Consider the following 72,089-nt stretch of genomic DNA (forward strand, 5'->3'; position numbering starts at 1 on the left):
GACCACGCGGTCCCGAAGTAAAGAATTCCGAGTTGAATTCTATTCAATATGCAAATAGTTGCCTGCAATGCATGCTTTACTCCGTTTACGATTTTCGAACAGACACACACTGCATTGTTTCTCTACTTTATTGGTCTGTACGTAACACAAGCCAGTAATCAGACGATTATATGCAATCGATCATCAAACATACCTTTGAAAATCGAATGCGTGCAATAATCACTAAGGTAAAGGTAGTAAAAACATAGTATTTATCAAGAAACAATTCCAGAGAGGAAATTTCTATAAAAAATTTCACATATCTCCTTATCAAAAATTTAATTATTTCATATATATAGATACTACTATGGCCGTATACACTCGATATTTATATATTAAAGCTGGCTCATAAATTAAAAATGGAGATTGAACGACGAAAATAACGACTTTTATTCTCGTATAAGAGTACCAAAAATTACACGCAAGAGCGCGCTCACTAACGAATTTCCGGCCACCGCGAAAAAAAATTAATAATAATGGAAACTGCCACGAAGAACGACAAAAATCAACTAAAAACGGCGATAAAAAGCTGCATCTTCGACAGATTTAATTCTGGAAGAGGGTGTGGGTGAAGTCGATGTAATCGTAGGCACCCGAAAGGGTCCTTCCCGTCTTGGGGTCCACGTAGGGCTTCATTCGCGAGACGCAGTAATCCGCCATCTCCTTCGTCAGGTTCTACAAAGGGAAATGAGAATTGTGAGATTTCCGTGGGCCAGGGGAAAGGAGGAGGAAAAGGGTTCTTACCGCGTATAGCTCCTCCGCCGTGACATAGGGTCTGTCTCCTGAGGTAATGGCCCTGAAGGCGTTCTCGATCTCCTCGCTCGAGCGGACGTTCTCAGTCTCGCGCGAGATCATGAAGGCCATGTACTCTTGGAGGGAGACGTAGCCGTCCCTGTTGGGGTCCACTGTGTCCAGGATGGCTTCAAACTCCGGATCAGGCTGTCCCTCCTCCACCATGGGCAGGTCGTATCCCAGGGCTCTCAGACAGCTCTTGAATTCTTGGTGATTGAGCCTTCCCGACTTGTCCTTGTCGAAGTGCCTGCAATGTGCCCAATTGCAAATTAATTAATTTTACCTAGTAAGATCAGTTTTTAGTTTGAATTTTAAACTGAAAGTAAGGGGCCTTGTTACAGTGTTAATTTACAACACTAAGGCATCCCTGTACACTATAAAAAAAACTTTTTAATGAATAGGGATGCCATAGTGTTGAGAACTACAGTAAAATGAAAACCAGGAATTATCTTCTCCAATATGCCATTTAACATTTGTCAAAATATTCTGGCATTCTATCTCTTACAATAGAGAAATATAAATTTTACACTACTTTGAAATTATATACTTGAATTAAAAAAATCTTAAATATGGATAGTGGTAATTCTAAAGAAGCAAGAACCACCAAAAAAATAAATGTGTAAAGTCCTTTCGTTTTTGGGACACCACTCTGAGTCTGCCTTGCTTTGTCGAGTGGTTGGACGCAAAAGTCACAAGGTGACAAGTCTGGACTATATGAAGGTCGCTTTGCAATTTTCCATCTGAGCTTTTCAAGTTTTCTGGATGACATCTGGGAAAAATTTACAGACCTTAGAAATCTTGCAAACGGACCTCTGTGAGTAATACCAAATGTAGACTTTCTTGCTATTTTCCATGAAGTGGGTGAGAATTAGACAATAATGATCAAAGAAAAATATTTCTTTGATCATCCTGGACGTGGTAGTTTCGCATTTGTTTTCGCAGTGAGGTGGTCATTTCCAAGAAATGCTTAGTGCTGTTACTCAGTCCTAGAGGATACCAGACTTTATGTCATCCACAATCACAATATGGTTCAGAAAGTCGTTTTATTCACACCACCACTGCTGCAAATGCTCCAGACTTTTTGATAGTTGTTCAAGTTTGTCCTCTGATTAAAAATTTGGGCACCACTTTTGACAATACCTTTCTTGTCTGTATTGCAACTTGTTGTGGAAGCCTGTGATTAACATTCAGTTCTTTGGTAAATTTGTCCACTGTCACAAAAAGATTATCCCCAATTAGGGCATCCTCAGTCAATATTCTTGTCTATGTTAACTACTCAGAAATGGTCAACATGTCTGGAAGAAAATATTTTGTCCTCCGAGTACACTTGCAACTGTCTGTCAGTGAATATCCACTGGTTTGATATTTTCAGCAGTCAGGAAGTGTATTACAGAACCCCTGGATTCTTTGGACTGATAGTCCATTGTAGCAATTGCAGCATCGGATACAAAATGGGCAAACAGAAGTGCCGACCAAAACATTCATAACTGGTCATAGTATGTACTGTACTGTTGACTATCCTAGTACTATCCCTGTATTTCTGGCCTGTATTTTCCGGTTTTCATTTCACTGCACAGATATTTTAATAAGTGTATTCTCCTCAAGAGATTATAGTTTAGAATTCAGTTTTTGCCTAGGAAGATAAGTGATTTTATTGCATATTATTTCTACAATAAATGTTAAACCAAAATGTTTTAAGTCCTGTACTAGAGGTGGTGCATTAGCAAAGCCTTTTCTATGTGGCTTACAGAATTGTTTGTTTTCAAAAATTTGACTGATCAATTTAGATTGAACTTTGCCATTTTATATTAATTGTGATGAGTCCATGATTCTGTTACTGAAATACAGTGGGGAGAAAAGCTATGTGCATGCCTAATGGAAAACGGGCACCAGAAATGAACAGAGCAGTTGATGCCGAGTGAATGTAAGGATTGCCTGTCTGTGCGAGACCCTGGGCCAAGAAAAGCTTGGAGGGCCCCCTTAAGAAATTCGTAATGGAGGGTTAATGTTCATAAATTTCTTCAATTAGCTTTCTCTGCTAAACATAATTGTTTGTTTAATAAAATTTATTAAACAAACAAATCTTTTGATTGTTTACTGTTTATAATAATTTTATTACTTGGTGCTCTATTCAATTTTGCATATTTTCGAGGTCTCGAATGTTAGGAGAAAAACCTGGACACAGGCCCACACCTAAAGACGGCATCTTACACATTGGCACTCTAATTAGATGAGTGAAAGATAATTTATATGTATTCATACAGTCATACTAATTAAAAATTTTTAAGTTACAAAAGTGCAACACTGCTTCAATTCTGTCACGTGGTGTCCCTAGTAATACTATGTTTTTCTGTCTAATATTGCAAATAGGATTATTTCTACAATGTTAAATGTGGAAGGGAATACTTTTTTCTTGTTTCAATAAATATTACTATGAAAAAATAGCTAATTAAACACAACTTACTTGAACATCATGCTAAATTCTTTAAGGGCATCTTCCGACACACCACTTTGGTTTCTAAAATAAAGAAGATGAAAATTATATTAAATTTTTACAGAGAATGAAAATACACAAAGTTCATTTTCTAGTAATTCTATTGTCTCAAGTTATGCAAATAGCAATAGAAGTGTGGTGGTGAAGGTGATGTAGTTTTGCCAAATGAGTTTATACTGTACTGTATGCTACTTGCATAACCAAAGACTAGATATCCTGGTGGGAATATGTATTGTTTGCAATATCCATTAAGGGGATTGCTCAGGAGAGAGAAGGAACAAATTTATCTCGAGCGAGAGCATTCTGCACTCATGGGAACCTTGCCCACCACTCACCGTGCCTGAATCTGTTGTTCGAGGTTGTGTTGCATACGCATGCCGAGCTGATCCAGTTGATCCCACTGTTGGGCCAGTCCTACGGTACTATGCTCAGTGTACCGATTGTCCAAAATCAAGTGTTCTTCTAGGAGTGCGCCCAGATCTTCAATCTTCTTCAGATCGCTACGTTTTGCTCTAACTTCTCCGGCTTTTCGCTATTAAATAATAAATAAAATAAATATGAGCGCCTAGAAGGAGTATTAAATTTACTTTAAAAACTTTCTTTTCAGAAGTATTCAGAAATGAAAGAGCTAAATTCTTTTTCAAACACTCATTATGAGCAAAGCTCCTCTGAAGGGACGTGATTTCGAGTGATCAGTTTCTGACATTTGTTCTGAGCTTCCTTTATGTGTGATATTTTGTGACAACAAAATAACACTAACCTTAGTGGCTTCCAGCTGAGCTTCCAATGTTCCTGTTCCTTCCATCATAGAAGATCTAGTTATATTAAAAAATGTAGTTGTAATTATTATTTAATTCATCTGAAAATTTAAATGATTTAGCTTCACTTTTCAATAAGTATATTATTAACTAATGTCTGAATTATTACAAAATGCACAAATTCTGACATTGCATTGAATAGCCAAAAACAAAATTTGACTATTCAAAAATAAATTTTCCCTATTATATAATTAAGCATAGCCATTGAGAACAAACTTTTCCTGTCCTCAATTCGAAATGTCGCCGGTAGTTTATAAGAATTTTGAGACTGGTTTCAAACTAAGAATGTGGAAATTTGTTGTCAGCCAAAATATAAAGTATACAGAAGTGTTCAATATACCAAATGTGCATCTAACACAAAGCATTGCATGACATGTACAACAAAGCTGTTATGCTAGAGAACAAGCACCAGTGGAAATAACTTCAAGAGTTTCCAATTTATTTGCCAATACATAAATTATTAGATACTTTATTTTTACTTGTTTTTCTTTTTTACCATTACTGTTTGCAGCCTAGTACTGTAGTTTTAACAAAGGCAAGGAACTTAAGAGCTTCTCCTAATTATAGCATACAAATACTTCAGTCATTGCTTATCATATTCAATATTTTGTTTGGTAAATCAGGGAGAGAGATTATTTGAATATATTGAGTGTTCAAGTGCTCATGAACTGGAGTCTTAAGTCCAATTGTACTTTTTTCAAATCAATAATCAAAGACTAAAAATCTCTCTAAAGACAACTATCAATCAGATATATTTACATTGCTGCATAATTTATAACAGCTCTCAAACAAATTTCATAATCTTTTTTCATGTTTAAGAAGCTTTTAAATCAAACAAACAAGGTTAATCTAACTTAGATTTTAAATGTATTTTTTAATATCATAATTTAGCATTAATTTGCTTTTAATTAATACCTTTATGCCAAAGTGGGATGCTAAAATACACTGATTGCTTAGGAAATCTTAATCAGTGCTTAAAAATTGGCAAAGTAGGATTCAGCACGAATCCAATATTTGATACAAAAAAAATGTCCGAATTTTGCATTATGTTATCACTTATACTAAACATGCAACAATTCAATTATGTAAAAACTTATATCTAGTAAAGTATAAAGAAATATTAACCCATCGAGGAGCCACATTCTGGAGAAAGAAAGTGCAGACACGATCACGGGGACATCGGGAACACGCAACGACACGGGAAAAGAAAAAATAATATACATATTAGCAACAGTCACAAGTTTGGATAAATAGTTTGTATTTTACATCTAGTACAAAACTTTACAAGCAGCTAAAAATAAAATGTTTGATAATTGTATGTACAATTTGTTTCTAATTAATTAAGAATTACTTAACATATTTTAGTGTTGAGAAATAATATAAGAAATATGCAAAGGTGATTCAAACTCAACTCTGAATGTTGCAATAAGTTAGAATGTTGCAATTTGTAATGGTACAACCACAGTTCACACGGTAGCCAATAGTATGCAAGAAGTTAAAATTGTGCTAAAAACCAACACGTCAAATTATCATAATTATTCAGACGGACAAAGATAGTTGCATGCACATATTGCCAAATACATGCTTACAAAAAAAATACCTAATAGTAAATCTGTGTATGGCCATCAATCATTGGACAATCCAGTCAAGCATTAAATCAAAGATTCTTGTTTTAATTGAACTATTTTCTACATTGATTATCATATAGAAAGTGTGTAATAATCAATGGAAATGGTAAACTTAATACAAATATTTTGTTTGTCAAGAAATTACACATTGTAATTTTTCTTGTGTTTATCTTTAAACTATTTCAATCCATATAACAAAGATAAACACAAGAAAAATTACAATGTGTAATTATGTTCTCTTTAAACTATTTCAATCCATATAACAAAGAGAACATAATTATTTTGCATCAAACAATACTGTTAAGCACAGAGGTGTGAAGAAATTCTACTTCAATTTTTATAGCATACATAAATCATTATGAGGTAACACATCAAACTTATCCATACACATTCTGAAGTTGTATTAGATTTGACAATAAACAGTGACTATGAAATAATGTCTTCACATTTCTGTAACATTCAAGTGCAGCAGAATTTTAATTATCTCAACTTTTAGCTAATAAATTATATTATTTGGCATACAATCTAATCTCCATATTTTGAATGAACACTTTCCCTCAACCTACAAAAAAGTTACGTGTGGACATGTTCCAATGTTCCTGTTCCTTCCATCATAGAAGATCCAGTTATATTAAAAAATGAATTAAATTTTCAGATGTAGTTGTAATTATTATTTAAATGCTTCATTTTTCAATAAGTATATTATTAACTAATGTCTGAATTATTACAAAATGCACAAATTCTAATATTGCATTGAATAGCCAAACCTAATGAAAATCATATGGAATTTACTGAATTTGAATCATCTTTGCATACTCTAGAAATCCTACACTAGCACAATTTAATATTAAAGATATTTTTATAATGATTATTTTTCTAAATAAACTTTTATTTACATTAATAATCTTAAAAGAGAATCTATTCAAAACACATTGAATAGATAGAGTTTACTTAGAAAATCAGAAAGATGAGGTCTAATTACTGTAAAATTGTCTTTGAAATTTCAAAATCTTAATGATACTATAAATTTAAATTGGTAACCTTGTCTCTGTCAACCAGTGATGGAATGCATTTGCATGCTTGGCAAACTCTCTTCGGAGACGGTCGTTTTCTTCCTGACGCTGGGCTTCCTTGGTCAATTCAATATCTCTCTCCTGTTAATTGGAGAAATTTTTCATTATTTTATCTGTCATAATATTTCAATACTTATATTTGACAGATATCTTCAAAAATATTTTCAGAAGAGATGAAAGCATAGATATGTTATTGCATAACAAATTTCACTAAATATTGTTTTCATAAAATCCAATAAATATAGCCTCACTTTACTTAATGTTCCCACTGATCTTTTGATGTGGTGGTGTTGACACATCAGTTTTATTGCATGAACTATGCAATATGCTTGCCTGGATTTGATTCCAGATCCCAAAAGCAGTAAGCTGATGCCTCAGCTAACCAGCCAATCTAATGAAGCACTGTGTAAAAATTAACTTGAAAATGCTTTAAGACAGGGGTGTCCAACCTTTTTGTTTCTCTGGGCCGCATTGGAAGAAGTCAAGGAGTTTTGGGCCACAAGTATAAAATAGTTCTACATTAAACAATTATTTTTATTTTTATTGTATGTGAAGTATGTAATACTTACGTGAATGATTTTCTGAAGGTTTCTCCAGGTGTCTTCGAGAGCTTCCATTGTGAACCAAGTGTAAGGATTCGAACCCACATTGAAACTCTTGATCTGACGATCTAGTGCAGCCAGGGCCTCGAAATCTGCCTGAGCAGAGCTCAGGGAGGCCTGGAATTGTGCATGAGCTTCTCTCAGTGCCTGTTGGAAGAAAATTTTACTTTAGATAAATGCGCAATGCCAATGTTAATGAACATTCTCTTTTATTTTGTTCAGTTACAAATAAATATTTAGACCAATAATACTCATTACATACCACCAAATATTCATTAAATCCATGCAAATTGACAAAATACTTTAGTATTTCTTCTATTGTGATTACCTTTTTCTATATTTAACTTGCATTTATAAAATTATGAGTATAATGTAAACTTAATTGGTTGCTTGGATTTGTGGGGGTGGCAAGTTGGGCATATTGGTTGGGTATCTCTTATTATTAGTTATGTGTTAGTTGTGTGTCCAGTTCTCAGTCAGGCAAGTACTATTTCTTCTTTCCAGTTTCTCTGTTGGCTGGTTGACAATTTTATTAACTCTGGTTTTATGGTGTGTAGTTTAGTGTTGAGTTGTTTGACCCAGTCCTCTTGCCATTTGTTGTATATACTTGTTGAAAAATTAATCTGTAGATTTGAACTTTGAATTGAAGCAATACACTTTCATTAAACTAATCTGCTATTTTACCGGCTGTGAATTGTGATTCTGTATTAATAATTGTTGTAACATTTTTCAAGAATATTTTGGTATATCAGGAAGTTACATCATATTAACAATATTACTGTGATATGATTTTTTCCAAATTAATTTGATAATTGCTTATAAACGTAAAAAGCAATGTAAAAATTAAATTAACATAATACATATATATTTTTTTTATCTTTTAGGATTATCATGTGTGCCTCCGAAATGTTTTGACTCTATTACTTTAATTATAAGTACTGTGTTAGATGAAATGTTAGCATTATGGATCTAAATAGTATAGGAGATTATTAAAAAAATAAATTTATTTATTACCTTTATTTCTTCAATAGAATTACATCTGACAGGGTCTGTCAGATCTTCTTCAGCATTTTCAAACCAACTGTTGAAAGCAGAGGCCTTCTTTGCAAAGGTCAAAAACAGATCTTCAATCTAAAACGACAAAAAAAAATTAATTAGATAATTGATTTATAGTTAAAATAAGCTATTAGATCTGATACTAACCTGCTTAAACTGCTCTTGCATTTGCAACAATCTCTGTTTTCGTGCTTCAGAAGCAGCTCTCAAATTATGCCATCTGAAAATTTATTGTTATTAACAATTCTAAACACAGATATTTAAAGCATATAAATTAAAACAAATGAAAAATTCTCAAGTTTAAATTTCTGCTTTAATATTTCCAGTATATTGTATACATGACCAAATTTTATTTACCTCTCCATTACGTCGTCATGTTTTTTAATAATAGCAGGAGTCTGATCATGATGTGCAGTCACCAATTGATCTTTCAACTGAGTTATGCTCTGAATTCCTTCCTGTTCGAATGCAGCCAATCCCGCATCAAATGTTTCCTATTAAATAAATAAATTAGAATTGTTAAAAACTTTTTAAATTAAAATAGTAAATAATGTTAAAATATCAAAGAAATTATGCCAAATTCTAAAACACATTTATTCTATTTAATTTAAAATATTTTGCCATCCTTTAACATTTTCTATTGTTGATAATTATAATTTATCATGTTCAGTTTTATTGGATACTTCTAATATGCACTATACCAGTATGGGATAAAACTCAAACCAAATTGAATAATTTTCTATAATTTGGAATTTCATTACTTATATTGATCATCTAGATTTAATATTTCTTGTCATAGATATAGTTAATAACATGTATAACTAATTAACAATTTTTAAATATTTAGCACAAAGACATTAACTACTGACAAAATAAAAACCAATTTATTTAAGTTTGGTATATACAACAACATATATAATAAAAAAAGTGTTTTGTTCACTTTTTAAAATAATTTTAAATTACTTTCAATGATGCTATCACATAAATTAAATGTGTAAATTACTACTGTTTTCTATTATTATTATTTCCTACAGCTTGTGTATAAGAAAATCTTGTTTTATTTGATTTCATAAAAAAATTAAACAAAATTACTTACTTGTTTTGTAAGAAGAGTCTGCACAGACGACAGATCCCGTCCGTAATCTTCCGATCTCACATGTACCTCCTTGTCGGCTTTAAATAAAAAACATTGGTCGATTTGTTTTCTAAAATTATACAATTCCCTTTGGTAACTACTGAAAATTCAAAATAATTACCGATCCAACTCTCAACAACATCAGCCTTCCACATAAACTGAAGATAGGCAGAATTGTCCATCAGTTTTCCCTTTCTGCACACGGCACTGCTTTCCAAGGATTCTAGACGAGACTGCAACTGAACCAGACGTTGGTTGATGCTCTCGGAATGGTGGTTTCCCTCATTCATCAACTGCTGGCCATCGGATGTGATGTCGGTGCAGCGTTCGCGATGGACAGCAAAATCAGCCTCAAATGCCTCGTGTTTCTTTAGTAGACCCTGTAATGTTTATATTTTTGAAAACTAAACATTCATTCATTTTCAAAATCTTATTTTTAATGCTTTTTACAAAAATAAAATAGATGCAATTTTACATTTATTTATTTAAGAAATTTAGCATTTGATTAGTTATATTAGTTGATGACAACCATTACAGTTCTAAGCAAAAGGAATTTGAATTTATTTGCTGCTGAAAGGCAATATTAATTAAGACAGCCACCAAACTAATGCAGATATATACTATATACAATATACATGCCCAAAAGCTTCAATTTTTAAGTGGTATGATACGGGTAATCTTTGTGCATTTGTTAAAGATGAATGCTAAATTATCAATTTAAAAGGCAATTTTGCCTTTTTTATCCTATAACCAAAACTATTATATGTTAATTGTCTTTATTATAATTAGGGATAGAAATTTCATGTGCAGCACTGAGTTTTAAATTTATCAGTGCTTGGGTATAAACCAAATTTGCACTTACTGTGACCATTCGGGGCATTTAGCAAGGGGATTATTTTTCTCTATGACAACTGTCACCTAAGTACAAGCAGCAATGCACTCTATGACACGAATCATTAAATTTCGCTGGCCATGTAGAAGAATAACTCAAAGTGGCAAGTGATAAGCTGATAGATATTGCAAAAATAAAAAATAAAAAAATAAACATTGAAAAGATCAGATGGCTACAGGTGGATCAATTGAGAGGTGTGGGATTTGTAACATCATAGTTAGCATAGATGAAAACATTAGAAAATACACCGAGACATAAAAATTGACACACATGAAAAACAAAAGTGAAAAACAGAGAATTCATTAATGAAAATAATTACATTCAAGCAATCATTCATCAATCAATTTTATGTCAATATTACTCTGATTTATTCAAGCTGATATACGATTCTTCAAGCTACATCATCCTACTCTAAAAAGTACACATCGAAAGATCTACATCAAACCTTTGTATAGCTAAACAAACAAAATTAAAAAATTATAGGGAATTTTCTTATATGTATTGTGCTAAACAAAACAACAGGTGAACTAAACAGAAACATTCTTAACATTCTAGTTGCACCATACAAGAAAACTAGCTTGACACTATAATGAAGACCTGTGTGACTTAAGTCTGTGGCCAATTGGTGCTTTTGACAAGATATAACTTTTTGTAACAGACGAGACAAGTTACGTGCTTCTTTCATTTTTACAGTGTAAAATCTTGTATTTGAAACATCGCTTGTGTAGATCATGCAATTCACCAAATCTGTAAGAGAATTGGAGATGAATTTTGCCTTGCAAGTGAATATCTAGTAAATTTCAAGAAGATCCCAGTGAAATAAATTCTTGTTATATCTGTATCAATGCAATATATCAATCTTCCATTGCTTCCAACATCAATAGTGATATTTCCTTCAGTTTTCAGTGGTAACTGATCAAACTTCAACATTCCTGAACTTAAAGCATTAAGTAAGGATTGTAAAGAAACTACTAACATGACCTTCAGAGTGAAATGTTCTAAGTCCATATCTACAAGTTCCTGGTGGAAACTGTGACCAAACTTAAAGAGCAAGGTCTAGAAAAATAAAAACAATGAAACACTGTCAATAAAAGCTTGGAAGGATTTGCAAAACAGTTGGAAGTATGAATAAATGTCCTGATGTTGAGGAAGTTGCCACAAAAATGAGCTCCTGTACACACTCCTCACTAAATTTCTCTCATATCAGCAGGTACAAAAAGTTCACAAAAATTTACACTTTTATAACTTCAGCAATGAATTTAATAAAAGTAGAAAATAATAGTCCATTTAAATTAATTTTAGTCCTGACAATTTTTCATACCTGTACTGCGGCCATGGTATCGCCGTAATCCTCCACCGAAAGCAGCTGCTGCTTCTCAGATATCCAGGCTTCTTCTTCTTCGACTCTGGCGAGAAATTTCTGGTAAACCAAGGATTCTTCCAGTTTATGACCACGATCGGATGCCATCTTTAAATAAAATATACTTTGAATTAGTTATTTATATTATTTATAATAAAATAAAAAGTTTTCACATGTTTAAAAATGCACATTTTTAAAATTATTATTAAAAGCATCAATAAATGTATTTAGCATATCTGTACATGCTCATACAATTGAAGACTGAGCAAAATTCGGAATCAGAAGTCAATTTATCTTGTAAGTAAAATTAGTGCTAATTGTTTGACTTCTGACACTAAATCTCAATCCTGGTATCATAAACATTCTTTAGTACATGAGATGTTCATAAAATAATAAACTTTCTTCCTATTTTTGATATGGTTTCAGCAAATACAATGATACTTTTCGGGGACTATACATTCATCCAGGAACAGGTCAATGATTAATTTAGGTTGAATTAACTTCGACCCCTTGCCTGCAACAGGCCCCCTTCCTATCTGACCGGCAGGATGGTGGCATTTGAATAGGAAAATTGTTTAATACTAAGTTACCAGGCAAGCACAAAATATGTTTTTGAGGGTGCAGAGTTAAAATATTTTGCCTTTTTCATAAAATTTGATCGATTGGTCGACTTACTGTTTCATGTTTGGCTACAAATGGTTTATTAGATTTAATTAGAGATATCCAAATTTCTCCTAATGTTATTTTCTTGTGCAAGTGAAAGTCTGATTATTTTCTGATGAAAAATGTCGATTTCCATCTATCCAACCAATGAAACTGCAAAGTTCATTTTTCTTCAAAGTAGATTTTTGTTATGTTTTATTTCATTTTGTTATATTTTCTTTCTTGTATTATAATTTACTTAATGCTTCATAATAAACATGACCATAATAGACTAAAATAACCAAACTCTTAATATGATGTTTGTTTTTCTTACTTTTTATTTGGGCAACACCAGGCTAGTTATATCAAAATCCTGATTAGATAAAATTACTAATATATTTTATAACATCAGTCATCCATCTATGCATATTCAAAATGACTAACTTTTAAATTATCAAATAAATAATTATTTTATCATTTTATGTATAAGTATCTATGTGAAAACATATCTCTGCATATAAAGAATGAATATATAGATAAAAAATATTTTTATAACATTTTAAGATCAACATAATCAAGTTTATTTATATAATAAAGAAGCAAATTTAATAATAATCTGCACCTGATTCAATTCTTGCCAGGCTTGTTCCAGTGCTTGCAATCTTTGTTCGATTTCTGGAACCCCAAGATTGGATTCCGCCATGAGTTTTTGGCCAGCTTCCTGAACCGCCTGAATGGCCGGTTCGTGAGATAACAATTCAGCCTCCAGACGTTTGTGTTTCTTGCGTAGGTTCTTCACGCCGGTAAGATCACGTCCATAGTCATCGGAACTGACCAACAATTTCTTTTCCCTGTCAACGATTCATCAAAAATAATACAATAAATACATTTAATTATTACAGAAATAAATTATAGTTTCTAATCTTTCTCTGCATTTACGCAGGATAATACAGGATGGTCCAAAACTTAATTAAATAAGATACATTTTAAGACTGTTTTAACACTTGTTGAGATTCAGTCACTTATGGACCACCTGTATATTAAAATCTAAATTCTATATTAATGTACATTAATTAAGATTTAAAAAAAAAATCAATTTAATTACAGTGGAGTGTCGTTTATCTGAATCAATTGGGGACTGGAGTGGTTTGGATAACTTATTTTTCGGATAACGAATCATGTACGAAAAAATATATTAATTTATCCCATGTTGAAATTTTTCTCCATTGCGTGTTGCTTCGCATTGAATTTTCGTCGATGTTAAGCCTAACGAAGACTATTGTATCGTTAAAAATTATTTTTTTATTTTGTACAAACAAAATAAATATATTGAAAAATATAAAAACAATAAAAAATTATACTTTAGATGTTAATTTAGTATCAAAAACGTAAAATATTTGAGTAGCCCAAGAAATAGCCAAAGATTGCAGCACTACAGCACTAGCGAAAATTTAAATTTGCCGACTGGAATGCTTTCAGATAACAGATGTTTCGGATAACAGCTTTCGGATAAACGACGCTCTACTGTATATGTAACTTTACAAATCATTTGATTTTATTAATTTTTATCATTTAGGATAAGTTAATTAGTTGTAGTTATAATACAAGAATACCATCAGTAAATAGATCACCTCAAGAAAAACATTTACCTAAGGCAAATGAAAAAGTTAGAAATTATTGTATCAAAACAGATGCAATTATAATTAAAAAGTTTATTGATTTACTTCAAATCTATAATTTGCATTTTTAACTTCAGGATATAATAAAACTAGTTTTAGATGTCTCTCAGCAATTGTAATAATCTTTGTTAACGAACAATTAATCATGCAGTAAAATCAAATTATTACTTATCAAACTACTAAGGGACCATTTGATACTTAAGTTATTGGAAATTTTAATTTTTTAAATAATTTATTCTCTCTTTTTTTCTGAAGAATCTAACATGTTTACCAGAACTAAAATTAAATATGTAAAAAAAATCATTTAAAAACTGAATTTTGATGCTTATCAAAACAATATTTGATGGAAATTCATTAATTTTTTCTTCAGCCATTTATTATTAATTTTGTGAAATGTGTGAAAAACGTAATATTAACTGAATTTATCACTTATTTTTCATGTAAATACCAAGGATGTGGCCATATGGGAGCAACATCTCTGTCACTCTCTGCCGCCCCCACTTAAAAGTTTAAAAGTAAACGTAGCATTAAAAAAAAAACTTCCACATGCAATTGACCAATGGATGAAGTAGAAAAACAAGTGAATCATACCCAAACTAAGATACATAAACTGTTATAAGGAAAAGCAGAATAAAATTTAATATTTGTTTACATTCAGTTTTTTGTTGAGCATTGTCATGTCATGTGTTGTGCTTATTGCTTGCATACAACATGCACATCCACATCAATATAGCAGCTCCATGAACACTATTAATTAACACAATAATGTGTTAAGTGTTCATGAGCTATCACATTTTTACAGCAGTCTCTACCTCTACTATCTACGCAAGCCATCAGCTGGGTGGGCAACATTAAAAATAACAAAGACCTTTGGTGAATCTTTGTTTTTGCTATTTTTAAGTACATAATATTACAAGAGAATCCATGAAATTATTTTTTTATAATCTGTGAATGAGTATCTTTTTCTTTTTAATATGACTATTAGAAAATATAACGTGTTAAAAGATAAATTATGATCACTGAAAAATTTTACATCAGTAATTTATAAAAATGTGCATATTCATTTTACACACCAATAAAATACTTGTACCATCCTCTCTTATAAAAAGAAGATTTAGACAATTAAAATTGTTTACTTCTACCTTTTATAAGAGAGAGAGAGTTATAGAAATATATTGGGAGAATGACAATGACTGAAATTAAGTTATTTTTTTTGTATTGCTTATACTTTTGTAGAATAAATAGAAAGAGAAATGAAGTCTAAATAGCAAATGGATTAAATATTGAAATTTTTCTCACTTGATCCATGACTCTTCATCGGCTATATCTCTGAAAAATTGATGGAGTGTGTTTGCTTCGCTGAGTCTGGCACGTCTGTATGTGGCCAACGTTTTCACGCGCTCGTAGCGTTCGTTAATTGAATTACGTTTCTCTTGAATGGTGGCGGTATCGAACTGGCCTGAGTCGACCAGACTGTCAGCCAGACCATTCATGTCTTTGATTCGGTCCTCATGGGCGGTAACGTCCGCTTCTACCAGTTGATGTTTCTTAATGAGATTCTGAACTGAAGCCAAATCTTTTCCGGAATCTTCAGATTTCAACAGCGACTCGACCTAATGTTAGTACCAGGCAGAAAATGTCGAAACATGCATATTAATTATATTATTGAAACATGCACATTACTAATTAACTAGGAAGTTATATTTAGTAAGGTGTTTTATTTATATTAATGGTGGTTAAATTTTGAATACTTCATAAATATTATATATTAGGTTCAATGAAAAAGTATCCATAATAATATATTTTTTATAGATCTTTAAACTGAATGAAATATTTTGAAAGCCATGTAACTGTTAAAATAATACATATATTGAGTGGCTAAGCACAGTGACAGCAGTAAAATGGTAGACATGCTAAGACAGCACATAGCCTGTCCTTCTGTCAGTGTTTTCAAAACCTTCCAATAATTCATAGCATCTTTTGAACCATCTAACAATTATCTTTCCAGACTCAGAGAACAGCTGTCTTACAAAGAGTACACTTTTTGCTAATAGCATTGCATAATCAAAATTTTTGCTAGTTTAGTCCAATGGTTCTCAAATTTCCTGAGGCTGCAGAACATTATTCATAAACTTTCTATTTTGTGGAGCATTAGCATCAGTATGTTAAAAAAAATCAATAAGTAATTCCAAGTATACTATTCTATTCAACAATAAAGCATACTAAATAAACATTGTACTGAATAAAATAGTAATCATGGAATTGTCTAAAAATAAAGTAATATATTTTAGTACGTTAAAATAAATTTGTAAAAAAATTAAAAAATTATTTTTGTGGAACACTCAAGGCAGGTTTGTGGAAAATGGGTTGCAAACCATATGTTTAGTCTGCTTATAAACTTCATTCAAAATTCGATTCTAGGCTTAACAATAGTTCATTCATTGAACCATAGAAAAACTTTTTAATTTTAAGAGGGGAAAGACAATATTATGGATACTTTTTCATTAATTCTTATAAATTATGGTGACAAAAATAAACTTACAAATAAGTCATAATATGTACATATAAGTGTATAAATTATTTAAACAATTTGAACACCCAATTGTAATTAGAGAAACCCTATGTATAAATCTGTTATTACATTAGTTGAAAATGTCATATACATTGTTGAACAATTTTTAATACATTGTTCTAACCTTGTATAGCTTTGCAGATAATTTTAGAAACGTAGCACTAATGTGTTCAATTAGTGTTAGTGTTAGATTTCTAAAATTAACTGCAAAACTATACAAGGATACTGTGACGTATTAGTATTGTCGCTTTGTTCGACGGATGATTTGACAATTTTTATTTATTTAATTCTACTAAATCTCTCTTCATTTTTACATTTATGATAAGAATCATATGAATTAAAATAATTTCATAGGCAAACTGATTTATTAAGATGTTCTGAGATTATCAGCTTTTAGAAAATAAATGACAAAACTTCTTATTTATAATTTGAAAAATGTAAAAAAACAAAATACAGTGGAACCTCGGTATATGACCTTAATCCGTTCCTGGTGTTTGGACTTATACCGAATAGGACGTATACCAAACCAACCTTTTCCATAAGAAGTAATGTAAAAATGATTAATCCGTTCTCATGTAAAAAAAATGGCTGGCTTTAAACCCCTCGCTTTCCTGGCTAGTTCCTGCTTGATTTTTCANTACGCTGTCGCAGGCACACTGTTTTTCAGTTATCCAAAGCAAAAGCAATTTCTCGACAAGATCTAATGTCTTCGATCTCTGTTTAGAAATTGATTTAACCCCTTTCGCAACGTTAGCAAATTTAATAATGTCTTTATTTTTCACGATTGTCGATATCGTCGTTCTCGGAATACGGAATGCAACAGTTAAATCTCGTTAAATCTCGAACACGCGTGCCACCTTCATATTTCTCAACAATCTCTTTTTTTCAGTTCCGTTGTGATTCTAGTCATTTTTTTATTTTTCTGTTGCCCTTTTGCAATTCATAATTAATAAAAATAATAAAATGTTACTTACAAATTAAAATCAGAAGAAATTTAAGAAAGTTATAAACCGTAGCACCGCAAACGTCTAGTCTAGTGTAGTACACCGGCAGTGCTACTTGTTCATAGATGGCGCGTATAATTGAATTAAGTCGTATACCGAGCAAAATTTGTTTCGTCCAAACAGGACGTATTCCGAATTGGACGTATTCTAAAGCAGACGTATACCGAGGTTCCACTGTACATTTGTAAAAATAAAAATTTATAGACTACATGGAAGAAATTTAAGAATATTTTTCTTTTAATCAGCATTTGAATAAATTAAACTTAATACATTTGCTGCAAGTTGACATGATTCTGCACCATGTGATCTTTACATGCACAGAATTATATCAACTAACAGTAAATGTGTTAATAATTAAAAATTTATTCATTAGGATTGCATGACTTATTTGAGAAGAAAAGTTTGAGAGAATTTTGACATTTTCAAAATAAAATTTCCATAAATAATTGACAAAAATAATGCTTCATGTAAAAGTTTCTTGGTGAAATAAAAGATTTCTATAATGATAATATCACAAATGATTTATATATATATATATATAACATAAGAATATAACAGTTGTGATGGTGATATGCAAATAAAAAAACAATAAGAGAAAGAATCTGACAAAAAACTTTAATACTCACTTCTCCTAACCAGAAGTCAATATCCTTCACAGCAGCATTGAAAGTCCTTTGCTTATTTGCTTCCTTCAGTTTCATGCTTTTTTCATTTGTTTTCTTTGTCAGATATTCCCATTGGTCAGCTATGGATGCCAAACGAGTCTGCACGGCATCTTCGGACCCGGCGCACTGGTGTTTGTCAATTAAGTTTTCTCCCATTGCAATTACTGACTGGATTCTTTCTGCATTTGCTGCCAATTCTGCTTCGAAGGCTTGATGTTTCTGATGTTTACTCTAAAATAAAAATTCAAATACATGTTTAAATTTTTTGTAATTTGTGTGTGTGTGTAATTTTGACCCAATTTAAAAAATGTATGTGATAAATTGTTAGATTATTTTAACTCTAATTTCAAAAGTTTCAAATAGATCTGCAGAAAGATGTTTTAGTTTCTAATGTGACTTGAAATCTAGCATAATTACATTCTTATATATATTTTTCTATTAATTATGAATATAATTAAGTACTGTACATTAATTTTAGTTTATATTTGTTACATTTATTATTTGTATTGGTGTGCAGAAATAATAAAGAATTATTAATCCTAAAATCCAGACAATTCAAAATAATATGAGAAAATAGCTATCAGCGAATCTATTCAAAACACATGAATTATTTTATCCACGAAATGACGATACATTAAAATATTTACCACATACTTGTTAAATATGCTAATGTTATATTTAATTACATAATTAAAAGGTAGAATTGAAATTTACTTAATTATGTAGATAACAGATAAGTTATATTATTTAACTGAAATATGCAATTAAAAGATTAATACTTGTATATTAGCTGGATCTTTATAAGATTCATCTGTTGCCATTTGCAATTTTTCTGCAATCCAATTTTCAATTTCATCAGCATCCCTACTAAACTGTTGCAGCGTTTGACTTTCCCCTAACTTGGAACGCTTTTCAATCAAAGCCTCTTTTAGGTGACGCCATCTTTATAAATAAAAGACAATTTTGGTCAGATTTTAATTAATTATTTTTATATTCTTATTAATTTTTTAAATTACTTACAAGACTGATGTTCAGAATAATAATAAAACTTTAAAATATCTACTTACCTATCTAACACTTGCTCTTTTTTGTCTTTAATTGCATCATAAGCATAATGATCAGAAGCAATTAACTGATCAGCTAAAGCAGTAAGAGAAGCAATTTTTTCTTCCTGAAAATCAAAATGTTTATCAATCATAAATAATTAAAAATTTTATTATTAATACATTTATATAAATTTATACTTGTGCATTGATTGCTTTATCAAAATCTTCATGCTTTTTAATCAGAGCTTCGACATTATCGCCACCCATGTCGTCGGAACTCAAGAAAGCTTCTCGGCTGGCCATCCAATTTTCGGCCTGTTCACAGTCTCGATAGAACAGTTGCAGTTCCAAACACTGGTCTAATTTCATTCTTCTAGCGACCCAGGCACTATATTGTGATGATTTTATAAGTATCATGTATACAAGATAAAGCATAATTACACAAATTTATAGAATTTTTTGTGAAATTCAAAAATATTTAGCAAATAATGAAGACATACAGAAATTATATGATCTCAAGTCAAAATACTGCAAATTACTTTCTAATAATACTATTAGCATGAAATATGAGTATATTATAGTCTGTATAATCTATTTTTTTCCCATTACAGACCTCACTATAATGTTAATATCATCTAATACAGAATCTTCTGAGTCAAACACTTCAGGCTATTTTAAAATTCAGAGGGTCATTGCTGAGGTAACCTTATGCAAAGAGAAGAAATATTAAGCTTAAAGAAATAGTAAAAATGTTCACTTTCGAATTAAGCTTCAGACAGCCCATACTAAGCCAAATATCACAAAAGGTGAAGAAACTGGTGAAGGGATGTAACCATATTAGCCAAAATAAAGTTGCTAAGCATTGTGGAATTTCTCAAGCTATCATACATAGACTTGGACCTTTACCCTTTAGTTCTTCGCCCGAGTTAACTCAGGTATGTTACTAGCCTTACATAAAACTCAGTCCTTTCGGCCCCCAAAAAAATTTTTGTTTTCTTTTAATTTTTGGAATGTTTTTTAAGTCTCCACTCCAAATTTTTTCAAAAATTTTTACCTGCGCAAAAATATTTTATCGCGATTTTAATGAGCCTTTGATAAGGCTCGATTAAGGCTTAATTGTTTTTTAATGGAAGTTTTTTATCAAATTTATTTCATGGTTCCTAAGTTATAGCGCATGGATTTTCCTTCGGTAAAGTTATTTAAAAGCTTCTTTCTGATGTCAAAAACCACCTCCGATAGTTTTTTAATTTTTTTAATTAATAGATTTTATTATATACACGTTTAATTAAGTTGGGGGGTCGGAAATCGCAATTAAAATTTGAATTTTTTAAAAATATACAGCCAGCTAGAACTCACCCTACTTTAAACCCTTGTCCTCCTGAGACTTCTATGAGAATGTCCCGGGAAATCCGACTCCAGCTGTGTTCAAGGTCATCCAGCTGTGTAAACAATGACTCATCGTGTCAAATTTCTCAGAAAGGGGAGACAAAGGAAAATAAAGTTTGAAGCTTTTTCTTCAAAATTAACACATTTCTTTCATTTTTTTTTCAGTTTTAAGTATTTTTTATGTTTAATTACATTAATATCAAAAATTGCTGGGAACTTAAGGTGTTAAACAAGAAAGAATGCAAACTTGTAAGAAAGATTTGCTGTTAAATGTGGGCAACAGGTTTGAGAAGATTGGCTGATTTACTGCAATGAAAGTTAACCTGACTGTTTATGGTTGTAAGAAAAATGACCAGATGTGGAATCCTTCTCGTAAAGTGTCCAAGATGTGGAATCCTTCTCGTAAAGTAACCAAAGTTAATGCAAACTGCTACATTAACTATATTTTAAAACCATATGTAGAAACTGAAATACCAAAATTGTAGCATAGGAAATTAACTAAAGTCACTTTTCACCATGATCAAGCATTCAGTCACATTTTGACTACACAGTATTTAAAGGAACCAAAAAAAAAAAAATCTGGAATCAATTACATACCCAAATTGCTGTTAAATCATGTGACAACAGTCTGATGATGGATTTCTATGGCTTGGATTTTTAAAACAATTTTGAACATTGCAAGTCAACAACTACTGTTGGATTTTGGAAAGTGTTGGAGAAGGAATGTAACCCCAGAAGGGTGCCAGAAAGTTTTTGAAGATGCCACAAAATTTGTAGGATTAATGGACGAAATATCAAACAAAGCAATTGTAATCACAATTGTATATTAAAGGATAAAAATTAAAACCAAGAATGAGTCAAAAGATTCTGATAAGCCTCTATCAGAATCAGTTCAGACAAGTGGTGACAAATTGGATCTAACAGGTTCAGATTTGGCACCAAAATTTTTAGTTTGGACTAAACATTTATATAGTATATTTTGGTATATTTAAAATATTCAATTCTTTACAATAAATAAACATTCAATTTAGACTAAATTTAGATTTTGAAGATTACAAAACTTCAACTTTAACATGCAGTTGGAATTTAATAGATAAACTTTCATTCAACATGATACAATATAAATTTTCTAAATAATGCACTTAGTTTTAAATAATATTTGAAAAAAATTTTTGAATAGTGAATATATCAGTTTTAATTAATTTTTTCAAATTTTTAAATTTTTTTTTGAAGTTATCAGATTTATATCAACAAGTGTTTTGAATTTATACTCTCATATAAGAGTTTTCCAAATTTATAAAGTTCAGTGATTAGTTATATTATCCTTGCAATAAAATGTCATTTAATTCTAAATTAAATATGTAATAATTCACAAAATTATGCATTATTTAGTCAATCAATGAGAGCTTCTATTTTGAGCAAGCATCATCATCATAAGATAGCTGAAAAATTAACATATTTTTCAGCTATTTGCTCATTGTAAAAGTATAAATTCTTATACTGTATTATAAACAAAATATATATTTAAAAAGTGTTTATAAATTTACATGCTCTTATTTAAATAACATTACACTATCTTAAATATATATAAATATTATAAATTTCTTTTACTTTTCAAGTTCTTCCCGGGCTTCTTTCATTTTTTCTAATTTCTCCTGAACTTCAACAATTGCATAATGTCCACTTCTCAATAACTGTTGGCCAAATAAATCAAACGACTGAAACGTGGCAGACCTAGCATCTATTTCTGTGCGATGTTCCTAATAAATTCACATAAATAATGAACTAAATAAAACATCTGCATTAAAAATATCAAGCATTATATTGAAATAATTATGAAAAATAAATACTTGATGTCTTTCTAATAAAGCTTCTGCACCAGTAACATCAGTTGCAAGTTCATCAGAAGAAACTAGACTCATCATAGTATTAATCCATGACATCAAATCTCTAAAAAAATTTGTAGTAATTTTAATTTTAACTTAAAAAATTTTGTATAATAACTTTAATCATAAATATGTTTAAGTCTATATATTTATAATAATAACTTTTTCAATTAAAAATTTAATGTTTTTCTTCTATAATAAAGTCCAAGTTACCTATAATCTGCCAAAAATCTCTGTAAATCGTAAGAGTCTAGTAATTTCTCCTTGCGTGCATTAGCTTTAGCAGTCAGTTGAGTCCATTCTTCATTGATTTCACTTTGTTTTGTGTATATTGTTTCGGCAGCTTCTGGGTGAGTTTGCATCAGTCGACTAGCAGTATCATCTAATTGACGAATCTGAAAACAAATTGAACATTAAATTTTCTTACACCATTTAATACTACTACAGGTAACCCCCGTATAACATGGCACTTCTACAGCACGGATTCGCTCTAACACGGTTCGAGAATTGGTACCATCCCCCGTATAACACGGTACTTTTATAGCATGGATTCACTCTGACACGGTTCGAGAAATGGGTAAAACCCTCGTACAACATGAAATGTAATAAATTTTTACATACTTAAGTACTAATAGTTCATGAAAATTATTATTTTCGTGAACTATTAGTACTTCAGTGTGTAAATTTTTTCGTCTTCATACACATGGTCCTTCGCGAAAATTGTTTCAATTTTGCAAGATCTCGACGCTTCTGCTTCTGGTGTTGCTAGATGTTTTCTCTTATTCCATAAGTGCTTAGCACCATATAAGGAAATTTATAAAGATCTTTTAACTAGAAGCAAGCAATCTAAAATTATATACACTTTTTGCAAAAGGTAAAGCATGAATCTGAAAATAATGCAGAAAAATGCTCAGAGGATAACGATAACTTGCCAAAAATAAAACGCTCTCGGTTAATAGTGCTTTTAGTGATGACAAAGAAAACATTGTTTATATTAATATGTATCACTTAAGAAAATTTTAATAAAGATATTTATCTTAATTATGAAAATATAGTAGCATGTTTTTTAATTTTTGGAACCTAACCCTCCTTTTCGTACTAGTTCTTTGTTTCGCATAACACGGCAATTTTTTGGAACGTAACTACCGTGTTATACGGTAGTTACGTTCCAAAAAATATAGTAAAATATAGTATATAGTAAAATTAAAATATGGAACTAAACTCTCAAATTATTTTTGTGGAAGGATTAAAAAAAAGTATTGTAAAAATTCAAAATTTAAGTCAATTGTTTAATAAGCAATCCACAGTTCATAAGGACCTAATATGCAGCCCTCGGGCTTCAGTAACAATTTCATTTTCCTGTTTTCTGCCTAGTGCCATTATGCAACCCTAAGTAAAATAATATTTATGATAAAAATCATTCAAACTAAATTTGACCAATAAAAATATGAGGTAAAACTATATTTTACTAATTTGCATATCATTAGCATATACAATATTATTGTAATACAATGTTACTAATAGTATAGATCATGTAAAAAAATTTGCATGCATCTTGTCATAAGCCTATAAAATTCTGATATAGGGCATAACTTTACAGAAATGAAGAGCAAAATTAATTCAGATTTTAATGAACATTACAAATAATATTAAAATCAAAAACTATGGTCACTCATTTTGAAAAAGAAGCTATTAAAACTTTCTCTAAACAGTATCATTACAGAGTCTTCCAAGCTTAATACTGTCAGTGTATCTAAAAATAGACCCTTCATAAAGAGACTAACTTCAGGAGATTACCAGCCTAACAATTTAAAGAAAAAGAAGAGGTGAATATAGAAGTAAAGTGGAGAACTATGACAATGATCATTGGGAAAATTGTCAGCAGCTTTAGAAGACACAAAGAGAAAACTCTTATTGACATGAAAATAGAAATTGAATAAATACATACAGCATTGAAGAAGAACTCTCTTCAAGAAATGGCAGATGTCAAGAAATTCATAACCCCACAAGTTTAGACTTTATAAAAAGCCAAGAAAACAGTAAGGTGACAAAAGAGGTTTACAAAGATTATAATGAAGAATTGGAAGCAAGAAAAGAAAAAAGGAAGAAATTAGTAGGTTAGAAAAGATATGGTACAGCATCAAAATAATGAAGTCCTGACAGATGAAAATGTAAAACATATTTTAAAACTTCTCTTCAGTAAGAAGTTCTTACATATGCATTGATAAAAAAAAATATTCTAGAAAACTATGACTTTGTTCAACCAGTAAACAATGAGGAAATGAAAAGGATAATTATTAAAAAGATGTAGTGATAAATATCCAGGGCTGATGATATTCCATTGAAACATTCAGGAGGTTGGAAGGAAAATAAGTTTGATGATTCTTAGAATCCTTCAACAGCATTATGGAGATGAGCACAATTCAAGAGAAATGGATGAAGAGCTACATAATGTTAACAAGCCGAGCTCACTTCATGAATTCATTCTGAGCTTCATAGTATGCTATAAAGCTTAAAGTAAACTGATGAGGCAAGATTATAAGATAATACATATGTAACTAAAACATAACTTACTCTGTCTCCCAAAGCAGCTAAATCACGTTCCAGACCTTCATGTTTTCGTTGAAGTGTCTGTACACTTCTCAAATCTTGACCATAATCTTCGGTATTTAATGCTTCATCCTTTTCTTGAATCCAATCCTTTGTTTCATCAACGTCACGATGGAATCGCTGCACTTCGTGTGCGGAACCTAGCTGAGTTGCTCTTTCGGTAGTTACTTGTTCAAGTTGTTTCCATCTGCTATTTAAATCCTGAAAAAGTAAAATACTATATTAAAATTTTATATAAAACTTTCATGTTAATTTTCTGAAACTAACAATGGATAAATCTATTTCATTATCATCAAATTCTTAGAATTATCTCAAAATTATAGAATTTTTCTTTGTATAACTATCCTTTATATAAAAACTATTATAAATAAGTCAGACTATAAAAATAATTTAATTCTTAAGTTATCATTTTGAATCATTTTATGATTACTTATATTACATAATTTTTATGAAACTTCAAGCCTAATTGTCACGCCATTTGAAAAATATACTGTAGAAACTCCAGAATAAGTAATGTAATTGGATAAATCAAATTTTAATTCATACACCTAATTACTTGATTTATTCAGTTACATTTAGGCTAATATTAAATTGATTTAACTAAATATGATGTCTTAAAAATGATGATTAGGCTACCATTTTTTCTTACATTAAATAATTTAAAATTTCTGGAATCCTTAATTATTAATATTAATACAAGAAGGTTGTAATACAAGCCAGATTGTAATATTAATTCAAATACCTAATTGATAGATTTATTTGGACTATGCCAAGGCTATTAGATCAATTTAACTGAGTAATTTGGCCCAAAGGTAGGCAGTTAGCCCAACTGCCTACCTTTGGGCCAAATTACTCAAATTGATCTAATAGCCTTGGCATAGTCCAAATAAATCTATCAATTAGGTATTTGAATTAATATTACAATCTGGCTTGTTGACTGTATAAATCAGAACTTTGTTGTTTGTCTTTCAAAAATTAATTTAACATTAATGAGTATTAAAATCTTAAATTTTATGATGATTATTCTGTTTTTGTTCTAATTAAATTTTTACTGTTTTATTTTTTGGAATTAAAGTTATTGACTAAAATAAGTACAGTAGACCCCCTCTATAACACTGTAGATAATTACGTATTATATGAATTCCATGTTGTACGAGTCACTTAGATTTTACAAATACATGAGCCATTCACAGCCTGGCGCACATATTTGTAAAATCTAAGTAGCTCATACAACATGGAATTCACATAACACGGAATTATCTACAGTGTTATGGGGAGTCTACTGTAAATTATTAAGTTATATTGAGAAAAAGAACAACTACGAATATTAAATTCAAAAACATAATAATAATAAAAAAAAAAAGCCATGTAGAGTAAAGAACTTTAAACAGTCCATAAGTCATTATTTTAAAATACAAAAGAAAATTTTAATTAATGATGAGAATTGATAATATATTCTTATTTGTTGCTTAAACACTATGTAGTGCAGTGGTTTCCAATTAGTTTTTCCTGCGTACTTCTTCAAGAACAAGCTCAAACTTGCGTACCCCTTATAGCAGAAATTCATATTAATCCATACTATTATAAATTTGAAGGTAATTCTGTTTGTCTGTTACCTTTTCACGTCTAAACTGCTGAACAGGTTTTAATAAAATTTGGCACAGAGATAGCTTACATGTTGGAGATGGACATAGGCTACATTTTACTGCGAGAAAATATCTTACTCCCATGAGAAAATTCTATATAATGTGGGCGAAGCTGTGGGTAGACAGCAAGTGATAAATAGAATAAGTTTTTTTTATATTTATTACATTTAAAATAGAATTCTAATAATAATGAAAATAACATATGGTTATTTAATTTTAATGTGACAAATGTGCACGATTTTCTTTGCACAACTTTGTAAAATCTGGTTGCTTTTTGGTCAACTTCAGTCTCGAGTCATCTTCGAGTTGAAGTCGGTGACGATGTTTAGTTTTCATGTTTTTCATGGCCGAAAATCAGCTCTTGCAGAGGTATGTGCAAAATGGTAGTAAATATTTTATTGCCGCTTCACTGACATGATAATAATGTTAATTGTACAATTTTTGTTTCTTGCGCAAGAATTTCATTTAGTATTGTCACAAATGCATTTTTTTGATGAAATTTCAAGAATATTTTTAGTTATAAATAAACGAATTCCACATCATTCCACATCATGTTGCAAATTGCCGAAGTTTTGATGGTCCACCCATTATTTTTTTGATTGCTTCATCTCATGCATTTAAATTTTAAATTGACCGATTTTAGATTGCCGCGCATATCCCTTCACGCAATTTTGCGTACCACTAATTGGGAACCATCGATGTAGTGTAATTAATCGACCACTTGGCATTCCTTCATCTTTTTACTTCCAAATCAGTTGATCAGTTTCAACTGATTTGGAAGTAAAAAGATGAAGGAATGCCAAGTGATCGATTAATTACACTACATAGTGTTTAAGCAACAAATAAGAATTATGACACATTTAAGATTGGCAAAGATAATATATTCATTAATTTTATATAATAGAAAATTAGTAAAAAATAAAGGAATCATTACTTCAATTTGAGTCTGAATTTTAATAGCAGCTTCAGTTTGTCCAAGACTCATAACTTGAGTAGCAATTTCATTCATTTCAGCAAGTCTCACTTCATTTGTTTTCAAATCAGCCATAAAATCATCAAACTTTTTCTGCATAACTTCAACTTGTTCCAAGTCTTCTCCAACTTCTTGAACTTCAGCTATTTGTTCCTATAAAAAAAATTTATTATTCTACTCTGAAATATCAGTAATTTTATTATTGGTTTCTTTATTATTATTATTTGTTTAAATTACTTTTAGCAGTTCATATCCAAAATTTATGAGTTTTATATCACAAGAAAAAATTTCATCATTACAGCCATGGGAATCCACTGGGGGCAAACAGATCATTTTCTCTCACTGGATCTGGCCTTCTAATTGAGGGCAAGGAGGTTTGAAAGCTGAAACCTTATAATTAATTTCCTTAAGTAGTGTTGGAAAATTCTATTCCCTGCCTTACTCAGTAATAATGCAAATTATTTGTTATATGCTCAGTTAACCTGATTTAAGTAATAATTATAATACGAGGGTTAATGTGAAAATTTTGCAATACAAGAAAACCATCCACAATGAATTAAAGTGCATTTTTGTGCTATATGACACATTATGCATAAAGAAATTTTATCAATCTCCCTTACTCTGAGAGAGACAGGCCCTGTTTCTATAGTAACAATTGAACTTTCTAGAGAAGCACTTTGTGTAATCACTTATTATGATTTTTATGTTGGTATGAATGACAGACTGTTATGAACAATTGAAATTGGCTTTTGGAATAATGACCCATCTTTTACTACTGTGCTCAGATGGTACAAAGAATTTCAAAGGGGTCATACTTCCTTTTACAATGAACCATGTGAAGGGTGACCACAAACAGCAGTGACTCCTAAAAATGTAACTGTTGTCCAGTCCAATGTATAATTGCAGAAGACCAAAGATGTACTGTACAGTACCTATGAAATGATACAGGAGAGACTATAGATTGGAGCCTCTGCAGTTACAGACATTCTATGTAAGAAGTTAGTTAAAAAAAAATAATGTCTCAGTGGATACCTCATCAATTACAGTTTTCCAAAAGTCAGAGTGTGTCAGGATCTCTAAGTAAACTTTGAAAATGTTGAACCAAGATGAACATCAGATTATTTTCAACATTGCCACTGATGATGAGACATATACATTTTATGACTGTCCCACACATCAAAAGAACTGTGTATGGATCCAATTCAAACTGTGAAAAGGCAGAGAGCAATAAAAAAGGATGTTTGTTGTTTTTTCCATAGCACTGGACTGCTGAAAGCAATTAAGCTTGAAGAACAGAATACAGTAACAGGTAATTGGTACACTATAGTTTGTCTTCCTAGAATTCTAGAGTCATAGTAGTATATCCCTTTGCCCTACTTGAGAACATTTTAGCAAATGCCCATGGTTACAGCATATAAAAGATACACAAACTTGTAAATAATATAAATTTTTCAATACTTCATTGTAAAAAAATTTAAATTATTTACAAGCTTTAAAGTTATATAAAATAAATATATTAATTATTTGGTCATAAATTCAAGTTAAGTTTTTAAACTGCCTTGATATTTGAGAATAATTTCTTAAGTAAATAAGCACAACAATATAAATTTTATTAACCTTATCTTTAACCCATTGTGTTAATTCAGCAGCTTCGCGAACGAGTTGATAAGCTTTACAAGATTCTTCCAATTTGTTACGTCTTTCGCCTCCAAGTGCAAGAAGATTTTCATACTGTGCTTCAATCTGAGCTTGTCGAGCAGATATACTGTTTGTATCAGCAAGATGTTGTTGACTGGCAGAAAGACCAGCTTCAATTTTCTTTACATAAGCAGCCGGAACAAATCCCTGGCGGTCATTTACTTCTACTTTCCACCAATCCTAAAATATTGTAAATTTAAATTAACAAAACAAATTTGAAATATCACTTTGTATATAATATAATTTTATGTAATTTTGATGAGACTGTGTTGTTATATATCTTGTTAATTTAATAATATTTTGTCTAGTAAAATTTTTTAAATACAAATTCTGATGTACTTTTGAAATTTGATGAAGTTCACGCTTAATTAGTATGTTGATAAAGCAATAAAACTAACAACAAATTAATAGTCAGTGCAAGTAATGTTGAAATTAGATTTCTCAGTAAAACATCTTATCTAAAACTAAATTTCAATTGCATGAAGACAATGAAAATTGGTTCAGTTTTTAATTCTATGAAGAAATAATACTCTTTCTATATATGTTAATTATTAAAAATAATTGTGTAAAACATATTTATATGTCTAAGATTGGCATTTAAATCACTGTTTTAAGCCAATATACTTAAATGTTCTTGAATCACAAATTGAATTCTTAATAACATTGTGTCTACTATGAATATTTGCACATACAAAAAGCAGAGATATTTAATTACATAAAATATATTTTTTTTAATTTTAAAACAGTTGTATATAAAAACATATTCTATTTTATTTTAATAGTTATTTCCACTTACTTTGTTATTGCTATTAAGGAGACTCAAAACGTCACCTTTCTTCATGGATACTTCTCGTGGACTGGTTTCGGTGTAATCATACAGAGCCATAACAAATTCTTTACCTGCATGATCAATTACTGGAGCTTCTTGTTGCTGTAAATATTAATGTAACACTTAGAAATATAATTCAAGATTTTTATTTAACAAATTATAAATGCCATGTTATCACGCTAACCTACCCTGCATGACTGAGCTTGATCACGTAAACTACGAATAGTATTACCAAAGGCTTCAAGATCGGCCATTAACGCTTCATGTTTCTTTAATAAAGCCTAATAGAAAATGAAAATTTTATATAATAAACTATAATTTTACATATTTATAGCCTGAGAAACACATTTGCCTTTACAAATTAAAAAAAAATCTAATATTGTTTACACAAAAATGAAAACAAAATTTATTAACTATAATTAGTTGCCTAATTGATAAATGTTTTGCTTTTCAATTTTAAATTTTCTATGCATCATTTCATATCACAATAATATAAATTTTAAATGTTTCTTGATAAATTTCTCTCTATATTAATTAGAACATATCAATAACTTTTAAATTTCTTTATTAGAGTAATACATTACTCTATTTTCTACATGAATTTTTTTTAATCAATTAATCATCATAATATATGACAAAATATTTAATGTTTGCAAATTTAACATAGAATTCTTTGGAAAAATTATTCACTTAACTGATAATATTTAATCTATATACATAAAATTGAATTCATGTTTATATGTTCAAATGTCTCATGAGAATCAATTCCTAAAAAACTTTGTACATATATTCAGGATAGTCTTTGATAACTGGTTTTATCACAGATTGATTCATCGATGTGATTTTGAGCAAAAAATCCAAAACTGAATTCTCATATTTCTCTGCTATAGTCATGTCATGACAAATAAAGGTTGCTGATATGTCAAAAAAATTTGTTCAAATGAGCCAAACTATGTGTATTGTGATTTTCGGTTACATTAATTTTACTTAATATATCATTTTCCTGAAAGAAGCTAGCTACCACAACTAGTAGTTATATAAAATAAAATGTTAATGACTAAAAAAATAAACCAATTCTGAACAGTTAAGTTCTGACTGTTGAACAAGTCATTATTTTTGCTTTCTAACTTCAAAGCAATTTAACTGGTAATAATTTTTTTTAAATTTAACATTATAAAATTCTTACTTCAGCAGAATCTTCATCTTTACCATAATCTTGACTACCAACAATAGGTTCCTTTTCTTTCATCCATGATTCAGCCTCATTGGCATCAGCAAAATACTGATGTGCTTGAAGAGAATCTTCTAAATCTTGTTTTCTTTGTAAAGCTTTATCCTAATATTAAACAGAACAAACAAAAAAACTTAATATAACTTCATTAACAGAATGAACATCTTAAATTTAATTTTAAAATGTGTCAGTTTCATATTTTCATGTAATTTTATCAATTTGTTCTATTCATGGGAAGATATTTCAATTTTAAATTAAACGATTTTCAGTTTAAAATGATATTATTAAATTAAAATTGTAAATTATGTAATATATATTGTAATAATTCCTTAATTTTTTGATTAATTATATAAATAACTAAATTTTTTTTTTTTTATAAAAGTGGTATGACAAATTAAAACCTGCAACTTAAAGAAAATGCTAAGGATTACTGTTAAAAGGTGTTTTCATACTGCTGACTCCATCAATCAAATCTTTCAACAATTGTATTTGACACAGAGCATCATCTGTATAGTTTGGACCATAGCCTTTTGAACTATCATCTATTTGGGCCACTCAAACATGCCTTAAGAACATGACTTGCCATGGACCATGAAATAGAGAAAGTTGTCTTTTACTCTAGGTTAGTGCAGTGATGATTTTCAACACCCCCACGTTTTAAAAGTTGCACTATTCATAGATTTCACAATAAATATTTGTTTTCTCTTCAGTAGCTTCATGATTTTATGTATAGAGCATGATCAGAAATTACTATGGTGTTGCAAACTCCAGTAAGTTCTCTTACTGGAGTTTGCAACACCATAGTAATTTCTGATAGACAACAATTCTCATTGTTGTGTCCAAACACCCCACAGTAAAATTTTTAAATTTTATAAATATTTATTTAGCTTTTTTTATTTTTAAAATAATGTGACCACATTTATTATTTATAATATAGATAAATTAATAAATGTGAATAAAAATAATTTAAGTTTATTTTAATTAGTTTTATTCCCTTACAAATTCAAAATGGCTGACTTTGATAAACACACTGAGAAAATACTAAACATAGCAAGCTGCTTGTCATTTGCATTGAGTGCCAAAGTACAATGTCAGCTAATGAATCAGAGCGAAAAAATGCTTGAAAAAAAACAATTTAGATTTTTACTATTGGTTTTATAATAAGATTTAATGTAATGAGTTTTGATAAATGTTGTTTTTTATTTTCATGAATTTATGTACTAATGTAATATGTAATCATACTTGAATATAATCATATGTATAATGAGACAGGCCTTTACCAAATTAATGAATAAAACTTCATGCATTTTTACTTACATGCTTCATTGACAAAAATAAAAGTTGGGGTGGACAAACACCCCACTGCATTAATGCCAAAAAAAATTCACTGCACTAACACAGGGTTTATTATAGAAGATGGTCCAAACATCAGTTAACTAAGATATTTTAAGAATGTTTAGAACCAGTCTAACAACTGCGTGTTAATTTGATTATCAATAATTATAAACAATAACATGCTACTGTGTTTTAAAATAATCTAAAAATATCTCTTCGTTAACTAACTTTTGGGTCATATATATATATATAATTACAATGGCCAGATCTATGTTTACGAACTGTTTATATTATGGAAAATTGCACAGTTGTGCATAATTGTACAAACTATTTCATGAATTTTTATTAAGTAAATATAATTCATGCAAAATTTCAGAACAGTGTGTTAATATTTTCTAATTATGAAATAGTTTTATTCCAATTAAGTTTATCACATTTAACCTAACAATATAATTAATCTAGGATTTAAAAAGTAATGATACTAAATGAAAATCTAGTGAATTTTGAGGCAAATTTTAGATGTCAGCTAGTTTATAAAAACAATTCATTATTTATATCTATATAAAACTAGCTATAACCATAAAAATTATAAGTGGAATTAATATTCATCAACAACATTTAATTTAATTCCATGTTACCTTAAATATTCAAACAAAATAATCCAAATTAATTACTGTCATTGTGATTTACCTTTAATTGTTGCCACTTATCATTTAAGCCCTGAACTCTCTTATGAATTTCATCTGCAGCAAAATGACCTTTAAAAAAATTCCATAAAATATTTTAATTAACATAAAATTATTTTATTATTAATAAATCTACAAAATATAATTTAACNTTCATTATTTTTAGTAAGTATAATTTGTGCTGGATATTTCTGGTATAGCTACGTGCACTGAACAAAACTATAAGTTAGCATAATACAACATTTATATGAATTAATAAATAATTTACAATACAGTAACTTATTTGCATTTACTACTCTATTCTACTATTTATACACAATGAAAATGCAATATATTCTTATATTTTATAAAATTATAAATTTATGGTGGCAATTTTAATATCATTTTGTCATTACAGTCATTGAGATGTTCGGAATCCCTCAACTTTAGAAATCAGCATTGCACCACTAAAGACAAACTCATGAAATTTATATTGTTTAACCCTTTTGCAATAATGTCCTGTTAAATAATAATATATTTGACATATAATAAATATAAACTATAGTAAAATACTTTATTAGACATTATACAATAACAGCATTTTATATTTAACCCTTTCTTACTTTCAAAAATGAACAATGAAACAGAAAAATAATAATATAAATTTTTAAATGACATTAGTTTAATTAAATGTAATATTCTCATTATCATTTTCAAGTAACTTATAAATAAAAATTAATACAGTTAAACCTTGGGCTTTGAATGGCTCACTTTTTGAACAAATTGGTTCATGAACAGAATTTCAAACTCATAATTGTACCGGTTGCCATATGACAACTCCATTGTCAAAAAAAGCTAAATGGCAAATGCCAGCTACAGATTAGACACACAGTCAACTCCCTATACTTCCTATGTTAAAGAAAGTCAACAACCTGACCATCAACCACAGAACTACTGATTCAAAAGTTAATGGGGACAAGATTTCCTTGTGTCATTAGACATCACAACATAAATCATTAATGATGATGCTATTTAAATTAGATTTTGATGTGCATGATGTGCAAAAAATACTACTTCCATTTTTAGGTACATACTGCAGTTGAATTTAAATCAAATTACTGTATTTATTTACATATAAGACAAGGTTTTTATTCATTTTTCACTGCTTCAATAACCTAGGTTGTCCTATACATGAGCAAAGAATTCATTTCATTTTTGCAATAATTTTTGTAAACTGTGTATTCGCATTTTTTACTGGATTCTCACCTTCTGGTGTTTAAAAACGAAAGTACTTTATCTGGGTCGTTTAAATCGTTCTTGTGCATTATCAGGAGTAAAGATGCATAGCAATAGGAAAAGCAAAGCTTTTGAATTGAATTCCAAAATTACACGGAAGCCCAATATAAGTTTTAATTCATTCCTACATAAAAACAGATGATTATTTGGAAATCATAATTCAGAGAAACTCGTAAGTGTAATCGACAAAGAGTGAATTCGACTGTTAAGAACTGGCAAAAAAGGTTCCCAATAATTGTCCAGCTTTACACGAACAAATTATGTTGTCGATTTTACAAGATTTTTACTAGAAGTTCAAATTGCCAGTAATTTTTGCAGGACAATGTGTGCATTTACATGCATTTGATATTTTATTTGTGATTAAACGAAATAAAATTAGAATTGTATTACTAAATCTAATTTTCTTTATTTTGATCTTTAAAGTTGCACCTCGTCCTATATGCGAGATTGTCTTATATCTGAGTAAATACGGTAATTACTAAAAACTGCTTTAATTGACATTCACATAATATAAATAGCATCCAAGAATTCATGTTTAAAGGTTAGGATGAATGAAACTGTCTTTCTTATTTATAACTTTATTCAGTTTGTATGTTATAATATTACATTGCATTTGTAGACATTTTTAAGCCTGAAATACAGCTAAAAAAGTAAATAATAAAAAAAAAGGCTTTATTTTAGAGGTCAGGAATGGATTAATCCATTTTATATCGTTTATGGGAAAATTTGTTTAGGTTTTAGAACAACTTTGAATTATGTTCAAAAACTGTAAATGCATTAATAATCTGCTAAGCTATTTAAGCTTATAAAAATAAGGTTTCTAATTAATTATCTGTACCTCTATTTGTAGATGCAGCTATTGGTTCCTTTTCTCTAATCCAGGCTTCTTCATCTTCTATATCTCTGTATAACTGTTGTACACGAAGAGAATCATTAAGTTTCTGATGGCGTGTAGTCATTGGTTGTTGAAGACCATTGTATCGTTCAACAAGAGCATGTTGTTTTACTGAAATTGATTCTGCATCAAAATGCCCATGTTCGACAAATTTGTTGGCTTGAATAACGGCTCCATCAATACGATCCTAAAAATATTTTTAATATTCCTTAAATAATTTTCAATAATTCACATGATCAAATTTGATATTTTATCATCAATTTATTTATTTTAAATTCAAGGAAATATCACACCAATCTATAAGAAATATAATAGGGATATTCAGAGTGAAAAGCTTTTATATATACATGAGTTAGCAAGAGTAGCCTTCTCATAAAAATACCATCATTATAGTACAAAATTTTTCTCTGACTTAATTGGCTAAATTAACTGTATTAAAATTTTCTGCTTGTTATATGGCAATATTTTCTTTAGGCAGCACAATAATCTTTGCATTTCAGAGACATAAAATGATTTAAAGTGGGATTTAAATCTAAAAATTTAGGTTTAACAATTCTTGCTATACAGTTTTGTTTTTTTATAAATTTCAATATTAAATTATCTGCTTCAATATTATTAGCTGAAAAAGTTAGCCTATGAATCAAGTTTCACAGAAAGGTGTTTGCTCCTATCTGTATTTTCCTTTAACCTCACAATGCAGACCTAAGATAACTCAGACTGATAACACTGGCAGAAATGCATGGGCTCCAAGATAACTAGAGCAGCACCAGATTCAATGTTACATAATGCACATGCTCAAATAAACTAATAAATAAATGAAAAATAATCTCACAAAAATCATAATTGTATAAAAGAACAGTTATTTTTCATATTTGTAATAATTCTACTTTCGTAAGCAGACTTACTGTTAAAAGGTTTACAAGTTACAAGCTAGTTACAAAATTTATTACAAAAATTCAATGTACGTTATGTAAAATTGAATATGGCAAGCAGACTTATTGCGTATATTGACATGCACTATATTAATATATATAAGTAATATACATGAATTCAACAATCAGCTTTAATCATTGTGTACTGATGCAAAAAAAGATAAAATTGTTTTTGATTAACTCCTTTCTTGTTTGGCCTCATCCATGTAAAATCTCTCTGCAATTAATGTTCCATTAACAATTTCACAGATAAAATATTTAACTGCTGTTTTTGTATGGTATCCATCAAGCAAAATGTGCATTATGGCATGTTCTGCTTCTAGCAAAACACTGCAATATTGTATGTTTCTTTCAAGAAAAGCCTACATTAAGGGATTAAGCTGAATGTGTTGGAAATTCATACATTAAAAATAATATGAAATGAGGCTCATCACTCAATGGCAATTTTATACACAAAAATTCAGTTGCTGACAAACCTGCAAGTTAAAAGTCAATCTATAAGTTATCTGGAGTTAAAATCAATATAAACTGTAAATTTCTTTCTTTTAAAATCTAAAATACAGTAATACTCCGAACTTACGCGATATGTGGGACCGAGTGATAACCGCGTAAGTCAAGGGTATAATTTCACAATTTGTATAAAATCCAAGTCGGATGTATGTAAGCTAATAAATGTTCTCGTTAATCTTATCTCGTCTTTTGATTCGTTCACGGTTACAAGAAATCACCACATAGTGTCTCTCGAACCTCTGTAGATATAACAAACACAGAAATAATTAACACAAAATAAATTGTAGCCATGTGTCAATTCTGCGTGACACGTCCGAGCATGTAAGCTGAACAACAGTGTGGGGAGGAGTGAGTAATCAAGAGCTGTGTGGCGCTCAAACAAAAGACGAATCAACGAGATTTGAAAATCGCATAACTCCGGGTTTGCGTAAGTCAGGGTAGCGTAAGTCAGGGTAGCGTAAGTCGAGGTATTACTGTATTAAAGTCACTTGTTGTGATTGTGATATCAAACAGGTTTGCTCACAATTCAAGAAACAAGTTCAAGGTTAATTATTAAGTTTATGGTCATTCTATTCTATGGATTATCATTTTGCCCAATGCATCAAGAACAGCAACAGCATTATAAACTATGTCAATGGTACACAGAGTATGCATGATTTAACCTTTTCTAGTGCAGAAAGTAGGTATGATACTACTCCAATAAAGCCTCATTTTGCCAAAAGTCCTATTCAAGAATTATTAGACTGGGTGTATAGTGTATCAACTATCTGCACAGGTTTGTTTTTGTAATTCATGATATCAGAAGAGCACACTAGAATATGTATAGGGACACACATCATTCCTATAAATACTGGTGATATAGCTGTCTATGTACAAGTATGTTGTAGTAACTATAATTTATTTATGTAATTAGATTCAGAAAATGAGAAAACTGTAGATTAAAATAATAGTATAATCAATTCCATATTTTTATGATTAAAATTTTTATTTCAATTCCATGCTCTATATAATCAAAACGCAACCTGCTTGTGAATTGAAATAAATAATATACAAGTAGAAATGCATAATAATTATTCTACATTAATAGCATACCTGATGTGATGCAACATCTGCTTCTAGAAGAGTCTGCTTCTTTATTAGATTCTGGACACTTGTAAGATCCTTTAGAAAATACATTAAAAGTTAAATATAAATATTATGAATTTGTAATATCAAAATAGATTTAATACAAAAACATTGTAACATACTTTTCCATAGTCTTCTGACAACAGTTGTCCTTCAATTTCAGAAAGCCAAATTTCAATATCTTCCACTCCACGGTTAAATTGTTGTTGTGCCGAAGCTTCTGATAACTTTGATCCTTTTCTTTCTGTTGCTTCTACTAATGATTGCCACAGTTCAACTATTTCAACCATACGATGACTGTAAATATTGATTAAATATTAAGCACAGATTTATTTTAATTAATATAATTTTTAATGAAATGAGGAGAATGAATCGCTATAATGCAGATTTAATCTAGACAGTAATGCATAAATTCATTTTTACTAATAATCTCATAAAAAAATTGGTTTGCTACTCAACTGACATCATTTTATAGTTAATGTAAAAATACAATATTTTCAAACTCTTAAAATGAAAAATTAAAAGATTGATTAATTCAATAATTACAAAAATATAATAAACTATACTTAGCAATAATCATTAATTTATAGAAAAAGGATTCTGACAAGCAGTAAGTTTAGCTTTTGAGTGTTCACTATTTTTTTTAATTAAATGAATTTGTTTGGAATAATTATGTGACTTATAATTTTTAATACAGAAACTCTTATCTTTTTAGTTCAAACTTTGTACTAATACAATCTATTTAGTTTTAAAAAGTCATGCAATAAATATGAAAAGTGAGTGAGATGATGAGTTTCTGATTGAACTAGTCAAAAATGATAACACATTTTCTCAATTCCAAGACACTTTCTTATCCATTTTTGCTTGTTCAAAATAAAAATGTATCTTAGAATCAATTGTATATTACATTCATGGGTCAAAATAACAAGAACAAGTTGACCAAGTGATGTATTTGTGCATCAATAACAAATGTTTTTGGCTATATTGTTCAATGAACATTGAACAGTAATCAGTATTAAATTGAAATTCCTTTGTAGCATTTAAGATGCTTTCTAGATAATATTATGATACAACATTAAAATAGGAAGTTATTGTGTACGCAGATAAATATGGAAAGAGAGCTGACAAATATTTACTTATTGACATTTGTATTGTTTTTTATCTTATACTTAAAACACAATAAAATTATTTCAAAATTTTAAAAATCAATTTCAAATTCAAAATATATATATGTCTTTGAATCAAAGAAATAAGACATCTAAAACATAAGTTTCATCTTTAATTGATAACCAAAATAAATAAACTTTTCAAAAATAATATATTGTATTATTTTACTCCATATATACAATATATTCCTGATTATCAAAGCCCCATTAACCAAGGTTCTGAATTAGCTAAAATAAATCTATATGTGAATAGTCTACTTTTCTTATACTGTAATTTATAAAATAAAGTTTAAAACAATAACACATTAAATAATTTGTTTCTATTACCCTTTAGCATTTAGCTTCAATGTGGAACAGACTACAATAATACAGATTTTTATTCTTAAAAGTATTTTATGTATAGAAAGTATAATAAATGATGTAAAAAATGTTCTTATAAGTGACTGAACTAACTAAGGTATAAAAAGGGGTTTAAAAGTACAGTGGAACCTCGGTATGCGACCTTAATCCGTTTCTGATGTTTGGACTTATACCGAATTGGATGTATACCAAACCAACCTTTCCCATAAAAGTAATGTAAAAATGATTAGTCCATTCTCATGTAAAAAAAAAAAAATGGTTGGCTTTAAACACCTCATTTTCCTGGCTAGTTCCTGCTTGATTTTTCATGAGATCAGCATGTATCTTTTTAGCTTTCTTGCAAATAATTGCTTCTGATACGCTGTCACCAGCACACTGTTTTACAGTTATCTGAAACAAAAGCAATTTCTCAACATGATCTAATGTCTTCAATCTCTATTTAGAAATTGATTTAACCCCTTTTGCAATGTTAGCAGATTTAATAATGTCTTTATTTTTCGCAATTGTCGATATTGTCATTCTAGGAATATGGTATGCAACAGTTAAATCTCGAACACACATGCTACCTTAATATTTCTCAACAATCTCTTTTGTCAGTTCCATTGTGATTATAGTCGTTTCTTTTATTTTTCTGTTGCTTTTCATTTGCCTTTTTACAATTCATGATTAATAAAAATAATAAAATGTTACTTACAAATTAAAATCAGAAGAAATTTAACAAAGTTATAAACCGTTGCACTGCAAATGTCTAGTCTGGTCTAGTACACTGATAGTGCTACTTGTTCATAGATGGCGCGTATAATTGAATTAAGTCGTATACCGAACAAAAGTCATATACCGAGCAAAATTTGTTTCCGTAATAACATATAAATCTTTTATGTTGTTAATTTTTAATTTGAAATATCATTGGTCATCTGTCTTACCTAGGTTTTCAGTTACCCAAAGTAGCATCAGTGCACATTACCTTGAATAAATTGGGGTTCTACTGTACTTGTACTAATTATTGCAGTTACTAAGGCATTAATGGTAACAAAGTATTGTCTAATTATATATTAATTAATAAATCAAACTGTTGAGTAACTGATTATAAAAAGTATAATATGGTACTAAGGATATAATAAATAAATGCCATGTATGCTGTTCAAATTCTTTAAATCTATAATGAATAAGTTATTTATATTATTTTTAACAGTCTACTATACACACACACTAGTAGTGTGAGTTGAGTGCATAAGTATGTGTGAACTGTTAAACATAATTATAATTTTTGATTATAAAAAAAAAGTCAATTAAGATATTTAACTTACTTTATTCTTTCTGAAGCATAATGATTAGCATCTATTAGTTCTTGCCCTGTGCTAGTAATTTCATCAATACGACTTTTGTTTGCATTCAGTTCTTGTTCAAAATTTTGATGTTTTTGGACTTTCCCATTAAGATTAGTGGGATCCTGAAGTATATTTTTATCAAAATTTATGTAATAAAATTGTAAGCTTTATTAGTAAGATTATCAAAATAAAAAAAATACTTATCATCATGTACACACACAGTATATAAACATACATAAAAACATGTTTATTGTGACTCATAAGGAGAAATATGGAGATATAAAATGCTGAATTTTTTCATATATTTTTATTTAATTTATATTTAAATAATAACTCTGGACTAAAAGATATCCAAATTTTTAAAATTAATTATTAAAGAGATTTCCAAAAAATAATACAGTAGAGCCTAGAAAACTCGGCACTCGATAACCCGGCACTCCGGATAACTCGGCCACACCCTGGCAGGGCAAAAAAATCCTTAGTTAATTAATTTTCATGATAAAGACAGCTTTATGCCTCAAAGTATTTTTCTGAGGTCTGTCTTATCAGGTAAATTACTGTACACAGTGTATTCATTAATTTTCATTTTCATGTAGTAAAGGCTCTATGCCTTCATAAAGGACGTACTTTTCCTTTGTTTAAGGGTATTTGGGCAGTTTATTCTCTGTTGTATTCTCAAGTAAACAATACATACAAGTACAGTACAGTATTTTCTGAGGAAACACTCATACTTATTTTTTTAACCCCATTCCCGATAACCCGGCATTTTCACAAACTCGGCCACCCTTCGGTCCACATTAGGCCGAGTTTTCGAGGCTCTACTGTAATAAGTAAATGAGATTTAATCATTCTGTACAGAAACTAATTTAAAAATTAAATTAAACTCACTCTAAAAAACAAACTAAACAACTGTCTCTCTTAAGATCCAATTTTCTTATTCTAGTGAGGTGAGAAGAATGTATCACCATTCAACAACAGTCCTCCTTTATTTTTCTAATCAATTTACATTATAGTAGTTATGAGATATATGTAATGATAAGATAACAATGCATTTTTTTCTAAACAGAACACTTTTCAAATCACATTACAAGTAATCATAATCTCTTTAATGATGAATCTACTGTAATATGATTAAACCAATCCCTCAACTTTAGAAATCAGCATTGCACCACTAAAGACAAACTCATGAAATTTATATTGTTTAACCCTTTTGCAATAATTTGTTGATATATCGTCAAGTAATTAATTAATGAAACAAATCACTTGATGATTTATTGTCAATCTGAGAATTCACAATTCTTATAAAACATTCCATTCATAGATGGCACTACACTACTGTAGGTTATTCTGTACACTTGCTTCACATATTTAATACCAAATGGCATTTTATTTTTATTTTATTTTAAGTATTTATAATTTTTTTGAAGCAAAAAATTTCTTTGTGTAAAAAAACTATTTGAGTTTGTTTAATCAAAATGTACAAATGGCCATTCGTGCAAAGTTACTCATGAAAATGAACTATATAATCAAAAAATTTTATCTGTGATCGAGTTGTGTAAATTATAAATAATATTCAAACCGTCATTTTAACATATTTTTTGGGGCAAAATTTTTTATGCTAGCAAAAAGAAACTTTACTACCATAAACAACAAAAAGTTAATTTCATCAGATACACTAAAGCAGTGTTTCTCAACCTCTAACAAATCGTCTCCCCCTTCAACGTAGTATTGTCCCCTTCACTTCAAAATTCCAATGCCAAGGGCCAAGGCTAACGCCACATTCGTACTGCATTGAATAGACTAGTGACTAGTATAATGTTATTTGTTTAATTATTGTACGATATAACGAATAAAATATCTAATTATTCTTAATATAATGTTTTACTATATCGCCCAGAAAATTGTTTTTCGCCCCCCAAAAATATAAATTGTTACTAATCGCCCCCTCAACATGGAAAAACACCCACATGGGGGCAATATCGCCCCCGCTGAAAAACACTGCACTAAAGCATAACTTTTGAATTTATTAAATTAAATTTTGTGAGCCACATCATTTTAAAATTACAACATATCATACCTAGCAATTACTTTTTTTAAAAGACAAATTTTTTGAATAAAAACTGGATCATCATTTAACAGAATTCACCACATAACTAATAAATTACATAACTAATTAATTAGCACAGTATACCTACCAAATAACTTTCATCTGTTGCTGTTTTTAGTTTCTCACTGATCCAACCTTTTGTTTCATCGCAGTCTCTTTCAAATTGTTGCAAACGATAGGAATCTTCTAACATAGCATGACGAACTGCAGACTTTTCTAACAAAGCAGTTCTTCTTTCTAACAGCTAATAATAAAATAAATGCATTTTAATCATTTTTAAAAAAATAAAAACTATTTAATTTATATTTATTGTTTTATTTCATTAATAATCAAAAAAAGTCAAAAATATCATCTCATCTTTCCTATAAACATTGAAATTGTATCACAAATTCTTGAATTTAGTAACACTGATAATTCAATCATCATATCTTGCAGATATCTTGCAATTCTGGTGCATTTTATATTACTTTATCTTAAAAACAATTATTGACAGTAGTATAAACAATAACTTCAGGCCTGTTATTTTAAATTAAATCACAACTTCACAAGAATTATTTTATAAAATTAATATTGAAACAAATGTAGAATTATGTAAATTAAAGCATTCATTAAAAATTATTAGAAAATATGTTGTGATTTATCATCTTGACTTAGGGCCTATTCTGTCAAACATAGCAAATCAAGTCCATATTATATTAATATTCAAATGACAAGGCCAGATTAATTATCAGGCTATAACTTTGCTAATTAAATACACAGATATTACATAATTTGGACTAAGGTAGTTTTGTATTAAATTTAATAATTAGAACTGAATTAATTTAAAATATTCTGGAAGGAAATCTTGATCTGGAGCAGCACTTGAACCTGAAATTTCTTTCTGTACAAATATGTTGCTAATTAGGAAACCTGAACCATCATCAATCTTCATTTCCAGACCAAATAATTTACATGTATAACCATACAGGTTATACTCAGTGCTAACAGAATAAAACATTGTAACTTAATGTCTTTAATCCATATTATATAACATCTGTATATTTAAATGATCAAGTTATAGCCCAGTAATGAATCTGGCTTTATCGTTTGACTATCTTATTAATGCTCGGCTAGCTCTTTTGCTTCAATTTTATTTCAAAATTTCTTTTACAATCTTGTATAATCATTATTTTCTTGAGCCATATCACAATAGAAGGCATTTTTTACTACTTCTTAATATGACTAAAGAAAATAATGTCTCCTGTTAACTCATGCTATGGCAGCAAGATTCTGAAAGAGAAATTATGAAATAAAATTGTAGAGACAAAATTAGTCCAACGTTAATGAAGTAATTTTCAATTTGAGAGCATAACAAATTAAAAAAACATTATATTAAATTGTTAATTACAAAATAATAAAAAGCAGTATTTATTTAACCAAACTGTTAAAAAATAATAAAGCAAACCATGATAAGAATGTAATAATGTACAATCACCATTCAAACTTGTATCAATTTTACACATTATATTTGAAAAAATTACACTAATATGTAGTCCAAAAACAAATTTTTAATACTTAAGTACTTACCGTAGCTCTTCTTTGTGCAACATCGTCAGCTGCATAATGCTGACCTTCAATTAATTTTGTAGCGAATTCATCCAATGCCTATTAATTAGTAAAAATACAGATTTTAGAGCTGTGAGAAATTTAAATGATTTACAGTTTTATTCTTTAAATATAAGTAAAACAGAAATACAACAATTAATTTTCAATTTGTCTTTTATTGCAACTTACTGGCAAAGTTAAATGATTGTCATGTTACATATTTATGTTTTACATACGTGAAAATTCTGTTTAAAAATATAAATCAATAATTAAAAGCTAACAAAAATTAACCTGAAATATTTTAAAATATACATAAAATTTCTCGTTTTGTTAAAATAAAATACAACAATCATCCAACCATCAGCAAAATTAAATCGGGCATAAAATATGCTACAAATATTAATTAGAAATTATGAACTAGAGGTAGATGTTAAGTGTCAACTCTTAATGAAAGTGGTAACTATAATTCAATTTTAAATTTAGAATAGTCTGGAAAAAAAGAAATGGCCCAGAGCAGGAGTGAAACCCACAACCTCCGCTTACCGTGCGGTGTACTGATCAGTTATGCCACCTGAACTTCTGAGTGATTCCTTACTTCGAAACACATTTAAACTTTAGATATAATTATCCAACAGTTAACCATGGCACAGCATGGGATGTATTAAATGCCCACTGGCCTACTTTAAAATGGCTTTCATATGGCCTTCTCTTTACCTGGCATGGTATAAATATATATAAACATCCCAACAACTCGATGTATTAATTAATAATCATCCAACCATCAGCCAAATTAATCACCCAATTAATTTGGCTGATGGTTGGATGATTATTAATACATCAGGTTCTTGGGATGTTTATATATAAAATATTTTATACTTATAAACTGTTTTAACTACCTTGAAATAGTTGTGTTATGTTTTAATTAATGAAAAATACTAGAACTTTGGATTGAATTACTTATACAAGACTCTGAACACATGGAATAAGTAAACACTTGCTAATTCTGCTCTCAATAAGAACAAGAATGATGCAATGTTTGTTTTATCCTACACTAGTGTAAAATTAGTATCTTGCAGAAAAATTATCATATCACTATCTTTCTAAATGGATCTTACAAAATATAATTTCTATATTCTGTAATATTGTGTGTCAGAAAAGCCATAGATGATGACTATTATAGATGATGACATTATAATTATGGTTTTATAAAAATGCTTAAAATTTGTTTAAAATTTATTAATTCTTATTCAAGATGATATCAGTACATTCCATTTACTTTAAAAAATTCAAGTTTTTTAATTTAAATTAATGGCATTAATTACAATGTCTAAAAATAGCTCTAATATTTATAAATGAATTCTTTTTTAATTATTATTAGAGGGAATAAAACTTTTACCTTGATTTTTTCTTCTTGTGCAGCTAATGATTTTTCAAAATCTTCATGTTTTTTAATTAATGCTTCAACTGAATCCAAAGAATCTCCAAGATCTTCATTAGCAAGGAAAGCCTTATATTTAAAAAAAAATTAATTAAACATATGCCTCTTACAATAAATACATTTTTTAGTTTATTATATTATTATTTATTTTAGAAAGTATGAAACTTTTACATTTTATTATAGTCAAATTACTTATCAATAATTTTTAGAAAATAGTAAATAAGAAAACTAAGAACAAAAATTTACATTAAAATGTTTCTAAAATAAAATAATTAAAATATTAGACAAAGTCTTTGGCTTACAATTCATTTTACAAAGCTGAATACAGGATCATCTTTTTGAACTTTTTTATTTGTGGACATGTCAAGGATCAGAATAAATATGATCCTTAACATGCCCATAAAGAAAAAAATTCTAATTTTAAAACTTACTGGTATCATAATATATATTTTAATAATATGATTTTCATGTAAAAGATTTCTTCTTTGTAAATCAATTGTGTACAAATATGAATTTAGATATTTTATTTTAAATATCTTCATGCAAATATGATAATTTAAATTTACCTCTTGTTTTGCCATCCAAGTATCAGCTTGTTCAGTATCACGATAGAAAAGTTGTAAATCCATACACTGCTCGTACAGAATACGACGTTCCTCCCACATGGACAGTAAAGATTGTTTCTCGTTGTTCAATATTAATAACTGAAAACATTGATATATTGTGCAATAAATATATTATTTTTCAACTTAAAAAACATATATTTATTGTTTAAAATCAAACCTTTTCTTTAACTTCAGTTGTTGCATAATGATCTTCATCTAATAGCATTTGTCCAGCATCAGTAGTGGCTCTGAAACTATCTTCTCTAGCATCGATTTCACCCTATTAATGTAATAAAAAATTTGTTTACCAAAATTAGTAAAGTTGAGAAAAAATTTTGGAAATAGCAAAGTTTTAAAACAAATATACACTTCAAAAATCAATTTTTAAACAAAACTATTTTCAAAACAGGCAGGCAATTCTTATTTATAGATTTTGATTATTGGCATTACTATTAAATCTATCAGTCAATTTTTCCTGCTTTGTACAAACTAATTCATTTAAGATATTAATTATACAGTAACAGTGTATAATTATATTTATGTAAATTTTATATAAAATAATTCCAAATAAAAAAGGTATAGTAAATTTGAAAAGTCATAGACATCTAAAGCAAAACGTTTTAATAAATTTTTAAACCATTTTAAATTTAAGAGTTTATCAATTATTATTCAAAATATTTTTTACTTTATGTTCCTGATGACGTTCTAGTAAGGCTTCTGCTCCTGCAACATCTTTGGCTAATTCATCTGCAGATATAATTGTTTTCATGTCATGAATCCACGATACCAAATCTCGGAAGTCGGCCAAGAATCTATGAAGCAAATAGGATTCATCAAGACGATGACGACGTTCTTGGGCCTACATTTAAAAAGTTTTATATGTAAACACTCAAAATTTTAAATGAAAATAATAAACTTCTCAAAAAATTATATATATATAAAAACCAAACCTTGGTTTTTAACATTTCCCAATTTGAAACAATTTCTGCATGTTTATTTTGAATTTGTTCGGCATGATCTTCGTGAAGATTACAAAGTCTATCGGCTTCTTGACCTAGAGTCATAACCTAAAATATAATTTAGATTCACATTACTAAAATTTCATGTTAACATATCCGATTAATTATATATTATAAATGCAAAATAAAACACATACAACTTATAAAAATTTTATAATCTTGTGAAGTAATTTTATTTAGTTGTTCCAAATTTTTAAAAAGATATCTTTATTTCAAATCTTATGAGCAAAAAGGAAATTTTGTTTGTTTATGCATGATTGTATCTGTATGAGCTTTTACAGGCATGTTTGTATTCAAATTTGAAGTGTAGTTAAATTTTGTCTTTTTTTCTAAACTTTTGTTCAGGAATATCTACCTAATCATCTTATTTATACACTTTCCTAAAAACTTGTTGCATTATATTTTATAGAAAAGTTTGCAGAAGTCCAGAAACTTCTTTCAAAATGACCATAAAAGTTTATTTTAGTAAATAAATCTGCGATGTCACTACTTATAGATCAATCCGTCACCAAAAACAATGCATTTAACTTCATCTTGGTTACTTACATTATGAAAATAATAAATTAATAAAACAGTTTAATTATTAAGAACATGTGATCTAAATAATATAGGAGGAGCTAAAATCAGCTGTGCTGGTAGTACTATTTAATTGGTTATTGTTCTTTTACCCAAATATTTGTAATTTAATTTATAGCTCCTGACAAAACCTAATGATGTACGAATATTTTGAAAGCATTTAAAGAAATCATCTTATTTCCCATCTACTTTAAAGTTTCTTTGAAATATAAATATTGCCTTTTAAAATATAGCACTTCAAACTGTTTTGTTACACACTGTTCTAATAATAATTATTTGCTTCACCATTTGTGAGGAATATTTTTTTTTATCTTTGGCAAATATTTCTGTAAAATATGATAGAACAAGTCTGTACATAAATAAAACAGAATTGGCTTTATTAAAAGAGAATTAAAAAAAACTAACAGTAGTAGCAGTATTAACAAATCAGTAATAAAACTATAATACTACTACGTAAAACTGGATTTAATTAAGTCCAATGCACTTATCTATACCAAAAATATCCAGCATAATTTATACTTACTAAAAATATTGAAAAGAAATGTTTTCATCAATTTTTAAATCATCATCTTCAGGTTAAAACAAGTCAAACATCAACATGAAAATTCAAATGTCATTTTAAAAACATATGGAACAATTATTTCATTGGTTGGATAAAATGCCAATGTCAATAATGACAATTATTATTGTTTTTTTAAGTAATATGATTTAATTTATAGTTGTGCTCAAAAATAGACCTCCATGCTTTGAAGATAATTTAAAAATCATTAAAAACATTAGTCTTCATTATTTTTAGTAAGTATAATTTGTGCTGGATATTTCTGGTATAGCTACGTGCACTGAACAAAACTATAAGTTAGCATAATACAACATTTATATGAATTAATAAATAATTTACAATACAGTAACTTATTTGCATTTACTACTCTATTCTACTATTTATACACAATGAAAATGCAATATATTCTTATATTTTATAAAATTATAAATTTATGGTGGCAATTTTAATATCATTTTGTCATTACAGTCATTGAGATGTTCGGAAGACAAGAAAACTGGAAAATTACTGTTTTTCTTTCTTGCAGTAATCATAGAAAAATTATAAATAAATAGAAAAGAAATCTATTCTAATGCACAATTCAAACATTAATGATTAAATTGCAAAATAACTGAAATTTATTCTATGTTTTGTTTCCATCTCAAGATAAAACACAGTGTATCTTTGAAACAATTGAAACAAAGTGGGAGATAAAACAATTTAACTAACACTTCAGCAAAACTAATCATTGAAAAATTTTAAGCATTTATGCAGTGCCATCCTTAAATATACTAAAATTCTTAATTAATTTTTTTTATATATAAAATCAAAAATTAAACATGCAATGGTAAATTTAATTTAATATTTCTTTTTAATATCAATTTAAAAATTATTTATTCAAATTTTAAAATGTTTCACAATCATATACCAAGTGCAAAAAAGTCATAATTATTAATTCACATATAAAAAAATTATTAAGCAGGAAAATATAAAAATTTATTCACAAAATAAAGAATTTTTTATCAGAAATACTTCTTGTACAGTTGTATAATCATTAAAATTTATATATGTGGGAAAGAATGCATAATAAATTCAAGAAAAAGATTTTTCTTTAATAATCTAAAATATTTTCATTGACAACACAAATTAATTTCAGTAATTATTTTAAATAAAAATTTCTAGAATATAGTAAGCTTAACTTAGATAAAATAAAATATTTTTTTATCTAAGTTTTAATTTTTACATATTCGTAATTTGTACAAATTAAAAAAGAAAACTAATAATGTATTCATAAATAATTACTTTATCTTCTAAAGCAGCTAAATCTCTCTCAATGCCTTCGTGCTTACGCTGCAAAGTCTGAACACTGACCAGGTCTCTTCCATAATCATCTGATGAAAGAACAACATCTTTTTCAGTGATCCATGCAATTGTTTCGTCTGCATCTCTGGAATAAAATAAATATTTGTAAAATATTATTTAAATGTTTTATTTTCACAATTTCTTAAAGCAGAAAAAAATCCTACGAAAAGAAATTAATTTGTTATTTTAAAATCATTATGTTTACTTAAAAAGTCAAAATTTGAAACATTTATTTCCTATTACAATGGTACAAATTGCAAGGTCATACAATAAATTTTACTTTAAACTAAAAAATAATTTAACTGTGATAACTGATAATCATAATTGATCAATCAAAATTATGAAAAATTTAATTAATTTTACCTATTAAATCTCTGGATTTCATGTGCACCAAATAATTTTTCTTGTCTTAATAGTGTTAAGGCTTTAAGTCTTTGCCATGCATCATTTAATTCCTAAAATAAAATAAAAAAATTAAAATAACTTCAATATCAACTATCCGAAGTCATTAAAAACATTCATACCTCTTTTCGTTTTAGAATAGTTTCTTTTTCAGGATGATCCTCATTTATCAATTTATCTGCTTGTTCATTAACTTCAGTAACTCTGAATTCCTGGCTAGCCATATCCTAAGATTATTTTTAAAAAATAAATAAAAGTTTATGAAAGTTATATATACTTTTGTTTAACAGTTTTACATCATCTGTTTAAAGCTCATGATAATTATAATGAATTTATTTTAGAAATACCTTTTGAAATTCATCAAATTTACGTTGCAATACTTCAACATGTTCTAAATCCAATCCAAATTCATCCGTAACAACAAAAGCTTCCTGTAATAAAATTAAATATATTTTATGAATTCCTTACTACATGTTTTATTGAATAAATAAATATTCATAAAAATCATATTTCTATGTAAACTTTATGAATTCTCTCTAAATTTACTAATACTAAAATATTACACAGAGGATTTAATTAAATTTTCATATAAAATAACTTAAAATATATTTAATTAGTCAAAAGTAAATAAAATATTTATGGTAATTTGTACCTTATCGTTAATCCAAAACATTACTTCGTCGCATTGTCGCAAAAACTGAACGAGCACGAGAGCCTGTTGTAATTTCAAACCTTTGTCGGCCAGGCGAGTTAATAATAATTTCCACAGACGATGTAATTCGTCGAGACGATGCTAAGTCACAAAATAAATAGGTGAATAAATTATTATATTTTCATAAAATTATTTATTTATAAAGTTTACACATTTATAAACTTACTTTGATAGTTTCGGAAGCAAAATGTCCTTGATTAATCATCTCTAAACCAGTATTATCCAGAACCACTATAGCATTGCTATGAGCGGCAACTTCAGCTTCAAAAGCTTGATGTTTCTGGATTTTGGCCTGAAGGTTTGTAGGATCTTTGTAACTCTCGTCCGAAGCCGCCTGAAGTTTTTCATATATCCACGATTCTAATTCATCTGCATCTCTTTTAAAGTACTGAAAGCGACGAGAATCTTCGAGCTTGTCTCTCTTTGAACGTGCCGCAGCTTTAAACTGTGAGTATCGGTCGAGAACAGCTTCTCTTCTATCTTGAATGTCTTCAACAGAGTCAAGAACTTTGATTTCTCTAACTTGAACATCCATCTTTAAATCTGCAAATAAATTTTTAAAAATTTAATATTTTGAATAAACTGCTTAATTTTAAAGTATAAATAAAAATTAATTATGCAAAAAAATTTTAAATCATTAATTTCGCAGAATATTTGATAACCAAATGTTAAAATAATTAATTTGAACAAAAATTACAAATTCTTTAGCTCTTTCATATATTATACTGTAATAAAATTAATTCTTTTTATTATAAAATCCATAATTTACTTTCAAAATGTTCTGTTATAACTGCTGTTAAAAAACAATAAGACGAGAAATTGTATTCAATATACTAATTCTATACCTGTATACATTAGGCTACGTCCTACGTGGCAGCGTCCAGCAATCATAGGCAGAAAGAATCTTTTTATATGCTTCCAGCTGGCAAGCAACCTCTGTCCAGAGTGGACAAGTGTTGTTTACAAAATGACAGAGAGATGACTTCATCAAATGTTTGCCATGGAAAAGTTTTCTACATTGTATTACCGAAACTTCTTATAGGCAAAAGACACACAATATTTATAAGAAATGTTGTCAGTTTGGTGAATATCACCATTTGTATCATGAAATAAAAAGGCAATCCATATTTTCTTTGAAAGTGTGAGCAGTGAAAGCAATGATCAAACTTGCTTGGTAGCTGCTTCCTGCACACACATGTAGAAGTGTCATCTGGTGGTAGCGGCATGCAAAATGTGGTTACTCCAGACACATTTTCTTGTATTGATTTGTTTGTTCCACTCAGTTTGTTCACACCTATGGTCACTGGATGCTGCCACTTAGGACATACTCTTAGATGTCCAGCATAAGAGAGTTGTTATTTGATTTATGACTGTTCTAGCAATGTTTCTTTATTCTACATTGTGAAGTTATATATTAGTTTCTTTTATCTCTATTACTAGCAGTTTCGGTTCTTGTACTGATTCTCAAGATCTCCCCAATACAATTACACAGGTTATATATAACTGTATGTTAGTAAATTTTGTTGGAAAAAGTTACATAATATTGACAATATTGTGTCAAATATGAAAACCCAATGCCAATTATGATTTAGTGGTTGCCATGGATTAGAGTGAAATGTGAAAATCTAGTCTAGCCAAAGGATAGCAGAAAGATCTGATGTATGCTGTAAGTTACAGAAGCCCTAGAAATTCCAAAGAAGAAAACCAAACACTCTCAAAAAAGCAGAGTTTGATTCTCGATAGAAGGAAATGTTATACCTAAAGTGAAGCCTATCTTGTCAGAAAATATTGTCTACATTTTCAGCTTCAGTGAATGTTTTTCTGGAAGGTCAGTAAGTGGTACCACTGATGATGGGGATCCAAAGAAGGCAGACAAAAAACAGAGCTCCTCAACTGATCCCAAGTCCAATGTCAGATTGGTCAAAGATAACTATTCTAATCTTATAAAAGGGTAGACTTAGAGCAAAGAAGCACTGAATTTAGTTTTGGCTGGCTTTCTTCATGCCTTAGAGAAGACTCAACCTTCATAAAAACTATAAAAAAAACAAGCGCAGTTGAAAACTAAGTGTAGGCATTATTTCCTATTTTCACTAAAACCAAGCATCAGATGTCTACTATACAAGAAACATTATTGGAAATTTGGAATGAAAATATATATTGACAATCAACGAACAACACAAAATTTATTTATTTTCAAGTAGGCCTAATTAAATACAAAAGAAAAAAAAAAGAATTTGACGACAAATAGGGTAGACTGGGATAATTATTAATCCCCTCCTGTCATTATACAGCACAATTTGAAAACCTGATGCATACTCTGGTGCAAGGGATGCTTTATTAATTAAGGTTTTTATTATGGTCCTTGGCTTGTGTTTAAAATTTTATTTTGTTTTTTATTTCAGGACTAAAGATGTCATCTATAAATATGAGCACTGCCATCATTAACAAGATTCTGTACCATATTTTTGTATTAATTAGTAAAACAGTGTAGTCAGGTGGACCTTTTATCTCTCTACTTTGATTGTGTACCATAGAAACTGCTAAATTCAGCATTTAAAATTACTCCATATCAAAAGCAGTAGAGATAATTTTAAATGGTACTTAGAAATACAAATTTGACGGTATTTATAGTGATGGTCAAGAATAGGCCTATTTAATTGCTAGCGACCGACAGAAGCTTTTATTTCGGGATGCCTCGTACATGCATCAAGAAGAAATCTTTTATAAATTTAATATTTTCTCTCTAGTTAAATAAAAAGTATCTTTTGTTCTTTGTTACTTTATCTTGCTAAGCATAGAAATATATGTGAAAATATAAATAGGGATGTTAAACAATAGTAACTGGATTTTCACATGTAGACCTAGTTTTGATAATTCGCAAATCGAATTCTCATTGGCAAGAGTCTGAAAGCTAAAAACTTAAAAAGAAAAATCCAACATGTTATTTTTTTTTGTTTAACTAGAGACAAAATATTAAATTTAAAACTATTGTGAAATAAAAACAAGCATTATTTTATTCAGTTAAATTTAATATGTTATTTTTTATACATATTAAAAAAGCAAACGAAAGGAGAACAGAAGCCAAGTCAGGAACTGCAGGTGTTACTGACCACACCGTGATGTAGTCGGCCTTCAGTTTTTCAGACAAACTATGTAATTACATATGTATTTTTTCAAGTTTTCTCTTTGTATATTTTGCCTATTTGTGCGAGCAGCTGTTTAAAAAGGCCATAGTTACATGATTACCGATTGGCAACTGTACACAATCTACATTAATAATTAACGATTTTATTAAAAAGTGCACACAGAAACTTGTGACCGTCCCTTGTAAGTCTAATTTTTATAGGCTGAAATCAAAAACAATTTATATCAAATTATTTTATTTGAGCATATTCTGGCGTATATCAAAATCAAGTTTGTCTGCTTCTCAACTGTTTGGTGAAATAAAATTGCCCAATTTTGTTCATTTTGCATCTCAAAGATTTATGTTTATGAACAATTTCCCATGCCTCACAGATATGTAGAGTTCTAAACACAAATACTGAGAGATTTACAATTGTCCCTCAGTGTTTACAGTCAACCCACTTTGCACTTTAATAACATAATCGTAAATGCGAATTTTTTTAACTTATTTTTATTGTCTCTACTAATACAGCCTAGTAGGGATAATTGCAAATATACAAGTGATTAATATTAGTATGGTAACAAAGTTAATAAAAATGAAATAACCAACTGTGCATTATGCTTTTTCAAATTGCCTAAAATTGTAAATACAGTACAATCTTGGTAATCTGACAAACGGGACTGGACTATCCGACACGTATATAGTGTTGGATTATTGGAAATAAAATGAATTCGGCAGTTTAATCATTTGGAAAGAAAACATTTGTTTATTTCTATGATATTAATACATTGTATTAAGTTAGATTACTGATTGAAACATCTGAGCACACTGTCATTGCTGGTAATCTGTATTGCCAAGTTGGTAGATTACCACTAACTTTACAAATTTAGCATGTGGAGCTAAAGCAAGAATATATTAGGCATGTTTCCAAAACTGGATGCTTTCTAAGTAAAGTTCTAGCAAATCTCTAACTTCCTATAATGTAGCTAGCTACATTGAAAAAAGTCAGCTAAAGCAAAATTGTATAAGCTTAGCAGGGTTAGACAAACAAAAGAAAACATGGCCACAGATTAGAAATCCATTATTTTCAGTGATAAAAAAAAACTTAATTTGAATGGTCTTGACGGCTTTAATTATTTTTTTTTTAAAAAAAGCCTAAGATTGTATTGCTGGCAGATAGCAGGTGATAAAGTTATAGTTTAGATAGGATTTGTATATGATGGTAAACAGGGATGACTTTTCTGGAAAAAAAAAAACCAAAATGTCAATAACTATATTTACTTATTATCAGTTTTTATTACATAAAGCCCCTTTGTTTGCAGGAAAAAAATTAACTTTTAATCTCATCCATGCTGTGAATATGACCAAACAAATCTACTTCAAGGAATGGAAAATCATTATTTTGATTTCCCATTCCATGGCCAGAGAGCATTCTACACTTAAATCCCATTGAAACCTCAGAAGCATCTTTGTATAGTTATTATATTAAAACCAGAATGGAGCATTTTGTCAATTTGAAAATATTTTGTAACCAAAGGAGAAGATTAGCAATTAGGACTCTTCAAAAGCTGATCAAATCAATGCATAATCATATTTACAACCTCCTTAATTAAAAATGATGGAAGAACAATAAATTATTAAGTTAATTTTCATTAATAAGTTTTAATAGTGGTCCCTAAAGTTTTTAGCCAGGAACTGTCATCATATTAATTTTTTTTTTGCATTTAATTACTTAAAAATAAATAAATTGTTCTTTCTTGACCATCAATACTTATTTGCATTTTATTACTATATTGTGTTAACAATTGACATACATATGATGCTTAGTTTTATTAAAAATAGGAAATAATGCCTGTCCCTAAAGTTCTGAGCTGCATCGTATCTCGGGTTGCAGGCCACATTCTTCCTGACTGGATATGGATGTTCATTGACACCAGCATGGGCAATGGCACTAATAAACTTACTATAATGTTTCAGAATTTTAATTAAAAATATTTAAATATTCAAATGATTTATTCTCATTATAAATAAAGATCAATAACATGAAAGTTCTATATTGAAAACAGAAAAATTAGTAGAATCTGTTCCAATTCATTTTCCACTTATTCTCTGTATCATGATTTAGTGGAATACTGAGAAGAAACCAGTACACTAAACCCAAATACTGAGAAGAATTTTGTCAATTATAGCACTAACTACAACCATTTATTGTTTAACTATTCCTTTATAAGTGTCATAAACATTCAAACTGTAGTACTGATAATTACTGTTACGAATAACATGGATAGCAATGGAACCAAAAATCCTCGAACAAATTAAATCCAATTAATCACGCAAAGACCAGACAACCACTCCTAAGAAATTCTATTTTAAGGACTCCAGAAAATATTGATACACTTGAAAAAAAGGTGACAAAAGAGGATGAGAAGAGAATTAACGAGATGAATCAATATAAATAAATTATAGAGAATATTTTGAATGTAGGCGGAAAGCGAAATGTTTTAAAACAGTTGATCTAATCTCAAAGAATCATATACAACTCTATGGAAATTAATCTAATCCATGCTTCTATGTATAGTGTATGCATAGATCAAAAAACTTACGTAAATGTTTATCATCATTATTTTGATGTCACCACAATTAAGGTTACAAGAGAATGTGGCAGTTTTTAATTACCAATTTTGACAAAATTTTGTGGATGTGTAGTATTTACTTGTATTTAAACTCTACCAAAGCTGCAGGACCCACTATTCGTGCAATCTCAAAAAAATTGGAATAAAAATTTTTATACGACCATTAATATCGATATGAAAGACCAATTCACAAAGCAGTAGCATGGTGCAATTGGTTAAGGTAGTGGTTTCCAAACTTTCCGTATCTCTGCCACCCTCTTTCTCAGAAAAATTTTTTGCACCCCCCTCAATTTTCATAACCTAATTTCATAATTACTGTCCTTATAATTTATTTAACAGCCTACAAAACAATATATCTTATTAAATAAAGTATATTATTTGCTGGGGTTTGACTCTTGTCAAGACATTTCAGCAAAAATGTGGAAGGATTTTTAGTCTTTGAAGAAAAAGGAAAACAAACAGTAGAAAATTAAATTGAGGTTCTACTGTATTTCTAACAGAAAACAATATTCTATGCATTTATTTTTTTTATCTAGTATAATGTTAAAAACTAGCATACTCTGTCTTACAGCATTACACAAAGTATGTTACTTATAAGCATTACACTAAATAAACATTTTGAATGAAGGGCATTTAATTTTGTTTTTTTTTTCTTTTTAAATAATATAATTATTAATATTTCATAAAAGAATTTCTTGAAATTTCATTCTTGTAATCTAATATTTGTTTTTGTAATAAAAAAATGTACTCCACAAGAAAAATATTGTCAATATTATGAAATATTAAATGTATTTATATAGTAATAGTATTACTACAGCAAAATTACAGGCATATGTCATTCCTGATTAATATTAGTAAATAAAATGAGGCAATCAATCAAAAACATCTCCAAATTATTAGGAAAATAATTAACAATTCTTCAGGAAAAGTTGGTAATTGGTTGAAAAAAAAGTTGAGTATTTTCACTTTGTAAATTTAGTTCTCACTAACATTTTACAAAATCAGAAACAGAAAACTAATCAAATGTCAACAAAGATAAATACCTATAAATACAGAAACTATTCTACTCTCAGCACCCAGTGCTGAGAGTAGAATAGGTTCCGGATAGTGTACAAGATCTACACACCGGTTACAGGTTCTGGATAGTGTAGTGAAGATAAATACTCTGAAACAAACTGACAGTAGCAACTTTTTATGTAAAATTTGCATATATATAGTCTTACAAAATGAATTCTACCATTTTATATTATTGTAATTATGTTAATTATTATCCAAGGAGTATGCAACATGCATCAATTAATAGANATACAGTAACTTATTTGCATTTACTACTCTATTCTACTATTTATACACAATGAAAATGCAATATATTCTTATATTTTATAAAATTATAAATTTATGGTGGCAATTTTAATATCATTTTGTCATTACAGTCATTGAGATGTTCGGAAGACAAGAAAACTGGAAAATTACTGTTTTTCTTTCTTGCAGTAATCATAGAAAAATTATAAATAAATAGAAAAGAAATCTATTCTAATGCACAATTCAAACATTAATGATTAAATTGCAAAATAACTGAAATTTATTCTATGTTTTGTTTCCATCTCAAGATAAAACACAGTGTATCTTTGAAACAATTGAAACAAAGTGGGAGATAAAACAATTTAACTAACACTTCAGCAAAACTAATCATTGAAAAATTTTAAGCATTTATGCAGTGCCATCCTTAAATATACTAAAATTCTTAATTAATTTTTTTTATATATAAAATCAAAAATTAAACATGCAATGGTAAATTTAATTTAATATTTCTTTTTAATATCAATTTAAAAATTATCAAAAATGTTTGTTTATCATTATTTTTAGTAAGTATAATTTGTGCTGGATATTTCTGGTATAGCTACGTGCACTGAACAAAACTATAAGTTAGCATAATACAACATTTATATGAATTAATAAATAATTTACAATACAGTAACTTATTTGCATTTACTACTCTATTCTACTATTTATACACAATGAAAATGCAATATATTCTTATATTTTATAAAATTATAAATTTATGGTGGCAATTTTAATATCATTTTGTCATTACAGTCATTGAGATGTTCGGAAGACAAGAAAACTGGAAAATTACTGTTTTTCTTTCTTGCAGTAATCATAGAAAAATTATAAATAAATAGAAAAGAAATCTATTCTAATGCACAATTCAAACATTAATGATTNATCATTTAATTCCTAAAATAAAATAAAAAAATTACAATGGTACAAATTGCAAGGTCATACAATAAATTTTACTTTAAACTAAAAAATAATTTAACTGTGATAACTGATAATCATAATTGATCAATCAAAATTATGAAAAATTTAATTAATTTTACCTATTAAATCTCTGGATTTCATGTGCACCAAATAATTTTTCTTGTCTTAATAGTGTTAAGGCTTTAAGTCTTTGCCATGCATCATTTAATTCCTAAAATAAAATAAAAAAATTAAAATAACTTCAATATCAACTATCCGAAGTCATTAAAAACATTCATACCTCTTTTCGTTTTAGAATAGTTTCTTTTTCAGGATGATCCTCATTTATCAATTTATCTGCTTGTTCATTAACTTCAGTAACTCTGAATTCCTGGCTAGCCATATCCTAAGATTATTTTTAAAAAATAAATAAAAGTTTATGAAAGTTATATATACTTTTGTTTAACAGTTTTACATCATCTGTTTAAAGCTCATGATAATTATAATGAATTTATTTTAGAAATACCTTTTGAAATTCATCAAATTTACGTTGCAATACTTCAACATGTTCTAAATCCAATCCAAATTCATCCGTAACAACAAAAGCTTCCTGTAATAAAATTAAATATATTTTATGAATTCCTTACTACATGTTTTATTGAATAAATAAATATTCATAAAAATCATATTTCTATGTAAACTTTATGAATTCTCTCTAAATTTACTAATACTAAAATATTACACAGAGGATTTAATTAAATTTTCATATAAAATAACTTAAAATATATTTAATTAGTCAAAAGTAAATAAAATATTTATGGTAATTTGTACCTTATCGTTAATCCAAAACATTACTTCGTCGCATTGTCGCAAAAACTGAACGAGCACGAGAGCCTGTTGTAATTTCAAACCTTTGTCGGCCAGGCGAGTTAATAATAATTTCCACAGACGATGTAATTCGTCGAGACGATGCTAAGTCACAAAATAAATAGGTGAATAAATTATTATATTTTCATAAAATTATTTATTTATAAAGTTTACACATTTATAAACTTACTTTGATAGTTTCGGAAGCAAAATGTCCTTGATTAATCATCTCTAAACCAGTATTATCCAGAACCACTATAGCATTGCTATGAGCGGCAACTTCAGCTTCAAAAGCTTGATGTTTCTGGATTTTGGCCTGAAGGTTTGTAGGATCTTTGTAACTCTCGTCCGAAGCCGCCTGAAGTTTTTCATATATCCACGATTCTAATTCATCTGCATCTCTTTTAAAGTACTGAAAGCGACGAGAATCTTCGAGCTTGTCTCTCTTTGAACGTGCCGCAGCTTTAAACTGTGAGTATCGGTCGAGAACAGCTTCTCTTCTATCTTGAATGTCTTCAACAGAGTCAAGAACTTTGATTTCTCTAACTTGAACATCCATCTTTAAATCTGCAAATAAATTTTTAAAAATTTAATATTTTGAATAAACTGCTTAATTTTAAAGTATAAATAAAAATTAATTATGCAAAAAAATTTTAAATCATTAATTTCGCAGAATATTTGATAACCAAATGTTAAAATAATTAATTTGAACAAAAATTACAAATTCTTTAGCTCTTTCATATATTATACTGTAATAAAATTAATTCTTTTTATTATAAAATCCATAATTTACTTTCAAAATGTTCTGTTATAACTGCTGTTAAAAAACAATAAGACGAGAAATTGTATTCAATATACTAATTCTATACCTGTATACATTAGGCTACGTCCTACGTGGCAGCGTCCAGCAATCATAGGCAGAAAGAATCTTTTTATATGCTTCCAGCTGGCAAGCAACCTCTGTCCAGAGTGGACAAGTGTTGTTTACAAAATGACAGAGAGATGACTTCATCAAATGTTTGCCATGGAAAAGTTTTCTACATTGTATTACCGAAACTTCTTATAGGCAAAAGACACACAATATTTATAAGAAATGTTGTCAGTTTGGTGAATATCACCATTTGTATCATGAAATAAAAAGGCAATCCATATTTTCTTTGAAAGTGTGAGCAGTGAAAGCAATGATCAAACTTGCTTGGTAGCTGCTTCCTGCACACACATGTAGAAGTGTCATCTGGTGGTAGCGGCATGCAAAATGTGGTTACTCCAGACACATTTTCTTGTATTGATTTGTTTGTTCCACTCAGTTTGTTCACACCTATGGTCACTGGATGCTGCCACTTAGGACATACTCTTAGATGTCCAGCATAAGAGAGTTGTTATTTGATTTATGACTGTTCTAGCAATGTTTCTTTATTCTACATTGTGAAGTTATATATTAGTTTCTTTTATCTCTATTACTAGCAGTTTCGGTTCTTGTACTGATTCTCAAGATCTCCCCAATACAATTACACAGGTTATATATAACTGTATGTTAGTAAATTTTGTTGGAAAAAGTTACATAATATTGACAATATTGTGTCAAATATGAAAACCCAATGCCAATTATGATTTAGTGGTTGCCATGGATTAGAGTGAAATGTGAAAATCTAGTCTAGCCAAAGGATAGCAGAAAGATCTGATGTATGCTGTAAGTTACAGAAGCCCTAGAAATTCCAAAGAAGAAAACCAAACACTCTCAAAAAAGCAGAGTTTGATTCTCGATAGAAGGAAATGTTATACCTAAAGTGAAGCCTATCTTGTCAGAAAATATTGTCTACATTTTCAGCTTCAGTGAATGTTTTTCTGGAAGGTCAGTAAGTGGTACCACTGATGATGGGGATCCAAAGAAGGCAGACAAAAAACAGAGCTCCTCAACTGATCCCAAGTCCAATGTCAGATTGGTCAAAGATAACTATTCTAATCTTATAAAAGGGTAGACTTAGAGCAAAGAAGCACTGAATTTAGTTTTGGCTGGCTTTCTTCATGCCTTAGAGAAGACTCAACCTTCATAAAAACTATAAAAAAAACAAGCGCAGTTGAAAACTAAGTGTAGGCATTATTTCCTATTTTCACTAAAACCAAGCATCAGATGTCTACTATACAAGAAACATTATTGGAAATTTGGAATGAAAATATATATTGACAATCAACGAACAACACAAAATTTATTTATTTTCAAGTAGGCCTAATTAAATACAAAAGAAAAAAAAAAGAATTTGACGACAAATAGGGTAGACTGGGATAATTATTAATCCCCTCCTGTCATTATACAGCACAATTTGAAAACCTGATGCATACTCTGGTGCAAGGGATGCTTTATTAATTAAGGTTTTTATTATGGTCCTTGGCTTGTGTTTAAAATTTTATTTTGTTTTTTATTTCAGGACTAAAGATGTCATCTATAAATATGAGCACTGCCATCATTAACAAGATTCTGTACCATATTTTTGTATTAATTAGTAAAACAGTGTAGTCAGGTGGACCTTTTATCTCTCTACTTTGATTGTGTACCATAGAAACTGCTAAATTCAGCATTTAAAATTACTCCATATCAAAAGCAGTAGAGATAATTTTAAATGGTACTTAGAAATACAAATTTGACGGTATTTATAGTGATGGTCAAGAATAGGCCTATTTAATTGCTAGCGACCGACAGAAGCTTTTATTTCGGGATGCCTCGTACATGCATCAAGAAGAAATCTTTTATAAATTTAATATTTTCTCTCTAGTTAAATAAAAAGTATCTTTTGTTCTTTGTTACTTTATCTTGCTAAGCATAGAAATATATGTGAAAATATAAATAGGGATGTTAAACAATAGTAACTGGATTTTCACATGTAGACCTAGTTTTGATAATTCGCAAATCGAATTCTCATTGGCAAGAGTCTGAAAGCTAAAAACTTAAAAAGAAAAATCCAACATGTTATTTTTTTTTGTTTAACTAGAGACAAAATATTAAATTTAAAACTATTGTGAAATAAAAACAAGCATTATTTTATTCAGTTAAATTTAATATGTTATTTTTTATACATATTAAAAAAGCAAACGAAAGGAGAACAGAAGCCAAGTCAGGAACTGCAGGTGTTACTGACCACACCGTGATGTAGTCGGCCTTCAGTTTTTCAGACAAACTATGTAATTACATATGTATTTTTTCAAGTTTTCTCTTTGTATATTTTGCCTATTTGTGCGAGCAGCTGTTTAAAAAGGCCATAGTTACATGATTACCGATTGGCAACTGTACACAATCTACATTAATAATTAACGATTTTATTAAAAAGTGCACACAGAAACTTGTGACCGTCCCTTGTAAGTCTAATTTTTATAGGCTGAAATCAAAAACAATTTATATCAAATTATTTTATTTGAGCATATTCTGGCGTATATCAAAATCAAGTTTGTCTGCTTCTCAACTGTTTGGTGAAATAAAATTGCCCAATTTTGTTCATTTTGCATCTCAAAGATTTATGTTTATGAACAATTTCCCATGCCTCACAGATATGTAGAGTTCTAAACACAAATACTGAGAGATTTACAATTGTCCCTCAGTGTTTACAGTCAACCCACTTTGCACTTTAATAACATAATCGTAAATGCGAATTTTTTTAACTTATTTTTATTGTCTCTACTAATACAGCCTAGTAGGGATAATTGCAAATATACAAGTGATTAATATTAGTATGGTAACAAAGTTAATAAAAATGAAATAACCAACTGTGCATTATGCTTTTTCAAATTGCCTAAAATTGTAAATACAGTACAATCTTGGTAATCTGACAAACGGGACTGGACTATCCGACACGTATATAGTGTTGGATTATTGGAAATAAAATGAATTCGGCAGTTTAATCATTTGGAAAGAAAACATTTGTTTATTTCTATGATATTAATACATTGTATTAAGTTAGATTACTGATTGAAACATCTGAGCACACTGTCATTGCTGGTAATCTGTATTGCCAAGTTGGTAGATTACCACTAACTTTACAAATTTAGCATGTGGAGCTAAAGCAAGAATATATTAGGCATGTTTCCAAAACTGGATGCTTTCTAAGTAAAGTTCTAGCAAATCTCTAACTTCCTATAATGTAGCTAGCTACATTGAAAAAAGTCAGCTAAAGCAAAATTGTATAAGCTTAGCAGGGTTAGACAAACAAAAGAAAACATGGCCACAGATTAGAAATCCATTATTTTCAGTGATAAAAAAAAACTTAATTTGAATGGTCTTGACGGCTTTAATTATTTTTTTTTTAAAAAAAGCCTAAGATTGTATTGCTGGCAGATAGCAGGTGATAAAGTTATAGTTTAGATAGGATTTGTATATGATGGTAAACAGGGATGACTTTTCTGGAAAAAAAAAAACCAAAATGTCAATAACTATATTTACTTATTATCAGTTTTTATTACATAAAGCCCCTTTGTTTGCAGGAAAAAAATTAACTTTTAATCTCATCCATGCTGTGAATATGACCAAACAAATCTACTTCAAGGAATGGAAAATCATTATTTTGATTTCCCATTCCATGGCCAGAGAGCATTCTACACTTAAATCCCATTGAAACCTCAGAAGCATCTTTGTATAGTTATTATATTAAAACCAGAATGGAGCATTTTGTCAATTTGAAAATATTTTGTAACCAAAGGAGAAGATTAGCAATTAGGACTCTTCAAAAGCTGATCAAATCAATGCATAATCATATTTACAACCTCCTTAATTAAAAATGATGGAAGAACAATAAATTATTAAGTTAATTTTCATTAATAAGTTTTAATAGTGGTCCCTAAAGTTTTTAGCCAGGAACTGTCATCATATTAATTTTTTTTTTGCATTTAATTACTTAAAAATAAATAAATTGTTCTTTCTTGACCATCAATACTTATTTGCATTTTATTACTATATTGTGTTAACAATTGACATACATATGATGCTTAGTTTTATTAAAAATAGGAAATAATGCCTGTCCCTAAAGTTCTGAGCTGCATCGTATCTCGGGTTGCAGGCCACATTCTTCCTGACTGGATATGGATGTTCATTGACACCAGCATGGGCAATGGCACTAATAAACTTACTATAATGTTTCAGAATTTTAATTAAAAATATTTAAATATTCAAATGATTTATTCTCATTATAAATAAAGATCAATAACATGAAAGTTCTATATTGAAAACAGAAAAATTAGTAGAATCTGTTCCAATTCATTTTCCACTTATTCTCTGTATCATGATTTAGTGGAATACTGAGAAGAAACCAGTACACTAAACCCAAATACTGAGAAGAATTTTGTCAATTATAGCACTAACTACAACCATTTATTGTTTAACTATTCCTTTATAAGTGTCATAAACATTCAAACTGTAGTACTGATAATTACTGTTACGAATAACATGGATAGCAATGGAACCAAAAATCCTCGAACAAATTAAATCCAATTAATCACGCAAAGACCAGACAACCACTCCTAAGAAATTCTATTTTAAGGACTCCAGAAAATATTGATACACTTGAAAAAAAGGTGACAAAAGAGGATGAGAAGAGAATTAACGAGATGAATCAATATAAATAAATTATAGAGAATATTTTGAATGTAGGCGGAAAGCGAAATGTTTTAAAACAGTTGATCTAATCTCAAAGAATCATATACAACTCTATGGAAATTAATCTAATCCATGCTTCTATGTATAGTGTATGCATAGATCAAAAAACTTACGTAAATGTTTATCATCATTATTTTGATGTCACCACAATTAAGGTTACAAGAGAATGTGGCAGTTTTTAATTACCAATTTTGACAAAATTTTGTGGATGTGTAGTATTTACTTGTATTTAAACTCTACCAAAGCTGCAGGACCCACTATTCGTGCAATCTCAAAAAAATTGGAATAAAAATTTTTATACGACCATTAATATCGATATGAAAGACCAATTCACAAAGCAGTAGCATGGTGCAATTGGTTAAGGTAGTGGTTTCCAAACTTTCCGTATCTCTGCCACCCTCTTTCTCAGAAAAATTTTTTGCACCCCCCTCAATTTTCATAACCTAATTTCATAATTACTGTCCTTATAATTTATTTAACAGCCTACAAAACAATATATCTTATTAAATAAAGTATATTATTTGCTGGGGTTTGACTCTTGTCAAGACATTTCAGCAAAAATGTGGAAGGATTTTTAGTCTTTGAAGAAAAAGGAAAACAAACAGTAGAAAATTAAATTGAGGTTCTACTGTATTTCTAACAGAAAACAATATTCTATGCATTTATTTTTTTTATCTAGTATAATGTTAAAAACTAGCATACTCTGTCTTACAGCATTACACAAAGTATGTTACTTATAAGCATTACACTAAATAAACATTTTGAATGAAGGGCATTTAATTTTGTTTTTTTTTTCTTTTTAAATAATATAATTATTAATATTTCATAAAAGAATTTCTTGAAATTTCATTCTTGTAATCTAATATTTGTTTTTGTAATAAAAAAATGTACTCCACAAGAAAAATATTGTCAATATTATGAAATATTAAATGTATTTATATAGTAATAGTATTACTACAGCAAAATTACAGGCATATGTCATTCCTGATTAATATTAGTAAATAAAATGAGGCAATCAATCAAAAACATCTCCAAATTATTAGGAAAATAATTAACAATTCTTCAGGAAAAGTTGGTAATTGGTTGAAAAAAAAGTTGAGTATTTTCACTTTGTAAATTTAGTTCTCACTAACATTTTACAAAATCAGAAACAGAAAACTAATCAAATGTCAACAAAGATAAATACCTATAAATACAGAAACTATTCTACTCTCAGCACCCAGTGCTGAGAGTAGAATAGGTTCCGGATAGTGTACAAGATCTACACACCGGTTACAGGTTCTGGATAGTGTAGTGAAGATAAATACTCTGAAACAAACTGACAGTAGCAACTTTTTATGTAAAATTTGCATATATATAGTCTTACAAAATGAATTCTACCATTTTATATTATTGTAATTATGTGTGGTGGTACACCAGTATATTTTTGTTGTTTTTATTTTATATATGTATATATAAGAATATTCTATTCCCCTTTCTCTTTGTTCTGTTTCTATACTTTCTGGAACTTTCGTCTGAATGTGGGTGGTCAGTGACCCAATTTCGGGACAAAGGAGTGAAGATAGCCCAGAGGGCAAGTGGGGGACGATAAGGACACTTTTGGCTTTGGACCGGAGGAGGAAAGACCGTCGGAGAGAGCGGTCTCGAGTTCGGTGTTGCTTCGGCCGGAAGGGTTACGAAGAACACTAAAGATAGAAATAGCATTGGAAGAGAAAAAGAACTTTGGAAAAGCCGAGATTTAAGAACGAATTTTGGGTCCTCGCATGTGCTCCGTCCCCATAGAAGAAAAGAATTCCAAGACGAAATCATCTTGTGGCCACCACCTCAGTCAACCATTCGGGTACCCGTTCCTTACTAGGAATTTCCATTTTTATTCTCCCATTCTATTCTAATTCCTGTCCTTCCTTTCCTCTTCTAGTTATAAGTAGTTTTAAGTTAGTGATTAAGTGTCTCCTTTGTTACGCGAAAGAAGAGTTTAGCTCCACTGTAAATTAAAAGCCGGTGTTGTTTGTTCCCTTTTGTTTAATTAAAGTGAGGAACAAGGAGGTCGGAATCAACGAACCTTTCCTGTATATATGTTCATACAGTAAAATAAAGCACGTCTTATTGTTTTATATTCCTGTCTCTTTGTGAGAATTCATTCATCACCACGTGCTCACCACATATGTTAATTATTATCCAAGGAGTATGCAACATGCATCAATTAATAGAGTAACCGCCTGAGTTACATCTACCATTTGCATTTAAACATTTTGTCATCTACTACCTCTAAGAAACACCATAAACAAACATGGCAACTCCAACAGCAGAGAAGGTATTTTGAGTTCTGCAGTTTGCAAAGTCAGAATAACTTGTTGTGAGTAATCTGCAGGAGCTGTAGAGAGCATGGGAAGATTCTGAGTATTGGATGGACATGTGCCATGTAAAATGAGGTGTATACATTGAGAAACTGTAATGACAAATATGAAACTTGAACAGTTTTCCAACGTTTTAATGTACACAAGAACATTCTCTGATGATAATTAAAATAGAAAAGCCACAGAGTATAAGAACTTGATAGAGCAGATAGATATGAGTATTTAATTATTAACAAATATAAAAAATAAAGGTACAAATAATAAATGAAAAAGACCATTTAAGATAACTGAAAATATGTTTTATAAAAAACATTGCCGGTTTTTATTTCAAATTGTTTTGATCCAATTATAACTAGAACATACAGCATGCATAGTAAAGTCCTTATTCATTGACACGTATAAGCAATGCACAACATATGACACACACAGTAACAAACAGTGGCGCACCCAGGGAATGGGCCAAGGGGCCCCAGCACCTCCCAAAGTAAAAGAAAAAGAAACACTAGAAAACTTTCCTAAAAAAATTTTTTTTCAAGTAAAATTTATTGTTTTATTGTGTTATGTGTTCTATTTCTACACTACTTATGACTTAGCAGTCAAACAAGATAGAAATTTTATTGAATTTGCATTAAAAACTTTTTGTCCATTCAACTTGATTCTCCAAGATTAAATCTTACGTGCATCACTGGTAACAATTGCTGCACAAAGACAGGAAAATGAGATATACTCATGTTGTAAAATAACCATGTGAGAAATGAATAAAAACACAAACAAACATGAAAGAAACTCCCATTTTATCTGTGCTTGATGCGCACGTTAGCATTTCGTGCTTTTTATTCGTATACACAGGATGTCCTTTCGTGCTAAATCAGTTGTGCTCTATGACTTCATAACTGACATTTTTTTCTGTATTATGCATCGTTTTTGAGATGGAGTGCTAATTTCCAAATTTTACAAGTTGAGATACTTCAAGTGCTCTCATCTTTACTATAACTATACATCATGTTTGTAACTGTAGCTATCTGCATTTGTTAGTTATATAGGTGTATACAGGATGCATAGTAAAGTCCCTATATTCTTTGTAGCTGCTGTGTTTAAATCTCACTTTTCTTATCTCAAGAAATCCATCATTTCAATTAACAGCAAATATTTTTTGCCAACAAAAAATCTTAAGGCGTTCAGATTCCAAAGCAATTCACAAAACAGAAAAAAAATCTACCAGAAGCACCATTATTATTGATGCAATATCACACTACTTTCTGTTAGTAATTCTCCCCCTGTATTAATTAAGCTTACCGAGTAGCAATCCTGTAACTTTTTAATGAAAAATAGAAACTATTGTCACAAAAAGAGTTTTTTTGCAATTTTAGCATTTTTAGACATTAAAAAATGTGTCACAAAATAATGAAATGATTAAAAAAAAATTTGAAAAGTGAGAAAATCATTTTGACAGACTTTCAAAATGCCAGACTGCACTATTATATTGCAGGATGACACCATATTATTAAATAGAAACACAAGCCAAGAACTACATATTTGTAAGATCCTTAAAAACTTTTTAAGGTTGGTTGTATTAGCCCACTAAAAATTAATGAAAAGAATACAAAATTAATGACAAGCATACAAAATAAACTAAATTATTAATTTATGAAAACATTGCTAGATGGCTGAGGCAATAAAGGCATTAGCTTGCTTTTTAGGGGAACCTAGAATCAAACCTGGACAAAGAAAAGAATTTTTCGTAGAAGGTCTGTCCCAGATATGTTTGGCACCATTCCTCCTCACCATTTGGTCATCCATATTATATGCCTAGAAAAAAGCTCATATGATAGCCACAGGGCAAAAGCACTTATATTGCTAAATATAATTTATATTTTAAGTGTAAAGTAGCCAAAAACATTGAAAATTAAACAGAATAGTTTGAGCAACACCATTTGATCAACTATTTCTTTTCTCTTAAGCTTAAAATTGGCAAATTAGCCAAAATATTTATGTAGGCCTATTTGCTTTCATTCCTGTGTCCCAACTGAAGTATTTATTTATGTATAGATCCTTATAAAGAAAATAATAACAACATTAGAAAAAAAACATGAATTTATCAATTAATCAATAGTCCTAGCCGAGCAGATGGCATCCTACCACTCTAGTGAACCCGGGATCAAATCTGGATAAGGATGTAACCCAACAAATCCATCCAGATATATTGGGCCCCATCCTCGTTATCTTGCCACCTCACCGTGAGCCTAGCCAAATCCATAATGGGCTTTTTAAAAAAAGTTAATAATAAATATTTATATATTCCTTAACTTAATTTATTGGATAAGAAAACGATTTCTTATAAGAGTTTCTATTTTTATCTAAAGAGAATTTTGTCTGAAGTAAAAGTGTGTGGCGACTTTCCCTCGTTTATTAAACTGAACATCGGGGACTTCCTAAAATGTTGCGTTACTTGCAGGACAACAAAGATAATTGTTCGAGAGTAATTTCAGTGCATACGTACTTATATAATTAATTTCATAACTTTTATAGAACCTTATGCTTATTATATTAAGAGAAAGAAGGAAGTGAACAGTTTATCTAAACATCTTACTAAGAATGGAATTTTTTTAATATGTTAATTATACACAAGACGATTTCTTATTCCCAAAAAAGATAACTCTGTAAAGAATGTTTGAAATCTCATTAATTTACATTTAAAATTTTAAAAAAACGTTTAAAATATGTAAATTATTTTTATATTAAACATTTTAAGATCAATTTGTATAATTAAATGTGTTTAGGTATAATTAATGCATTTAATCTTTCATTATAATCAAACTAAATTACTATTGAAAACAAATTAATAAATAAATATAAAATCAAAGTATTTAATTATATATTTCTAATTTTCAGACTATTCATACTATTATGAAATTATATATTAATTAATTTATAACTCAAACAGTTAAAAAAAAACAAATAATAATTAATTTTTGGGTGTGGTCTTAGTTTACAAATTATGGCCTAAACCAATTTAAATGTTTAGAATGTTTAAGTTAATACAGTTTAACAATTAGATCTAAGAATAGTGATAAAATTAAGTTAATTAATATATAAAATGCATTCTGAAACGTTAGTAATGCTTCGGCTAAGCCACATATAGAATATGGAATGATTTTCTGTAATAAAGTGCTAACCGACCACAATCTATTTAATTAAGGCTTTATTTCTCCAGCCTCAAGCCATAAAATCAGCAAAGTAGAGGTAAAAGCAGGAAGAGAAGTGTTAGTGGCACTCATAACATTGTTTCGAGTAGTGCCGCCCACACCAGTGACCGCCAAGCCGAGACCAATGCAAGCATTCTTTTGACATTTTTTACCAAGACTATCTTCGGAGGAAGCAGTTTCCAAATCATGCATATTCCGTTATACTCGGGTGGTAGAGGTCCCGTTAACACTACAGCATTATGTTATGGTAAATGCTCCGAAGTCCAGTAAGCAAAACCAGCAGCTTCAAATACAAAAGCCGCAGCTTTACAA

General features: G+C 29.2%; 2 protein-coding genes across 2 annotated transcripts in view; both read right to left on the bottom strand.

Moving 5' to 3' along the window:
• Positions 1–405: 405 nt before the first annotated feature.
• LOC111620721 (spectrin alpha chain-like) lies at positions 406–52,271 on the bottom strand. Its single transcript, XM_023362712.1, is given in 46 exon segments — positions 406–714; positions 784–1,078; positions 3,296–3,349; positions 3,661–3,857; positions 4,086–4,140; positions 5,269–5,286; positions 6,813–6,925; positions 7,414–7,593; positions 8,461–8,577; positions 8,650–8,722; positions 8,860–8,996; positions 9,599–9,675; positions 9,759–10,017; positions 11,851–11,997; positions 13,154–13,382; positions 15,510–15,823; positions 18,413–18,682; positions 19,231–19,393; positions 19,519–19,622; positions 19,696–19,885; positions 22,495–22,833; positions 22,983–23,164; positions 25,344–25,580; positions 27,960–28,151; positions 29,616–29,876; positions 30,493–30,627; positions 30,714–30,806; positions 31,712–31,861; positions 33,782–33,852; positions 36,086–36,134; positions 38,482–38,550; positions 38,637–38,811; positions 41,348–41,490; positions 43,564–43,719; positions 45,042–45,119; positions 46,456–46,566; positions 47,064–47,201; positions 47,281–47,382; positions 47,788–47,961; positions 48,053–48,169; positions 50,538–50,682; positions 50,961–51,052; positions 51,122–51,226; positions 51,347–51,430; positions 51,652–51,792; positions 51,878–52,271. Coding segments are annotated over 46 exon segments (7,029 nt in total). The 5' UTR covers positions 52,247–52,271; the 3' UTR covers positions 406–585.
• A 7,491-nt stretch (positions 52,272–59,762) lies between these two features.
• Positions 59,763–72,089, bottom strand: part of LOC111620931 (spectrin alpha chain-like) — a 13,286-nt gene continuing 959 nt past the window's right edge. Inside the window, exons 2-7 of the mRNA XM_023362960.1 lie at positions 60,767–61,143; positions 60,541–60,681; positions 60,236–60,319; positions 60,011–60,115; positions 59,850–59,941; positions 59,763–59,772 (exon numbers count right to left, since the gene is read on the bottom strand). Of these exons, the coding sequence (XP_023218728.1) occupies positions 59,763–59,772; positions 59,850–59,941; positions 60,011–60,115; positions 60,236–60,319; positions 60,541–60,681; positions 60,767–61,135 (801 nt within the window). The 5' untranslated portion in view covers positions 61,136–61,143. The remainder of the gene's footprint in view (positions 59,773–59,849; positions 59,942–60,010; positions 60,116–60,235; positions 60,320–60,540; positions 60,682–60,766; positions 61,144–72,089) is intronic.

This window comes from Centruroides sculpturatus, unplaced genomic scaffold, assembly GCF_000671375.1.
Source record: "Centruroides sculpturatus isolate CEXI.00-Female unplaced genomic scaffold, Cexi_2.0 scaffold74, whole genome shotgun sequence".
In the NCBI taxonomy this organism is placed as follows: Eukaryota; Metazoa; Arthropoda; class Arachnida; order Scorpiones; family Buthidae; genus Centruroides; species Centruroides sculpturatus.